The sequence below is a fragment of the Chiloscyllium plagiosum genome, unplaced genomic scaffold, assembly GCF_037043375.1.
Source record: "Chiloscyllium plagiosum isolate Xiang-an unplaced genomic scaffold, Cpla_swu_hap1 HiC_scaffold_26, whole genome shotgun sequence".
Classification (NCBI taxonomy): domain Eukaryota; kingdom Metazoa; phylum Chordata; class Chondrichthyes; order Orectolobiformes; family Hemiscylliidae; genus Chiloscyllium; species Chiloscyllium plagiosum.
In genome coordinates, this window is record NW_028270164.1 from 21,020,046 (window position 1) to 21,092,134 (window position 72,089).

At 40.7% G+C, this 72,089-nt stretch overlaps 3 protein-coding genes across 4 annotated transcripts in view; all 3 read left to right on the forward strand.

Moving 5' to 3' along the window:
• The first annotated feature begins 11,325 nt into the window (after positions 1 to 11,325).
• Positions 11,326 to 29,329, forward strand: irf6 (interferon regulatory factor 6). Its single transcript, XM_043716625.2, has 10 exons — positions 11,326 to 11,467; positions 12,335 to 12,394; positions 14,227 to 14,403; positions 15,076 to 15,280; positions 16,495 to 16,571; positions 17,543 to 17,576; positions 19,352 to 19,486; positions 23,368 to 23,760; positions 25,490 to 25,608; positions 27,965 to 29,329. Exons 3-10 carry the CDS (start codon positions 14,230 to 14,232, stop codon positions 28,190 to 28,192), a joined length of 1,365 nt encoding a protein of 454 aa, XP_043572560.1. The 5' UTR covers positions 11,326 to 11,467; positions 12,335 to 12,394; positions 14,227 to 14,229; the 3' UTR covers positions 28,193 to 29,329.
• A 21,929-nt stretch (positions 29,330 to 51,258) lies between these two features.
• On the forward strand, positions 51,259 to 61,055 carry LOC122563157 (vitamin K-dependent protein Z-like). 2 transcript variants are annotated; one of them, XM_043716632.2, is made up of 4 exons: positions 51,259 to 51,462; positions 55,077 to 55,229; positions 57,599 to 57,629; positions 60,752 to 61,055. In XM_043716632.2, exons 2-4 carry the CDS (start codon positions 55,152 to 55,154, stop codon positions 60,913 to 60,915), a joined length of 273 nt encoding a protein of 90 aa, XP_043572567.1. In that variant the 5' UTR covers positions 51,259 to 51,462; positions 55,077 to 55,151; the 3' UTR covers positions 60,916 to 61,055. The 2 variants fall into 2 exon arrangements, with proteins under 2 accessions (XP_043572567.1, XP_043572566.1); XM_043716631.2 differs by having other exon boundaries at positions 51,266 to 51,462; positions 55,066 to 55,229.
• Positions 61,056 to 65,146: 4,091 nt separating this feature from the next.
• Positions 65,147 to 72,089, forward strand: part of LOC122563158 (vitamin K-dependent protein S-like) — a 7,795-nt gene continuing 852 nt past the window's right edge. The window contains exons 1-3 of the mRNA XM_043716633.2: positions 65,147 to 65,307; positions 67,349 to 67,485; positions 68,267 to 68,297. Of these exons, the coding sequence (XP_043572568.2) occupies positions 65,211 to 65,307; positions 67,349 to 67,485; positions 68,267 to 68,297 (265 nt within the window). The 5' untranslated portion in view covers positions 65,147 to 65,210. The remainder of the gene's footprint in view (positions 65,308 to 67,348; positions 67,486 to 68,266; positions 68,298 to 72,089) is intronic.

The following is a 72,089-nucleotide window of genomic DNA, read 5'->3' on the forward strand; positions in this document are numbered from 1 at the left end:
GGGCCAATCCGAGACCCCTCAGGAGGGGGAACCCTATCCAGAACATCCCGAGCGTAGAACATGTAAAATTTACAAAAATAAAGCCTCTTTAATACAACCACAACAATACAGTAAAAAACTATTTCTAAATAAAAAAAATATAAAATGTATCTAAGTGGAGACTTTCCCCCTTGTTCCAAGGGGGCATCACTTCCTCTCCAAAAGTCCCTCATATCCTCTCCCAACCAATGCCCCACCCTTGACCCAGGCACTCCTCAATAAAATGAGGAGAATTCAAATATAATACAAAGCTAGAGTTAACAGTGAGCACCCTACCCCCACCCATACCAACACCTGGGTATATTTGGTAATGGTAATACCATATATAAACATATAAGTATAAAATTACCACCTCAACAAATAATAATTAAATATAATAATACAAAATAACAAGGGGAAAACAACCCCGCTCCTAGAGAGAGGTAAAATTGAATAGGGTAACCACCTCCCCCCACCAACATTAACCAAAACCCCCAGCTTATACACACACATATACATACATCCCTCATATATACATAAAATAATAACAGAAAACAACCCCAAGGGGAGGGGAGAAAATCAAATCCCTCTCCCCACCCCCCATGTTAATATTAAACAGTAAGGTAAGAGAAAAGAGAAAAAAAAGGGGGGATATAAACCAAAGCGGGGGGGAAAGGCAGACCAACATCCATTATGTCTTACAGTTTATCTAATAGAGTCCAAGAATTCCTTAGCCTTTTCTGGTGATCCAAAGTTATATACGGATCCTTCATGGTTAAAGCGTAACATCGCTGGGTAGCGTAAGGAGTACTGAATATTTAAGTCCCTTAAACGCTTCTTCGCCTCGTCGAATGCGTTCCTCTTTCGAACCAGAGCCGGGGAAAAGTCCTGAAATAGCATGATCTTGGCTCCTTTGTAGATCATAGCTTGGGGGTCTTTTCCGAGAATACTAGAGGCTTCTAGGAGTATCTGCCTCTCCTTGTAGCTCTGCAGCCGGAACAGGACCGGGCGTGGGCGCTGGTTCGAGCCGGGCCCGCGTATTGCGACCCGGTAGGCCCATTCTACCCTTACCTGGCCTGATCCAGCTTGCAGATTTAAAAGCTGTGGCAGCCACTGCTCGAGGAATGCTGTAAGCTGGCCTTCCTCTTCCCGTTCGGGAAGGCCCAGCAAATGAATATTTTTTCGGCGACCTCGATTATCGAGGTCATCAATATGATTCTCTAAGGTCCGGACTCGCTGCTCGAGAGTCCGGACCTGATCCACAGCCGATTGAGCTGTGGTTTCGGAGGTCGCGGCCTTTAGCTCCGCCCTTCCGACTCGGCGTTCAATTTCTTGAATTTCTCGGTCGTGCTTCTGCAGCGCGGCCGAGAGCGAGTCCCAAAGATTTCTGGATTCTACAATAAAGGCATCGATCTTCGAGTCAAGCTTGGAAATCATTTCTGCAAGGCTTGTTACTGTTGGTAAGTCCCCCGGGGCGGCTGTGGACGCCTCTGCTGCAGCTGGAGAGGGTGGGGGAGGGGTTCCTGCTTGCTGAGAGCTGCGGGCTCCCTTCCCTTTAGTCATTTTAACTTAGGATTAAATTGTTTATATGTAATATTACACAACTAATTAAATTACACAACTATTATAAATGATTTGGGGAGCGTGGTAGGGGGTGGGTGACCCACTGTACCCAAGTCTTGGGAGGAGCACTATAGACTCAGTCTTGCTGGGTCGCCGCCATCTTGGATCCCAATGACTAGTTTTAATTATCATGTTTTGCTAATTTTGAATTTAAAATTCCTCCAGCTGTTGTGGTGGGATTTCAATCCTTGTTTCCAAAATATTAGCCTGAGCCTATAGATTATTAATCTGGTGATATTGCCACCACATTAGGTGACATTACCACCACATTAGGTGACATCACCATGAGATTACTATCTTTCCCTGGGTATACCCTGCTGGTTAGATCTGTGCTAAACATTTCAAATGCTTCTTTTGAATAAATGGGGAATATCAGCATACAGGGCAGAGATGATTTATGATTATTTCATAGGGTGTGGGCATGGCTGATTAAGCCAACCCTTTTTGCCCATCCCTGACTTGGTCCAAGTGTTGGTAGAAAGTGAGGACAGCAGATACTGGAGATCAGCGTCAAGACTGTGGTGCTGGGAAAGCACAGCCAGTCAGGCAGCATCCGAGGAGCAGGAGAATTGACGTTTCGGGCAAAAGTCCTTCATCAGGAATAGGGGGGCTGAGAGATTAAAAGAAAAACTTGGTCCAAGTGTTGCTGTATTTGGCAGGGACTGCTTCACATTTGAAAGAGTGGTGAATAATATGGAACATTGTGCAATCACCATTAACAAACACAGCCATCTTTATTCTAAATATGACACAAACCAGTGGAGTGTTTCCCCTAATTCCAATTAACTAGTTTTTGCTAGGGCTCTTTGATGCTGCATTCAATCACATGTTACTTTGATGTCAAGAACAGTCATTCTCTACCCCCACTCCCCCATATCTTGAGCTCAGCTCTTTTGACTGCTTTTGAACAAGTAGTTGTAATGATGTAAGAAGCTGAGCAACCCTGAAGGAACCCAAACTGAGCATCATTGTGTAGTTTACAGCTGTGTGAGTGTAACTTGAGAGCACCAATGAGAATATCTTCCATTACTTTGTGGATAATCAAGAGTGGACTGATGACAAAGTAAGTTTGAATTGATTTATACCATGTGAAGGGCATTTTATTTTCTAGCTATATTTTATTTAGTGTAATTTAAATTTGGATCGGATCTTTTCACAAAAGGAATTTGTACAAACCAAATAATGAGATTTGATAATTATCTACTCCAATATACACTGGGCAGCTTGGGGGACCAGTACAGGTCTTCTGCATTATTTAATCCCCTATCATCTTTCAAATTTGATTTAACTGCTTTGATAAATATCAAGTATGAACCTGTGGAAAAAAAATCATAAATCACGCCAAAACTTCTTTAATGTTCATATTAGTAACTATTCAAATTGGAAACAGGAGTCAAAAACTTACAATGGCTGAATGCCCAACTTAATAAGGTTTAAAAAATATTGGATTTGCAGCTGTCCTGTTCCAGGAAATATCAATGGACATGTTGAAATTCTAATAACTGATCCATATATATTGTTAAAAATTGATATAATTTTGACTACAAAACATAGGCACTTAAATGCATATACCAGTAAAGTGTTTCACAATGGTATAGTTTAACTGCTGTTTACTCTAAGGTTTGAATTTACTACTGTTTAAATAATATTTATAAATGCTACAATTTTTAATGACATATATTTTTCACCTGTTTTATCTTCGTAAATGAGCCATAATAAATAAACAGACTGCAGCCAGATTAACAGTCCATGTCTAAACATTTTTAGCAATAAAGAAATATCATGCTGTGGTGGTGGAATATATTCTTGACAATATTTACAGAAGGGAACTGTGTTGTTCTCTATATTTTGTCACACTTCAGAATGAAGTTGCTGAGGATTAGATATAACAGCCTCTCACTTGTTGGGGAGTAGTTTTGGGATGGGTCACTTCTTTGGTATAATGACAGTGCTCATGCTACAGAATGTTTCAAAGCAACTTCATGGGACGCAGAACCAGTAGAAGAGGGGTATCTTTTGAAAAAAAAAGGAATAACAGTGGTATTAAGAGAGAATTTTGAGATTGCATTTGGAATAATAAAGAGAAGGATGGTGCATCTGAAAACAAGGTGCACACTGACATAACGGAATTGGGGATTGTATGGGGAAGGATATATGTAAAGGAAGAACCTAAATAGATGGGGACCATTGAGCAATCTGAAGGCAAGAGTGAAGATTCTCTACTCAGTTGGGCCCTTGGGAATCAGTAATGATTGACAAAAACAAGATGACAGGAGTTGGAGCTTATTCCTGGTGACAGCATGGGCAAGGTGTTTCTGCATAATTTGTGGAGAGTACCAGTGGAGAGGTTAATGTAGAAATAAAATTGTGGGCGAAACTGAGGTCTGCAGGTGCTGGGGATCAGAGTCAAAAATTGTGGTGCTGGAAAAACACAGACAGTCAGACAGCATCTGAGGAGCAGGAGAGTCGACATTCCGAGCACAAGCTCTTCATCAGGATTCAAATAAAATTGTGGGTAGATAAATGCAGAGACAAAGGGAATGTGAGGAAAATGAGGCAAAACTATGTGATGTTTCAGAAGCAGAAGAAAGTGCAGGTTGTAACAGCTTAGATATGAGGAAGGAAGCTGAATTTAGTAACCATGTGGACTTAGCCCATGGTGAGAGATCTACAAAGCTGATGCAGTTATGGCCAGGACATAATAAGCTTTGGTTGAAATTAACTTTGTAGCACCATAGCCGGACAGGAATTTTGGACAATGCAGCAATGGTCCTGGATTCATGGGGCACAAGGAGAGATAGGATTACCATTGCCAAGCATGTAAAAATCAACTCCATACATCCAAACTGATTAAATGATGAAGTGAAGAAGGTAAAGACTGGAGTTGAACAGATATGGCAGTGGAGACAGGGGGAAACATGCATTGTCTACATGACAATTATGATTTAATGGAACCAGAAGAGAGCAATATCTTGGAAAAGAGCCTTTGAGGAGACTAGGAAGATAGAGTACTTCTTGCAGGAGGATCAGATATCAAGGGGGACCCGAGGGGAGATGGTAATTAAAATTACCCAGGAGGGTAATCAACTGCCAATAATACTTCCATATTAATAGTCGCTGAATCATGTGCATTCACTCCACAGAATAGATCGGGGGGAGTGGGGTATTGATGGTGGAGGGTAGACAAGTAAGGGAAATATTTCAAATGCTTTAAAAGGAGCTTTGAAATTGGGATTATCATTAATTTGATCGATGTTTTATCAAAATGCCTAGAAGACATATTCCAGTAAGGCAGCAGACAGAAGTTAAGACCAAGTACGGAGATGCAGCTTTAAGGCTTAAAGCACCACGTGATGGCAAATACAGTCACCTTGAGTTTTGCAAACTTGGGAAACAGCACTTAAGGCGTACTTTCCAAAAGCTTCAAAGTCTGGAAACGGTTTTCCATGAAGCGTGATAGCTCTGTTTATATAGAAAATGTGTGCAGAGCCCAAAGTGGCTGTTTTGCTGCTATAGTTATTATGGCAGAAAGTAATAGGAAAGAGGGGACCTTAGTCTAGGACACGTAACGACATAGGAGTCATCATTATCGTGATAATCTCTGCTAAAGAGATTTAGCCTGTTATTAGAGCTCGTCAGTGTCAGAATAAAGAAAGGATTTGGCAAGTGACAAGTGTCAATTGAAAATAGAACGGACACAGCGACGTGTTGGTGATTGGGAGAAAGTTCAGGCAATCTAGTCAGCTCAGTGTACATTTAACGGGAGTGGAGCAGCTGAATCCCAGGACAACTCCATCATTATTATTAAGCAATGTTAAATCGGGAAGATTGGTTCATGTGAATGTTAAATCGGGAAGATTGAGATAGCAGCTACCTGACGAGGGAGCAGTACTTCGAAAGCTAATGCTTCCAAATAAACATGTTAGATTATAACCTGGTGTTGTGCGATTTTTAACTTTGTCCACCCCCGGCGCCTCCACTTTTACCCGTGGACAGCTCAATAGCTGTCGATGCTGATATTGTTTTGAGAGTGCTGCTGGAATTATCCAAACCAAAACCCAGCCAGACTCAAACAAGACCATCTCTGGCTATTGCTCTGATGACGAGTCACTGGATTCAAAACGTTAACTCTGTTTTCTTCCCACAGATGCTGAGTTTCGCCAGTAGTTTCTGTTTATGTTTCCGACCGTTGTTTTCCTGGTAATCCGAGCTCGTTTGCCCCTGGTGGCTTTAAGGATACCAATTATCTAATTAACTTACTGTAATTTGAAACAAGATAAGAAAAACATTAAACATTTTTTTTTGTGTGTGCCAGCGTTTTGATTTGAAGTCTTTGCACACTGGTCACAAAAATAACAGTAAACTCCATCTTTATAACTTGGAGTGCGTATTTTCCATCATAATATCGACTGCATTTCTGCCTGGGATATTTTCTAGACGTGAAGGGCGCTACATAAAGTCTTTATTTTGGTGTTATGAATCAATGGAGGTTGTGTAGATGAAATTCCCCAGTTTCCTCTCCTCCCCTCTGGTTGATTCTTCACACGTTGGAACTTTTCACAGAAAAGCAGCAGCCGTAGAAATCACGTGATCCAATGTCGCTGGATTGAATGTCCTGTGGTTGGTCATGTGGTAAGACTGTCATTAAATTTCCAAGCAAGTTGCCAATCCTAACTTTGTTCCAACGAAGTGGGGCTATAACCCAAGTTGGGGGAAATTCTGGTAATGCAGTGGTATGTTCTTACCTTTGAGCCTGGGTTTAAGTCCCACCTGCTCCAGAGGGGGTGTAATAACATTTATGAACAAGTTGATTAAAAAAAAGTCTTGGCCCAGCTGGAAACTCATTTTCTGGTAAATCAGAATTTTCTGGATTCAGGTCTTGTACCAGCTTCATGAATAACTACTTTGGATATGGATCCTGTGGTGCAATGGTAGTGTCTCTACCTCTGAGCAATTCAGTTCAAGTCTCTTTTGCCATGGAGGTGTGATTACAGTATGCCTAAACAGGTTGATTTAAAATAATTTAGAACGTGTCCTTGCTCAGGGGTATGAGTAATGTGTTTACAATGCCCTCCTTTATGGTGATAGGTTATGGTGAAGGCTATCTCGGACACTTAAGCATCAATGAAATTTGACTTTTTTGGATTAACAAGGATCAGTTCTGTTAACTGTCATAGGTTTGGTCACTGAAGCTCTTTAAATGAGACATAGTTGGAAGGACAGAGTTTATAATGTTATGCTGTGACTAATACATCAATCGGCCAACTGAATCAACCATCTGCCCAAGGGGTATGAGCTGCTGTGGCAATGTATGCATCCTGGGTGTATGGATAATCATGGTAGATACTGCAATTTCTTTCCACCATATGTTTTGGATGAATACAAATTAGGAACTGGGCAGCAGAGTTTTAGATGACCTCAAGTTTACAATGATTAGAAGGTGGGAAGTTGGCCTGATGTATTTTGGAATAGGAAGGTCCAAAGATAGGAAGGTGAGAAGTGGGTGTACAGAAGATGACGGAGAGATGGGTAATGTTGTTGAAGCAGAAACAGGTTAGTGATAGTGAAGATATGTGGTCAGAAAGTAATCTGAGGGTGATATAAGACATTTTCAAAATATTGCTTTGTACATTGACCCTCCGAAGAGTAACCCACCCAGTCCCATTTCCCTCTCACTAATGCACCTAACACTATGGGCAATTTAACATAGCCAATTCACCTGAACTTCACATCTTTGGACTGTGGGAGGAAACCGGAGCGAACCCGGGCAGAATGTGCAAACTCCACACAGACAGTCACCCGAGGCTGAAATTGAACCTGGGACCCTGGTGCTGTGAGGCAGCAGTGCTAACCACTGAGCCACCGTGCCATCCCAGTCAGCTAGTTTTGGTGGGAAGTTAACTATATCTTTTAAATTTTGTAATTCTATTGGCTACTTTTTCAAATCTTAATGTGAGCTACTCATTGACAGGCTACCAGTTGCTCACAGTCATCATTTTGGCAATGCTTGACTTAAAGATGAGGTGATTTAACAAATAGTAGATAGGCTGGGGTTGTTTTCCTTATAGCAGAGAAGATTGAGGGGGCCCTAAAATATAAAGTTACAAGGGGCATAGATAAGGTAGATACTGAGAAGCATGCTTCCTTCACAGATAACCAGGGGCACAGGAACAGAATGCTGCGAAGAGATTTGAGGCATTATTTTCAGTCAGAAAAGGTGGTAGTGGCAGGAACCATCACAATTAAGATGAACATTTGAAACCCTGTAGTATACACGGCTACAGGCCAAGTGATGTAAATTGAGATTTGTGTAGATAAATGGTTGATGCCTGGTGTGGACATTATGGATCAAAGATTCTTTTTCCATGCTGTGAAAATACTATGACTGCAGCTAACATGCCTCCTATTGCTAAGGCTCACTGACTTTTAGGGCTGAATTTTTGAAGACCAGGACCCAGGTATTCATATGTCAAGATCCTAACCCTACCTCACAGGGATCTTGATCCGTAATGCAATTGTTCACAAATAGACCAATTAATGGCCAGGGTATGTTCACAGTCTGAAGGAAATTGACTTAATTACCTCTGATTCTGTATCTTTGGCCATTTATGGGTTTGAGTCATGTGACATCTGTTCTCAGCATCTTAGGTTGTATACTGGACACGTAATTCAGACTCCCAGGCAAATTCTTTGACGACATGGGATCATTTACTATCGAGGTAGCTGGTAGAGTTAAATTCAATAACAAATCTAGATTGTGAGAAGATTTGTAGCTTGGGTGCTTGTTATTGTGGTCCTATAATAGTAGTGTTGCCCTAGTCGAACTCATGTTGCTTGTCATCTGCGTGTGTGGCTAGTAAGGATAGCTGGTCGTGTCGTTTCGTGGCTAGTTAGTGTTCATGGATACGGATCATTAGCTGTCTTCCTGATTGCCCTATGTAGTATTTTGTGCAGTCCTTGCATGGGATTTTGTACACTGTGTTGGTTTTGCTCATGCTGGGTATTGGGTCCTTTGTCCTAGTGAGTTGTTGTCTGAGAGTGGCTGTTGGTTTATGTGCTGTTATGAGTCCTAGTGGTCGTAGTAGTCTGGCTGTCAGTTCAGACATGTTCTTGATGTATGGTAACGCGGCTAGTCCTTTGGGTTGTGGCATGTTCTCATTCCGTTGTCTTTCCCTTAGGCATCTGTTGATGAAATTGTGGGGGTATCCGTTTTTGGTGAATACATTGTATAGGTGTTCTTCTTCCTCTTTTTGCAGTTCTGGTGTACTGCAGTGTATTGTGGCCCTTTTGAACCAAGTCCTGAACACTGTTGAAAATGTGTTGCTGGAAAAGCGCAGCAAGTCAGGCAGCATCCAAGGAACAGGAGAATCGACGTTTCGGGCATAAGCCCTTCTTCAGGAAGAAGGGCTTATGCCCGAAACGTCAATTCTCCTGTTCCTTGGATGCTGCCTGCCCTGCTATGCTTTTCCAGCAACACATTTTCAGTTCTGATCTCCAGCATCTGCAGCCCTCACTTTCTCCCTGAACACTGTTGAACAGTGTCTTGATGCAACTTCTTTTGTGTGTGTTGGGGTGGTTGCTTTCGCAGTTCAGGACTCGGTCTGTGTGTGTGGCTTTCCTGTATACCTTTGTGGTGAATTCTCCATTCGGTGTTCTCTGGACCATCACGTCTAGGAATGGGAGTTGGTTGTCCTTTTCTTCCTCTCTAGTGAATCTGATTCCTCTGGGTGTGACGTTGATGATCCGGTGTGTGTTTTCTATTTCTGTGTTTTTAATGATTACAAAAGGTGTCATCTACATATCTGACCCAGAGTTTGGGTTGAATTTGCGGTAAGACTGTTTGTTCTAATCTTTGCATTACTGCTTCTGCTATGAGTCCAGAGATGGGTGAGTCCATGGGTGTGCCGTTGATTTGTTCATATATTTGGTTGTTGAATGTGAAGTGTGTTGTGAGGCACAGGTCCAGTAGTTTGAGTATGCAGTCTTTGTTGATAGGTTCCCCATCTTGTTGTCTGTTCTGTATGTCCAGCAGGTTGGCTATTGTTTCTCTGGCTAGGGTTTTGTCAATAGAGTTGAACAGCGCTGTTACATCAAATGAGACCATAGTTTCTTCCTTGTCTATATGTATATTTCTGATGATGTCCAAGAATTCCTGTGTTGACTGTATAGAGTGTCTGGATCTGCTGATCAGGTGTTTCCGTTTCTGTTGTAGTTCTTTAGCAAGTTTGTGTGATGGTGTCCATGAACACCAAATAGCCACAAAACGACACGACCAGCTATCCTTAGTGGCTACACACGTGGATGACAAGCAACATGAGTTCGACTGGCACAACACTACTATTACAGGACAAACCAAACAGAGATCAGCCAGGGAATTCCTAGAGGCATGGCACTCATCCACAGATTCTATCAACAAACACATCGATCTGGACCCAATATACCCACCACTGCAACTGATAGATGGAACTGACAACCGGAAGCAGCAGACACAAACCACTATAAATGCCGGAGGAAACATCACAGAAGTGTTTCACAGGAGGCTCCCAAGCACTGAGGATGTCACCTAGACAGGGGACGAAACATCTGCAACACAAATTCCCAGCTCGGCAAACAGAACCACAAGACCACACTCTTGAGTCAGGAAGTTGCAGGTTCAAATTGTACTTAGTCATACAGCATGGAAGCAAATCCTTTAGTCCAACCAGTCTATGCTGACCATAATTCCAAACTAAGCTCGTCCCATTTGCCTGCGCTTGGCTTGTATCCCTCCAAACATTTCTTATTCCTGTACTTATCCAAATGTCTTTTAAACATGGTAATTGCATCCACATCCATCACTTCCTCTGGCAGTTCATTCTACCGATCACTGTGTATATAAAAAAAGTTGCACCTTGTGATTGTTTTAAAAAAAATCTTTCTCCTCTTACCTTTAAAAATATGCCCCCTAGTCTTGAAATACCCTCCCCTAGGGAAAAGACACCTGCCATTCACCTTTATCTACATCCCTCATGATTTTATAAACCTCCTTATGGTCACCCCTCAACCTTCTACACTCCAGTGGAAAAACCTATCCAACCTCTCCTAATACTGTACTTTAGGGCTGAGGTCGTTGGCTTTCCTCGCAAGTGGATGTAAAATATTGTATTTTGAAGAACTGGAGGCAAGGTTTCCCTCCTCAACATCACTAAAACAGATTATCTCATTGTTACTTGCTGTACTTTCACTGGGGAAATTGGATGCTATAATTTCTACTTTGCAACAGTTCAAATGTATTTAACTGCTTGTAAAAAAATACTTCGAGGCGTTGGATGTTCCATACACTCATTAACTGCGGTGTGAACACAAATTCTCCGCTAGTCCTCGAACTGGGTGAGCAACGTTGGAATGGTTTGTAAATTCTGGGCTCCCAATAAAAGCCATTGCGGATCTCGAAACATAAAGTGTTTGTCTGTCCAGATACTGCCAGACCTGCCGAGTTTCTGTTTTTGTATCAGATTTCCGCAAGCACTTTAAAACTTCTAAGGAAAAATTGCAGGGAGTTAAATTACAACATCTCCGCAATCCTGCAAAATTCCGGCCTGACATCCCTGAAACTTTGATCGAGTTACGCCAAGTGTGATTCACTGTTCACGCAACCGAGCTGTGTCTCGGCGAAACTGGGCAAATCGAATCGCGGGGTAAAACCAACGGAGGAAGACAGACTCATGTGATTCCGCTGAGTCACCGTGCACACCTGATATTGAACCGAAACTGAAGAGGATCGACATTGGAAAAAAACTTTAACCAGGAGGGAGCTGGCTGACCAGCGTGCGCTACAGTCTCCTAAGTAAGTTTGTCTTATTTTGGGGTTTTTTTTTCGTTCTTTTCCCGATGCCTTGACTTTATTCCCTAATCGGAGTTAGGTGTCTGGCTGCCTGTGTCTAGTCGGTGCAGGGAGTTAACTGCACTGTTCCCCGCATCGTTCCTCGCTTTAAATCCTCCGCTAATTGAATTGACCTTTTTGTTTTGCCATTTGCCCTATGTTTATGACGCTTACATGTAAAGAATCGCTAATAATTTAATTCGGCAATAGATGGGAGCGATTTTTTCGGAAAGAATTAGCACCTTTTTTGGGGGGGGGGGTGTTTGATAATGTACCTTTTGTCTTTTCCTTCACAAAATAGCAAACTTTTAATTGAACGAAATGTAAGTGATTTGCTCCGAAGTTGTACATAAAGATACGTGGGAGTATTTAGTCTAACTTTTTATTTTCAAAAATCACTCAAGAGTACAAAAAAATTCTACTCCCTTCCCCATAGTATTGGACTTGGACGTTATTTCCAGGTGATTGCAGTTTAGTTAAACTCTTCTCATTTTTTCTGGAAGAAATTGCTTTTCGGCTTTCTTACAAGCTGCCGAGTGCTCACTGGTTGTTTATGTCTGACTGCAGAGTTAATGGGTTGGTTTTGTTTTCTGTGTCACAGTGAGTGAGGTGCTGGAACCTGCCTATCCAGGGCGCGGTGTTAGCGTTTGACGTCGTTTCGACAACAGAAACTTTTCAGAGGAAGTTAGTGGGGAGGGGAAGATTGTTGGTTAAAATCGACACCAGTTTCGACAGACCAGTTGCTTTGATTTGAGCGAATGAGGGAAGTGGTAAAGGATATAGGCTGACACTCACGAAATTCTAATTCAGTGCCTGGATCCATTATTGCAGGAGACCTTTCTCTGTAAAGGAGAGCATTTCCGGGATCACAAGCTGGATATCGACGAGAAGGTAAGGGAGGGGGGGAAGGACGTGAACTGCTGACCTCCAGTTTGTTTTCACTTCACTATGTTACCTTCCCCTGTACCTCAGAATGAGAGCACAATCCCAACTGTGGCCATGGGCTCAGGGAAAGATTTCCCAATCTGGGTTCGAACCTCAGGTGGGTGGAAGGTGTGTCCCTCTGGGGTTTGGGTTACTTCCGCCTAATGCACTGAGGATTCAATTTCCTCGATATGTAATTCTTAATCTTTTTATTCTCGTTTTCTGCATGGATTAATTGTGCCTACAGGGTTTATGGAGAAAGGTCTCGTTATTTCACCGTAATTCACTCGAATTGGCGTTGACCTTAATGTGAATCCAGAGTCAAGGCCTCACTCATCAGAGGTGGTGTGAGAGACCCTTCTCACTGATGTGTTTTTGGCCTACGTTTCATGTGAAGTATAAATGATGGTGATCCCAATTTCTGAAATGTTCATAGAATCCCTGATTAAAATTAACTGATAAATATTCTTTCCCTTAAACGCTTGAATTTTTAACAATTGTCGTCGTTATGAGACATGACTATTATTGTACCAGTGTAGAGTTAGATAATAAGATGTCCTGTGGAACTTATTGCAGCTATTAAACCTCCTCCTGGAATGCAACCTCTAGCCACGTTTACAATGAAGGCTTTACTTTGATGCAGAGTAGTTTAGGGCTGCCTGACTGTCACCGTCTTTCATGTGGTGTGAATGTGTATTGGAAGACACAGAGTAAAACAAGTCTTTTGCATTTCGGAAAATTTTCTGCTGTGTTTGTTTGAGCCTGTCTCTGTTTAAGTGCATTTACACAACAATTACTTAGAATCTCATTGAACATACTGCACAAAAACAGGCCATTCCACCTTCCCCCACCGCAGCTAGTCATTGCTGTTGTTAATACTCCACATGGATCTTATCCCCTGCCTCATCTCATCAGTGCATTTTCTGCTTCTTGAATACATTTATCTGCTTTCTTTATTGAGAAGATCTGATCCATTTGCTCCGTTTCTTGAGTATCCCATTTTAATCACTTTCGAGTAACTGTTTTTCCTTAGTTGCTAACTGTATTTATTAGTAATTGGCTTGTCTATGTGGTCCTCATTTTAGATTCTTCTACAAATGGAAACAACACCTCAACATTTTTGAAAACAAAAAATGTCTTTTTCTCTGCATTTTTCTCTATCAATCGTATTCTGAATTTTAAAGACTTTTTTGTCTGCTTTTAAGACTTCCCGATTGATCTAAACAGTGTAAACATATCATCAGAAGACTAATTCTTAATACACAATTACTTTATTTTTGACAAAATCTGACCTATGCAGCACGTACAATAACATATGCAATATGTATTCAAGTGTAAGTGAATTACATTGAGAAAATGTTATTTCATGTATTCAATTGTAAATTGATTATTTTAGAACAAATAGTGTAAAATACACATAATAGGGTAACAAGTTGTACAATCGCAATGTTTTATTTAAAAACATTTTTTGGGGTTCTTGTTGCGCAATAGTAGTATGTCTACCTCTGGGCCAGAAAGTCTGGGTTCAAGTTCCACCTGTCCTGATGGTTTTTCACAAAGGGCCTGAGCTGTCTGATTTTTAAAAAATATGTTATAAATCTATTTTTCACGTGTCTGATTAACCCACTAAAGTTGATCAGCACTGCACTGAATAGCTAAGTATCAATCAAATTTTATCACCTCCGTTGAGGTTAAAGCAGATTTGTATTTTCAAATCGGTGTTGTTGAAATTACTCTATAGATCACAGTTTGTAAAATGCTTATTTTGCATCCCCAGTAACAGAGAAATTTTGTTTCAGATCATGGCAATTCATCCACGCAGGGTACGATTGAAACCGTGGTTGGTGGCCCAAGTGGATAGTGGTCTTTTCCCAGGTTTAGTTTGGCTCCATCGGGAAAATAAACGTTTTCAAATTCCTTGGAAACATGCAACTCGTCACAGTCCACCTCAAGAGGAAGAAAACACTATTTTTAAGGTGAATCCAAGGTTACAATTCCTTTTATTTTTACTGGCATTATGATTGCAATGTGAGGAAGTCTTCTGAACAGATTTGCCATAGCTGAGTAACTTCAAGTGAACTGCCTGATTCACTTGTAGCCACTTTATGTTGCGCCAAGTTCTGAATTCTGAATGGAATTTTTGACTGGTAATTTTCGACTGGTAATTTTCTCTCTAAAGTTTAAAATACCTTGGGTACTAATAAAATAGAAAGTTGAAGATTTTTTATTAACAGAGAATAAGGTTAGACTCGGGTTGTCTATGGGAAGTCTTATCTAATTGATCAATACATAAATCAAGAATGGTTTAGTGAATACTGACCAGTAATGTGATCATTCTTTTTTTTAACTTGAAGTCATTAGGAAATCAGTGTCCTTATGGGGCAGTTATACATACACCCTTGTTTTTGCCAATGCTGTACCTATTTCTAATTTTGCAGAGACACTGCTCTGGACTGGCAGAGTGCTTCCTAGTTTTGGGCAAAGAGTCCCTTTATAAAACCCTGATTGGCATTTTAAGGATGAGAGGAGTTGAAATGTGTCTTTGTGGGGTCTGGAGTAGTAGATGTTGAAGGAGCAAGGACTGATTTGGCTTAAGTCTACAAGGTAGAATCATTTAAAGTATTAATTCCAATGTGCTTCATCTACAGGCATGGGCAGTGGAAACTGGGAAGTATCAAGAAGGGATTGATGAACCAGATCCAGCCAAGTGGAAAGCACAGCTTCGTTGTGCACTTAACAAAAGTCGGGAATTTAACCTAATTTATGATGGAACCAAGGAGGTTCCGATGAATCCTCTTAAAATCTACGAAGTGTGTGATATCCCACAGAGCAGTGGTACACACAGCAATCCAGGTAGAACATTTTGTTTGGTTGTAGTAGATTGCACTGTCTTTTTCACCTGCTAAACCAGTTGTCATTTTGCAAGATTACTCAAGTCGTTTTTGTTAGCTAGCTTTCAGTGTTAAAAAAGAAATGCAATAACTTTAATATTGAGACCTGTAGCAAGTAGTTGATTATACCTCTAGGTTTCAAGGGGTCAAATTACATTCTAATGAAATAGTTGTCATAGATACAGAGACTAAATATTCAACAGACCCATCATCTTGTATTTATAGAGTGCCTTATTAAATGTCTCAAGGTTTCACAGAAGCATTATTAGAGAAAATTTGACACGGAGTCACATGCAAATTTAAGCTGACCGAAACTGAAGTTCAAGAGGTTGAAAGGAACAATTTTTATAGGAGGAGGGAGAGAGACAGCAAGTTTCAGGGATAGAATTCCTGAGCTTCGAGCTGATTCAGTGAAGGCATGCCCACTAATGGAGTGTTGAAAGATTCTTTGTGAGCTGTATTTATGGAGGCTGGCCAGAACAATATTGGATTGACATGAGGTTATTCAGCTCATCAAGCTTGTTCCACCATTCAAACTGATCATGGCTAATTGTCTACCTCTAATCTCGCATAGTCAAGCCTAGACTAAACAAATGCATGGATGAGTGATTCAACAGCAATTGTCTTAAGGCAGGTGGCAAAAAAACCATGTTGCAGAGGTAAATGTAGGTAGATCTTGTGATTGAGAGGATCAATGGTCAGAAGCTCACCTTTGACCAATAGATAGTTAAGGCTTCAAACAGTGTTGTTCAGCCACAGTCAGTGGCCAGGAAGGGGTCTGGCTGTGGTAGGACCAAAGATACATACTGGATGTCAGACCAGTACCACTCTGAACCCGAAGCCCTGGTATGTTGAGAGAGGTAGTACTGAGTGTGCTTGTGAAAAGTAACTGAAGAACCAAAATAAGTTTTGGGATAATGTAAACACCAGAGTTTTTTTTGTTTTTATTTTAATTAGCCTTCAAATGAAATCTATCTAACAATAGAGTTCAACATATCAATGCATGAGGTTGTTGCTAGAACCAAAGTTCACTGCTCTAATTTGCTTTCACTTTAATCAGTGTAGGAAAGAGGTGATTTTATATTTTTGATCTCTCAAGACTGTTGATTTATGTAATTAAGTTGAAACACCCAACGTGTCAGATTTCCAATATAATAACTAGTGTGTATTTCACAGGATCGGTACCATGGGAGGAAAATCTAGATTTGGACGACGAGGATGATGAGTTGAGCACTTCTCAGCCTCAGGTTAAAGTAAGTGGAAAATGTTTGAAACAGGAATTTTAAATGAGTTAAGACTCCTATCAAAAATTTTAGTCTGGCAGTCTTGACACCCTGATGATTTTGTGGCTGAGGCCACCAGGGTGTAGATCGAAGTCATACGATATGTGCCCAGCTCAATTCTTGGTACAAATCAAGTTAATCACCCTCAGTCAGTGCAGATTTAAGGGCATTACAATTGATATTAGTGGTTGTAGGCTGGAGAGTGTGGTAGGGAGTTGCTGGTGTGGACTCTTATTCCCAATTACTGAATAAGAATCCCATCTAGTAAGTATGTGAAAGAAAATGGCTGTGTAAAATTTGGGGCTTGACAATAATGTTCTAGTAACATTTATTATCAAAGTATCTTGTCCTATGTGAAAATGACCATTGTCTACAAAGGACAGATGGGATATGTTTTTAATCCCTCCAGCCAGAGGGTGATAAATAATATAAGACAAAAGTTTCAGGTAACAAAATCTGAACTGGAAATTGTAGTCTTCAAATAGATATTGTACACTAGCTGCTTTCTATTGCTCTGCTGGTTGTGCTGAATGTGAAAGGATGCTGTACCTGTTCTTGCTGTGCCAGGGAAATTTGATAGAATCCAATGTAGTCTTATTCTGTGGTGATCAGCACGTATGATAAAATAATGAATGTAGTCAAGCTGCATTCAAGTTATAGAATGATTGAGCAAAAGCCCATTCACCCTAAGTTTCTACTCCTTTTTGATAGAACTAATGTACTAATCCCAATCCCTATCCCTTTTCACATTGATCTATCCTTTTTGAAAAGGTAGTGAAAGCATTTTTAAGCCAGTGCGCTTCATTTTGAGTGAGCAAGGTCAATGTTGATTCTAAATTTTCAGCAGTAGAAGGCCCCCTGTTTTAGGAAATGTTGATCTGTTGGTCGCTGATTGCATATTAAATAAGAAACTACTGATTAATTTTTTTTTTTAAATATAGATGCAAGAAAGCTTTCCATTTTCCAGTTCGAATGGTAAGTGAGCAAGATGGTAGTCAGTGTGAATTTAATTTGTAATCAAAGCTTTTATTTTTAACTATTTTAAGATTTTGGCAAAAATAGTTAAATCCTTTGGCTGGGTAAATGCCTTTCAATAAGAATGAGATTCCTGGAAATAGGAAGGCTATGCTTGTTCAAAAGATTCTCTTTTGGAAGTTGTTTTTCATTTTTGACATTGTTATTGAATCATAACACAGAAATAATCCTGTTTCTACAATTTTCTCTTTTCCTGATCACCCAATAATATACATTCTGTACTATCTAATGCTTTTGGGAAATAACTTGTGTTATACAGTGCTTTACATAACCTCAGTAAGTCTTGCAGTACTGTTCTGAGAAGTTAGTGGTAAAACTGTGAGCTGCTGCTGGGAAACTGGACTTTTTCCTCCTGCCCATCCTCAGTCCCAAGGGGAATGTGAGAACTGCAGATGCTGGAGATCAGAGTCGAGAGTGTAGTGCTGCTGGAAAAGCATAGCAGGCCAGGCAGCATCCAAGGAACAGGAGAATCGACATTTTGAGCATAAGCCATTCATCATTTCTCTAAGTGCACACAGTTGTCCAGATTTGGTCTCCCCAAGACCCTCTATAATTATAGAAAGACATCCTTAATCTCATTCCTGAATCCTGTTGCCATGAAGGTTGACGTGCCATTGCCTTCTCTACCTCCTAATGCACCTGTATGCTAACCTTCAGTGACTGGTGTACAATGCACCTAGATCTCATTGGATACTCCCCGTATCGATTTATAGCCAGTTAGAAAATCTGTCTTTTTGTTTTTGCTTTTGCTCCCAAAGTGGAAAACCTCACATTTATCCATGTTACACTGCCTCTGCCATGCATTTACCCACTCAGCTTGTTCAAATCATGCTGAAGCATCTCAGTATACTCCTCATGGGTCAAATTTCAATCATTCTTGCATCGTCTCCAGACTTGAAAATATTAACTTTTAGTTACCTTATCTAAACCAAAAGTATATGTTGTGCAATGCCAGAGTCCTAGCACTGATCCTTGCAGTACCCGACAAGCCACATTCTGTCATTTGGGGAGGATGGGACAAAGGCCTATTTATTCTCACCCTACTTTCTTGTCTGCAAACCAGTTTTCTATCCATCTCGATATACTACCCCTAATCCCATCTGCTTTTAATTTTGCATGCTAATCTGTTTTGTGGGATGTTGTCAAAAGCTTTCTGAATCTTTGTAAAAATAAAATGGCGACTTCTTTTTTTTCCAGATCTAGCTGAAACTGGGAATTTAAGTTGATAATCTAATTAAGAATCCAATGTTCTGCACTGTATTACTCTAGCTTAATTTTAAAGAAATAATTGCTTTATAAAGTACAGTTTAGTGAACTTGGCAATTTTAATCCAAATTTACTTGCTGCGTTAGTGTGATGGTTATAATCAGGATCTGGATATGATTGCATTATAATCAGAAGTCTGATCGTGCCCTCAACCTTGATTCTCCTGGGCTGGCAAGCCAAGCAGATGGAATATAGTTGTTGAAAAAGACAGCTACCTGTGCTTCCCCAGGGCAAATAGGTTGAGCAGAACCCCCTTTCTGATATCATCATTTGGTGGAGTTGAGGGGGGGTGGAGATTATACAATACTGTAATCTAAATTACACAATTAAAGAAAACTGTGGGTGATCTGATAAATCAGGACACATACCATTTCATATTTTGAAGTTGATTATTTTATTAGTCAGTTGTGATGATGATGACTCTCAATTGTGTAACTTGAATCTTGCAGCCTCTCCGATAGCCGCAGCAAATGTGACTAGCTGCTCTCCAAATGAGTGGATAAAGACTGAGCCAGAACAGGTTGATCCACACTTGCCGGCTGAGATAATCAGCACTCCAGAAACCTGGATCAGCTCCCTGCCCAGTAAGCAAAAAACAATTTGTGCTCCAAAGCCAAATCAAGATCTACCTTGTTGCCCTTTGGAAACATTTTTTTCTCTTTTTTCCCCTGCCTTCCACTAACCTTTTAATACTGACCTTCCTTGCAGTTGATATTTGTTTTTGGTCATTATTCCTTAAATTTGGCTGTTTAAATATTTTACTCTATATACACTTAATGACATTTCAAATGTCTCAACTAACTGGGTGTGCAACTAATAACTTAAAATGGCAATATTGAAATAAGTAACACTTTTGTTGTCTATGAATTTCCATTCAGCAATACGATAGAGAGCCTATTAACTTGGTTAAGTTGATGATATTACAGTTGAATGAATGTTATCCTGGATATTTTTAAGGTAGATACGTCTCTGGGTCCTGATAGGGTCTATCCCAGAATATTAAAGGAGGCAAGAGAACAAATTGCTGGAGCATTGCCAGACATGATTGTATCCCATTTGGCCACAGATATCGTCCCAGAGGAGTAGAGAATAGGAAAATGTTCTCCCATTGTTGAAGGGTAACCGGGATAATCCAGGAAATCACAGATCTGTGTGCCTTTATGTCAGAGGTAGGGAAATTATTGGAAAAGATTCTCTGGCAAAGTCTGAGTGTGTTTCGAAGCAAATAGACTAATGACGGAGTTTTGAGAAGATTTTGTAGCTTAGGTTGAGGTTCTGGATGCAGGTTTGCTCACTGAGCTGGAAGTTTCATTTTCAGACGTTTTGTCACCATACTAGATAACCTCTTCAGTGAGCCTCCGGATGAAGCATTGCTGATGACTTCTGCTTTCTATTTATATGTTTGGTTTGGTGATGTCATTTCCTGTTCATTTTCTCGGGGATGGTAAATGGGGTCCAAGTAAATGTGTTTGTTGATAGAGTTCCAGTTGGAATGCCATGCTTCTAGGAATTTTTGTACATCTCTGTTTGGCATGAGCTAGGATAGATATGTTGTCCCAGTCGAAGTGGTGTCCTTCCTTATCTGTATGTAAGGATACTAGTGAGAGAGGGTCGTGTCATTTTGTGGCTAGTTGATGTTCACGTATCCTGGTGGCTAGTTTTCTGTTTGTCCGATGTAGTGCTCGTTACAGTTCTTGCACAGTATTTTGTAAATGACATTAGTTTGCCTTGTTTTCTCTATGGTGTTTTTTAAGTTCGTTAGTTGCTGTTTTAATGTGCTGGTGGGTTTGTGGGCTACTATGATGCTATGAGTAGTCTGGCAGTCATTTCTGAGATGTCTTTGATGTAGGGGAGAGTGGCTAGGGTTTCTGGACGTGTTTTGCCTGCTTGTTTGGGTTTGTTCCTGAGAAGTCGGCAGACTGTGTTCATTGGGTCCCACAAGAAAAGACGTCATCAACCCAAAGAAACCCAAACAGTGGGTGGCACGGTGGCACAGCAGTTAGCACTGCTGCCTCACAGCGCCAGAGACTCGGGTTCAATTCCCGCCTCAGGCGACTGACTGTGTGGAGTTTGCACATTCTCTCCGTGTTTGCGTGGGTTTTCCCCGGGTGCTCCGGTTTCCTCCCACAGTCCAAAAATGTGCAGGTTAGGTGAATTGGCTATGCTAAATTGCCCATGCTGTTAGGTGAGGGGGTAAATGTAGGTGTAAATGGATCTGGGTGGGTTGCGCTTCGGCGGGTTGGTGTGGACTTGTTGGGACGAAGGGCTTGTTTCCACACTAAGTGGAAATTATGAAGATGATTGAGAGAAAAATGGTTGAAGTTGTCTACATGGCCTTCAGTAAAGCCTTTGACAAGGTCCCTTATGGCAGACTGCTCACATGGTATCGGAGTGAGCTGGCAAAGTAAACACAGAACGGGCTTAGTGTTTTAAAAAATTCTCAAGGTCAGGTTCGTAGGAGAGTAGTCTGACACAGAACAAATGACCAAGAGGCGAGTCTGCTAGAATATGAGCATTTTATTCCCCGCAGCGTCGCCACAACCAGGTCTCATACTTACAACGGGTCTGGCTTATACTCACTCTACATGTTACCGGAACTGGGAGCCGTCAGTTCTCGTAGAGCGGTTGCCAACAACCCACGCTCGGCGGTTAAACGTAACCCCGGAGCAGACTCACCGAACTGGAGACTTTTCCAGCTGATATACTCTTTTCCAGATATAAACATTCATGTGAACAGCAGAGCAAGCTAAAAAACACATTCCATTCTGGTTACATACAGATAAGAAGATTCACACGGGGAGGTGTGTAATAAGATTCACACGGGACTAAGCAACACCTCCATTCCGGTTAGATTCACACATGTATTGGGACATAATTTTTAACCGTTTCACCACACTTAGTCATGGGGGACAAAGGATAGTGCTGGAAGGATGCTTTTCGGAATGGAGGGTTGTAACTAGTGATATTCCACTGGAGTCTGTGCTGGGACCTCTATTTGTGGTCTTCGTAAATAGTTTGGAGGAAAAGTTAGTTGGCCTAAGTTGGCAGACAATGCAAAGATTAGTGGAGTTGCAGATAGTGAAAAGAATTGTCAGATGATACAACAGGATCTAGATCAGTTGGAGGCATGGCCAGAAAAATGGCAGATGGAGTTTAATCTGGACAAATGTGAGGTGATGCATTTTGGAAGGTCAAGTACAGGTGGAACTATATACAGTGAATGTCAGAACCTATTGATATGCAGAGGGATCTGGGTGTTCATGTCCATAGCTCACTGGTGGAGCACAGATAAGGTAGCAAAAAGGACCTATGGCATGCTTGCCTTCGTTGGAAAGGGCATTGAGTAAAAGGATAGACAAGTTATGCTGCAGGTTTAGAGAGCTTTAGTTAGACCACACTTGGAATATTGCATATAGTTCTGGTCACCATAGTTCCAGAAGGATGTGGATGCTTTGGAGAGGGTACAGAAAAGGTTTAACAGGATTAGATTAGATTACTTAGTATGGAAACGGGCCCTTCGGCCCAACAAGTCCACACCGACCCGCCGAAGCGTATACCACCCAGATCCATACTCCTACATTTACCCCTTCACCTAACACTACTGGCAATTTAGCATGGCCAATTCACCTAACCTGCACGTTTTTTTTTTGGATTGTGGGAGGAAACCGGAGCACCCGGAGGAAACCCACGCAGATACGGGGAGAATGTGCAAACTCCACACAGAGAGTCGCCTGAGGCGGGAATTGAATCCGGGTCTCTGGCGCTGTGAGGCAGCAATGCTACCCACTGTGCTGCCCCCATACCAGGATGTTGCCTGGTATGGGGGATTTTAGCTGGGAAGAAAGGTTAGATAGACTGACTTTGTTTTCATAAGAATGCAGAAGGTTAAGGGGTGACCTGATAGAGGTTTATAAGATTGTGAACGCATGGATAGAGTGGAAAGTATGAAACTTCTTTCCGAGGTGGAGGGGTCAGTTATGAGGGGAACGCAAGTTCAAGATGCAGGGTTGGGGGGAGAGGAGTTTGAGATGTGCAAGGCAAAGCTTTTCACACAAAGGATATCGAGTGCTTGAAATGCGCTGCCAGAGGTGGTATTGGAAGCAGACGCATTAGCAGCATTCAGGAAGCCCCTGGGTGAATACATGAATCGGAAGAGAATAGAGGGATATGAATCCTTTAAGTGAAGACAGTTTTAATATGAAAGGGAAAAATGTGTTGGTATAGGTTTGGAGAACTTAAGGATCTGGTTTTGTGGTGTATTGTTCTTTGTTCTATCAAAGCATGCTCTACTTGTATATTGCTTTGTGATATTTAAAATAGTTTACTTTCATGTTGTTTAATTATGAATATTTGACTTAATTGTGGATGGGAATCTGATCATCCTTTTAGTTTATTTAAGACAACTCTCTCTCGATATTTTTTATGAATTGATTTGATTCATTTTCTCCCCTGTCATTCTGTATAGTGACAGACTTGGAGATCCAGTTCCAGTACAGAGGGAAAGAATTGGGACCTGCCTTAAATGTCAGCAATCCACAGGGATGCCGTCTCTTTTATGGTGATCTGGGTCCAATGCCAAACCAAGAGGAGTTATTTGGTCCAGTTTCCCTTGAACAAGTGAAGTTTCCTGGAACAGACCATATCTCAAATGAAAAGCAACGTCTTTTCACAAATCGCCTGTTAGATGCGATGGACCGAGGACTCATCCTAGAAGTGAGTGGTCATGCCATCTATGCCATCCGGCTGTGCCAGTGTAAGGTGTATTGGTCAGGACCCTGTGCAAATGGAAATAATACCCCACATGTCATAGAACGGCAGAAGAAAGTCAAGCTGTTTTGTTTAGAAACATTCTTGAGTGGTGAGTCCTCGACTACTTTTTAAATGTAAACTAATGAATCGATATGAACAAACAAAAACAGAAGATTTTGGCAAAGCTCAGCAGGTCTGACAGCATCTGTGAAGAGAAATCAAAGTTAATCTTTTGGGTCCATTGACTCTTCCTCAGAACCCTGTTTTGAACTTTTATTTCTCTTCACAGATGCTGCCAGACCTGTTGTGTTTTTCCAGCAACTTCTCCTTTTGTTTGATTTACAGCAGTTGTAGTTCTTTCAGTTTTTATTTTGATTGGAACGAATTTGCTTTTATTTCTGGAATTTTTTGTTATAACTTTTTCGTTCCACTCTTTCCCCACCCCTTCTAAACTTGTTCATCCCCAGTCTCTCTTTTCAGATGTGAAATGGTTCAATATATAGTTGTTTCTGGACGAGAACTTTTCTTGCTTCTCCAGCAGTCAAAAGAAGCTGTGAGATTGGCAAGTGTTGGTATCCAAAGGGATCTGGGTGTCCTTGGTTATGAATAACTGCAAGCTAAACAATTAGGCAAACTTGGGGAGCAGGAGTAAAAATGTCTTGCTGCAATTGGTTGGAGCCTTGGTGGGACCACACCCGGAGTATCCTCTCTAAGAATCTTGTGTATTAATTGGACCATTAGGAAAGATTTGTATGGTTTTGGTCTCCTTGTCTAAACAAGGATGTTCTTCTCGTAGGGAAGAGTGCAACAAAGGTTCACCTAGATGGATTCTTGGAATGGAGATACCCATAAAATTATAAGACATAGCAGCAGAAGGCGGCCATTTGGCCCATTGAATCTGCTTTGCCTTTCAAAGAGATGATGGTTGATCTAGTAATCCTCAGCTCCACTTTCCTGTCTTATCCCCATGAACCTTACTGATTTTAAAATCTCTCTGCCTTGAATATACTTAACGACAGCCCTCTATGGTAAAGAATTCCACTGATAAGAAATTTCTGTCTTAAAAGAGCAACTTCTTACATTGAAATCAAGGGAAAACAATCCCTTTGCCAACTACCTTGTCAGGCTCCTAAGAATTTTGTGTATTAATTGGTCTGAGGAAAGATTGTATACAAGTTGAGTTCCCTTGTTTAGACAAGGATGTACTTCTCATCCAGGGTGTATAGACCATACTCTGTACTTGCCATAGCTTGTAGCTGTGTTCTTTGGAGTTTTGATGATCGAGAAGTGATCATTTTGAAATGAACAAAATTACAGGGCTCGACCAGGCAGGACTGAGGTTTTCCTCTGGCTGAGATGGAGGGGGGGTATTCTCCAGAAACTGGGCACAGCTTCAGCTTAAGGGACTGACCATTTCGGACCATGATGAGGATGAATTCATCATCTGAAGGTGTGAATTGTCTGAATAATCTGTCGCAGAGGACTATGAAACTTGAGTCGTTGAGAAAGTTCAGGAGAGATTTTGAGATACTGAAGACATCAAGCATACTTGGATAATACAGGAAAATAGTGTTGTGGTAGAAGATCAGCCATGATCTAGTTGAATGGGAGAACAGGTTTGAAGTGCTGATTGGCCTACTTCTCCTGTCTTCTGTGTGCCTATTAAGGCAGAAACGAAGGTGAGAATGAGGATCAAATATTGGGGCCAACACTGAACTTGTCTCTGTTTTTGTAACTTCATTATTAAGCAATAATAAAATTGCAGGTTATAAGTTCTGAACTGAAGCATTTTGTTTCTACACAAAGTCTGCTCACCATTTTTAAATTTTGGATTGTAGATCTGATTGACCTTCAAAGAGGACAAAGTAATAAAGTACCACCTTTTGAGATTTACCTGTGCTTTGGGGAAGAGTGGCCAGATGGCAAGCCTAAGGAAAGGAAACTAATCATGGTGCAGGTAACACCTTTCCTGGGTTTTGTGTCTATATAAACTATTACTCATGTTAGTAAATTACATACTCACTTACAGTATAGAATTTTGCAATGAGAGATTGTATATCATACCATTCTGGTAACAAAGTTATCTAGTTAATCCATTGTCCATTTATAGGTGCATAAGATGCTATTGAGCATGTAGCCAAATTCTACCTAGACATGACTGTGAACATTTTATTAATAATCTCACTACTCTTTTATTAATTCCAAATTTGAGAATTAAGGAACATTTTTGCATCTTTACAGTCCAAAATCGACAATTCTTCAAAACTCAAGTTTATAAAATCATGAGAGATATAGATAGGTTTAATGGCAGGTGTTGCTTTCTTGGGATGGGGGATTTCAAGAATAGGGGGCACATTTTGAAGATGAGAGGAGAGAGATTTAAAATAGACTTGAGGGAAAAATCTTTTTACATGGAAGATGGTTCATGTATGGAATGAACTTCCTGAGGAAGTGATGGATGTGGGTACAATTACAAGGTTTAAAACACATTTGGATAAGTACTTGAATGGAAAAGGTTTGGAGGGATATGGACCAGGAGCAGGCAGGCGGGACTAGGTAGTTTGGGATTATGTTCAGCATGGACCGATTAGGACCGACGGGTCTGTTTCTGTGCTACATGACTCTATGAACTTAGTCATTATCTTCCTATTTGCCTGATGCTTTTTAATATCTTAAATGTTAAATTGTGCCTTTAGAATTAAAAGTTAAAGTCATAAATAGGTTTGAGTTCAGGATGTTTCATTACATTTTAATATCTATGTAGTCAATTTTAGAAGTCCATAAACTTTGAAACAATCTTTTAACCCAGGGGTATTTATTTCCTTATTGAAGTACATTTTTAAAAAAATTGCTAACAGCCTGATTGTACAATAACCTAACATTGGGAATTGCACAGTGTATTATTGATGTGGGAAAATACCTCATTTACCCATTTTAATTGGTTCCATCTATTCTGTTACCATTAAACTTTCCAAAACTAACTTGATTTTAGTAGGGTGCCGATAGCTTACTCAGTTGACAGTAATTATTGATTTTTCTTTTGTTCTAGAATAACATAAGATCAGATTGATTGCCTATTCCTAATTATCTTGAGATTGTTTTTAGGTCATTTTGATGTGTAGCAATCCTAGGTAATGTTCATTGATCGTGTGTTCTGGGATATTGACCAAACAACATGCACATGCCAACTTTGGCTAGTGGGTGACATTGTCTCTACAACATTGCTTCTCTTAGTTGCAGGAGTTGGAAGAATTCCCAGCTCAATCTGCCCATCTTTCAAGAGGACTTCATTCTGTCAGACAGGTTGTCTGATGTGGACTGTAGTTGGGCTGCTGCCCTGGGGGAAAGTTTGGAGGCAGTCATGGGCTGTTGTTTGCTGAGGTGGGCTATTTGTCCCTTAGTGCTATGGCGTCTCATCCAAATTCTAAATTTTAGAAAAGGCAAAGCATTTAGCGTTCATCACCTTCCAACTATTCACCAACATCCCCTTTCCATCACCTTCCCCTTTCCCTGCTACCTCTTGTCCCTCCCATCTACCATCCATAATCACATGCCAAGCTAGAATGTCCATGTCCGTGCAACCACTATACACAGTATAGAATCAATCAACTGTGTGTTTCTTTTTAAAAAAAAAAAATTGCAAACTTTCAACATCCTTCCCAGAAAAAAAACACATTTTTGCTGCAGACCAAAAAAAAATCAATCACCAGATTCTCTCTAAGACTCAATGGAGGTTTCTACGGCTTGTAGTTTATACTTTCTATCTTGTATAAATAAACCTTGTGCAATTGGCAGTAGAGCTCAGAATTAGAATACTATCTCACTGGACCTAGCTGTTTCAATGGTCTGTTGGATGTCAGAGCTTGCATTTGTGCCTCATTATGTGTTAAGGAATCTTTGAAAAAGCTGGATGTCTTCCCTGAAAATTGTGGCAGACTAGGACATGCTTATTCCGACTGTAGCATTAGCAAGGTCAGAAGAGCATGCTGCAGGCTTGCAAACTGAACCAATCCACACATCTACACTAAACCATTAGAAATTGGTAATACTAGAGACAGAGCATGGAATCCCAGAATTTAGGTCCTAGCTATGATTTTCACACCACCTTGAAGTCCACCTGATTGCACGAATATCTGAGATAACCTCCTCCGTAGTAGAAATTTTAGGGAGAGAAGTATGGACTTGTTGTTGTAATAGTAAACCAAGGAAGTACAGGAATTTAACACTTGATGCAGCTATAGTCATCTTTAGCAAGTAATAAATGTTTTCTACTATCCCCTTCTAACTTATTATTTTTGCCTTGATTTTTTCAGGTTGTGCCAGTTGTTGCACGGATGATTTATGAGATGTTCACTGGTGAATTCACACGTTCTTTTGACAGTGGAAGTATCAGGCTGCAGATCTCGACCCCAGACATTAAAGATAATATTGTGACTCACCTGAAGCAACTCTACCATCTGTTGCAAACAAACCAAGGACATGAGCCATGGCAAATTCAGCCTCCAAACCTGCACATGGCACAACCTCTGCCAACCCAGTAACATACACTTTCATCCTCTCCAGCAGAATTGTTAATTTTGATGGAAATGCCACAGTGAATGTAAAATATTAATTGCAATTTAATATATATTATATATACATATGTCTAATAAGCCTGCCCTATTTAGTGCTGGTACGATTCAAGAACAGAAGTGTAATTGTAACTGATTAAATTGTTTATTTTAAAGAAATTGACCTCCATAAATTCCCTGTTATGGTTTTGTTCCCCATATGCCTAATCTTAAAGCTGACAGTCGCAAGATGAAAAATGTGGAATTTCCCAAGCTCTGAGATGTTTGTAGAAATTTAATCACAATGCTGAATCGATTTCCCATTCTTATGAACAGACATTGAGGTTGTAAAAGTTGCTACAATGTCCTAAAGTGCCTCTTGAGGTGTAATTACTGTTGTAATTTTAAAGTCTTGGTACATCCATTGTTGAACAGTGACCATTAAGGTACTGAAATGACCATCAAAGGTGTTTTTTAGTGATAGATTCCGAACGTAAGCTTATTTCACTTTAGAGAGATGCCCAATGTTTCCAAACATAGTCCTGTGTTTCAGTCATATATTTTTGTGAGCTAACAGTAGAACTCGCTAGCCCTTGCTAACCATTTGCTGGCATCAAAAGTTTTTTAAACAATAATGATATCACATAGACATTGAAAATATGGAAACTATTTAATCTGGCTGATCTGGTACCACAGAAATTTAGAAGATTTAAAATCTGTTCAACTCACCTGATTCATGTTTGTTTGGGTTCTGTATTATAACAACTTTCTTCATAGAATCCATACCAGAATTTAAAAATGGATTCTATGTAAATGACTAATTCTTTGAAGTAAATACTCCTGATTTAACTTATGTTGACTTTTATACAAAAACAAATCAATGCATTACTTTGCAAATGACACTAAACTGGAGTTTAGAATGGGTGGTGGTAGATAGTTAAAGTTGGCATGAAGCATAACTTATTATTTCAGCTGCAGATAATTTTATTGTTGATCAAGTTTTTATGCAAGTCAATCCAAATAATATTGAGATTTTAATTTGCATAAGGTCTATGGTGCCATTTAATTGTTGTATATTTGCAGAACTGCGTCCTGAGCTGCATTAAACTGCAATTCAATTTTCTATGATACATGTTCTACTGTGACTCGTTAAATATAATTTAAGTTATTTGGAAGCATTGATTTAATTTGGTCTTATTTGCATTTTGTTTCATCAGAAGTGGGAGGGGAGGGGGAGGAGTTCAACACTTGTTAAAACGTTTCTTAATCAAAACGACTTTACAGAAAAATGATGTTTCGGTTAGACCACAGGAATAATGGCTTTGAAATGTTCATTAAGTTAACGAAGGAGTAGCAACAATTGTATAGGCACTTCCAATTTGTTTTCTAAAATCCTGACTTATATGCTATTAAGATTTCCTTGTTTGTTTTATGTCAGTTGCATATTGTGATTTTTTTTTTCTCTCCCAGCGATCAAAGCACTGTTCTGTCCATTCCCTAATTCTTCTGTGAAGGTGATAGTGAATAACCCTTTTTTTTTTAAATGGCCGCAGCCATCTACTGTCGGTACGTCCGCAACCCTGTATGGATGGGAGTTTCAGAATTTTGACCCAATCACAAATGAGAAATGTCAATTGTAGTTCCAAGTCAGGACAGTATGACTTAAACCTGCAAATGGAGGTTTGCCCACCTTCCTGGTTTCACTTTTCCAAGTTGTTTCAAATATTTCTGACCTGGGTGTTGCATATTATTCAAACTAAATATGCAAGTCATAAACTATTATTTATATTTTTCTTTTTAATTTGATGTTTATGAATAATGTTGAGTAGCGGTCAATTTTTCTTCAGTGCATAAATGGAGCAATGACTGCTTGCGATCATTTCAAGATATGGGACTGAAGTGTTTCATTTTGTGATATGTTGCTTTGTCTAGAAGTAGTCAGTAGATGTTAAAACATGTGATTCTTTTAGCATAATTTGTATTTATTCAAGTACATTTCAGTCATGTTCCTTGTCAGAATGAATAGTCTAATTTGAAAACAAAACGTGGGAGTAGTATCCTGTTGAGGCCTGAACAATGGGCAGAATTGAGTGATAAGTCTGGTGAAGATTATTTGCTGTTGGAAGCAACTGATTGCATATTTGAACTAAGTGTTGAGATGAGATTCTTGCGGGGCAGTGATGAGTTGCCTGTGATGGGGGTTACTATCGTGAATGACTTCCATGTAGCTTTCTCTCCTGGCACCCTGTGTGAGCGAAGAATTTTTGTCATGGAAATCAGAATTGAGTACCTGATGACTTCAGCTCTCTGCTTTTGGTAGGATTGCCATATTGGACACCATGTACCAAGAGTGGCAATGGTCACATGCACCATCTCTGATTTACTTACAGCACTTCCCTGAGCTTTACTGCTGTATTACAGTGATATTTGCCTTTGCACATCAAAGTGCAGCATTTAGGACGTTTTGTGCTCAGGGACACACACTCAACTCATGGACCTGGACCTGACTGCAATTCTAGATTGTTCACTTGCTTTTGTAATGCACTATTCATAGCGTTCCTACCTTATCTTTGCACAGGCACAAAGCCATACAGCTTTTCATGTTTGAATGTGTTGCTGGAAAAGCTCAGCAGGTCAGGCAGCATCCAGGGAACAGGAGAATCGGGCATAAGCCTGACCTGTTGCGCTTTTCCAGCAACACATTTTCAGCTCTGATCTCCAGCATCTGCAGACCTCATTTTCTCCTCAAAGCTTTTCATGTTTGCCATGTCTCCTAGTCAAGGGAACAAACATGTAGCACAGAGCCTTGCACATCAATGTCATACCTACACCATGTGCCGGCAGCTTATGTGCAAGCACCCTGTATTTGTTTCAAATGTCTGAAAGTCTAACAGGAGCAGTCCTTAGTCCAGTTAAGGGAGCCTATGGTCAACCAAAAGCATCAGTTGATCTCAGGCAAGAGACTGACCACTTGGCTACTTGGTGTAATCAAGGTCTGGAGTCCTATGTCCATGTAGTCTGGGGATTGGACTGTGGATAGTCATGCAAATTAAGCTTCACGATACACCTGGACCAGTAGCAAGTAGATAGAGGGATACGGCTCCTGTAAGTGAAGAAGTTTATTTTTAGTATGGAAGGGCAAAATGTGTTGGTGCAAGCATGGAGGGCCGCGGGTCCGGTTCCTGTGCTATATTATTCCTTCTGTTCTTTTTTTAAACCTTGCCTAAAGCCTTTCTTTTCCTCATCCAGTCCAGAGTTGTCTGAGGCATCCACCCTTCTCTGAACTTTATTGCTCCTGCATTTACCTCTGAAGGATACATGTTGGACCTATACTCCCCAGTTCCTTTTGAATGACCTCTACTACTCTGCTGTAGTCTTACCTGCAAGGAGCTGTTCCTGCCAATTAATAAAATAAATCTTCTCCTGATCCAAAGTTGTCTTTTGCAGGCCATCTTTTCTCTTGTCCAGAACCAATTTGAACCATACTGTGCTGTAGTCGGTTTCATCTAAATGCTCCCCCCCACCACCCACTATGTCAAACCACTTGTCTGTTTCTTTCCCCAGACCCAGCACTGTCTCATCCTTGCTGGGCCTTCTACAAGGCCATACTGACCAGATATCCTAAATTAATCTAATATCATTTACCACCCCCCCACAACCCTTTCTATTCATATACCCATTCAGATGGGTTTTAAATGTAAGTGCACCAGCTTCCACCACTTCCTCTAGCAGGAAGTGGTGCATGCACAGGTCACTTTTTAATCTTTTCACTCTTAGCTTAAACCTTACACCCCTTAGTTTTGGACAGAGGTAGCATGGTTGCTCAGTGGTTAGTACTGCTGCCTCAGTGCCAGGAACCTGGGTTTGATTCCTGCCTTGGATTATTGGCTGTGTGAGATTTTGTATTCTAGGTCCATTCACTAACCCACTCGCAAGTGCTTTGTTTATTCAATCATAATTTCTTTACTAATCCACTCATGTGGGAACACTGTATTCCCATTTTATTCATTCATAACTCCCTACTGTAACACTGATTCATTCATAAAACTATGGTTCTATAGTATATTTTATTATCATAAGATAGATCAAATATAAAATTATCCTTTCTAACCAAAACAACCCTTCCAAAACTATTACTGCATTTTTGCATCTTATTCAGGCCTTGCTACATCTCACTACATATAGTGTACAGCACAACACCATCCCATTCATCACGTCTCCACGAAGCATTATATTTTTTTACAGATATTTGTATTGAAAGAAAAGATTTTATAAAATTGCAAAAACTACAACAATAAACCAACAAAAAACATTATATATAAAAAAACTAAAGAACAAAACACAACTATACTTGTGCAAGATAAGCAAATCAATAGAAGTAAATAAACAGCGCGACAAAATATTACCTCCTGAAGTCCGAGAGCATTGAGTAATATGAGTTTATTCGAAATTCTTCCTTCGTAGACATCAAGTTCGCTAAAGTGGAGCGCAATAGCTGCACAAAAACCTTAGTTAAGATGGCAGATAATTCTACCTCTAGATAGTCCAAAAAGGGCTGCTATATCCTATAAAAAAATTTCCATTTACTGGTGTACCATATTTGTAACCAAGTCCAAAGAAATATATGTTATGATCAGCCTATGCCAACCTAACAGACCCGGAGACTTTCAGAGACTCAACAAATTAGAATATGTTTCCTTGCACAAAAAGTAAGAACATTTAAAAAGTTTTTTGCCCATTGAGTGTCTGGAGAACTTATATTGAGTAAGTCCAGGAAAAGAGAGATAGGGTCCCTCTTAAATTCAATCCCTAAGACCCTTCCTATAACTTTTGCTACAGCACTCCGATATGTATGGAGCCTGCAGCAAAACCACAGACAATGAGTGAGTACTTATACTTTATTTTGCACTTAGGACATAATGAAGATACTCCCATCTTAAACTTAGAGAGACAATCTCAAATGGGCCCTATGCAGAATCTTTAGCTGCATAGCATGGGTCCTATTACAGATTGAAATCTTCCTCGCATTTTCACAAATATTCTCCCATGGCTTCATAGAGATCTCTCCCAGACCCCACAACGACGTTCAACATCTTCTGAAAGAGCACTCCCTAACATGTGATAAAGAGTGCTAACAGAGAGAGTACTTTTAGCATGAAGCACCCTCTTCTCTTTAACAGATCTGTAGGAAGCGGTCAAAAGCGTGGTCCCTTTTTGAATAAAATCCCTGACCTGAAATAAACAAAAAAGGTCTCTGCTAACTAAACCATATTTATGGGTTATTTGGTCAAAAGACATCATGATTTCACTTTTCAATAAATCACCCAAATAGGAGATTCCCCTAGCTGCCCAAAGCTTAAATCCAGGATACATTATCCCTGGCTGAAAGCCAGGCTTGCTAGCTATGGGCATAAGAAGGGACATTTTGGATGTATTATCCTCACTCTGCCGCACTGCCCTCTATGCCTTAACAGTATTAATAATCATCAGATTACAGCAATATTCTGTAACTTTCAATATTTATCTAAGAACAACAGGCTAATGAAGGGAAATTTTGCCTGGGAGGCCTCAGTATCTAGCCATACTGACGCCAGGTCCTCACAAGCTCAGTCACTAATGGAGGATAGTAGGGAACTTAATTGATATCTTTTAATATCCAGGGGTCCACTTCCCCCAATCCACAAGGCAACTGGAATTTAGCCAGCTTGCTAAGAGGTTGTTTATGGCGCCAAATAAAGGAGCCAAACCATCCATTAATTCTCCAGAATGTTTGCCTTGGAAAAACTAAGGGTAGCATTCATATAGGATAAAGTAAACAGGGAAGGGCATTCATTCTAATAAGAGCTAATTGGCCCAGCCAGGATATTGGAAGCGCCTCCCATCACTGGAGATCTTGCTTAATTCTGTTGAGCAAATGGACAAAGTTGGCCTTGAACAAAGATGCCTAAATACAGAAAACCTTCCTGTGACCATTTAAAGGGGAACCATGATTCACCCTCCCCATCAAATATTCTCCTAAGCCCCCTTCCATAGACATGGCCTCCAATTTTGAGAAAATAATCTTATAACCCAAAAAGGAGACAAATGAGTCGATACATTGTGTCAAATAGGGTACCAAGGCCACTGGATTAGACAGAAAAACAAGAACATCATCCGTGTATAACGTGATCTTATGCAATTTTGATCCTACTTCCGGGGCAGCTATATTAGGATCCCTGCAGATAGCCTCGGCAGCAGCTCAATCACCAATGTAAAAAGTAAAGGTGAGAGGGGAGAGCCTTGCCGACTGCCCCTACAAATATTAAAATGACTAGATATCACACCATTAATGAGAACCGCCACTAGAGGATCACTATAGAGAGCCTTCACCCTCCTAATAAAAACCAATCCAAATTGTTCAAGGGTATTAAAAAGATATGGCCACTCGACCCGATCAAATGCCTTTTTTGCATCCAAGGAAATCACTAATCTCTGAACCAACTGCTGCTGACATGTTTGAATCATATTCAGTAACCTCTTGACATTATTAGAGGTTCTACAGCCTTCATAAAGCCAATCTGGTCATCTTTAACAATGAAAGGGAGCACAGTTTCCAATATTAACACCAGAACCTTAGACAAAATTTTAAAATCAGAATTTAAAAGTGAGATGGGCCTATAGGAGGCACATTCCTCTGGGGTCTTCCCTTTCTGAAGAATGAGAAAAATCTTAGCCTTTCTTAAGGATGACAGGAGGTGATTGTGGCTGTACGAGTAATTATGCATGTCTAACATCGGCCCCAACAACATATTTATAAATTCTTTGTAAACTCGGTAGGAAGACCATCAGAGCCAGCCACCTTCCCACTCTGCATCTGCTTCACAGCCTTCTGTGCCTCTTGTTCTATTAAAGGGGCATTAAGAAAAGACACCTGTTTGGAAGTAACACCTGGAAGATCCAGGTTTTTAAAAAAGAACTCCATCTTAGCTCATCCATCCTCACAACATCCAGACTGGTATGGTTCAAAATAAAATTTCCGAAATGCAGCACTGATCTTTTTAGAATCTCAAGTGAACATTCCAGTCCCATCCCTAATTGAGGGGATGGGTTGGGGGACATTCTTACTCCTGGCAGGATATGCTAGATACCTGCTGGGCTTGTCACCTTGTTCAAACAGTCTTTGTTTCACAAAAGAAAGTTCCTTCCTTGCTGTCTGAGTGAGCATGGAGTTGAGGGTGGACCGAAGAGCTGTAACCCGCTGCAGCTTAGTCACCAACGGATAATCAAAGTTCACCTTCTCGGCTGTCTTTAGTTGCCTCTGAAGCAGGCCTTGCTCCCCCTTCTGTCCTTTCTAACTGGCAGAGTAAGGAGTAATTATCCCCCTGACGCAAGCCTTAGCAATCTCCCATAGAATAGACGGGTTACTGGCCATATCCAAATTGGTGTCTAAAAATACCTTAAATTCATTGAAGAAATATTCGATGAACTTACTGTCCTTTAGTATAAAGGGATCTATTCGCCCGTGCCGAGAGCCTACAATACTGCCCTGAATCTAAATATAATGCAGTGTGTTCAGAAATAGTGATATTTCCAATTCTACAGGACGTTACTGAATCTAAGGATAATGCAGGGTTTAGGAAAAAATCAATCCTAGTATGACATTTGTCCGGATTAGAAAAGAACGTAAAGTCCCCACTTGTAGGGTGGAGATGCCTCCTGACATTCACCAATCACAGTTTAGCATATTAAGTCCGCTAGTTGCTTAGATTGTAACAAAAGTGTTGAGTGGCCTCTAGGCATTTTATCCTCCGCGGGATCCATGAAGCAATTAAAATTTCCCCCTATCTGCTGCAATGGGAGAGCCATCAATTTGGAGAATGCTTCTATCAAATATTTAAGGGGGTCTGCTGGGGGGCAATAAACATTCAAAAGACAACATTCTTGTCCATGTATTAAGGCTTTAAGAATGACAAACCACCCATATTCATCTTGAATCTGATCTAGTAACTTAAATGAAAGATTCTTCCTAATAAGTAGGGTCACTCCCCTGCTCTTAGTATTAAAGAAGGAGAAGTACACCCGATCAAACCCATTCTGCTTCAGTTTCAGATGTTCCTTATCATTAAGATGAGTTTCCTGCAAAAGAACGATGTCCACCATTTCCTTTCTAAGGCTGTTTCCTCTTAACCTGTTTCCTCGTAACTGACGAATGGCTCCCTCTGATATTCCAGGTACACCATTTGAAGACACATTTAGCCATGACTCTCTATAACATCATTTTGAGCTTAAACAAAAAAAAAACTCATGAAACCTAAAAAGTACATAAACTAAAACTACTACAACTAACATGCTAATAACTACATATACAAACCAACAAACTAAGCCAAATACAAGGCACATAATAAGGGGCTCTCCCCCCTGCCTACAGGGGGCGCTTACACCTCTCAAAAACACCTTCATAACTCCGTCCAGCCTGAGCCACATCCCAGGCCCAGGCCAAAGAGGAAAGAGAAACAAATAAGATGAACAAGGAAATTAGAAGTAGACACTCTACTCATCTCCAAATATATATAAATACCCATTAGCACCGGAAAAAAATCAGCAACATTTTCTTTAAGAAATGGAGAGAGAGAAAAGGAAATGAGTCATTATTGTCCACATTCTTTAAGTTATCTGATCATGTCTCGCAGTTTCGCAAACTCCGTAGCCAGGGCCTGTGTGGGTGAGTGACCCCAATGGACCAGTGGAGGAAGCTGCAATTGTGGCCGCACAAGTGTCCAACGTCTTGGTGTGTGTCCCGTGTGGTGGGACTTGCTAGAATCTTTACTTTTTGTCATATTTCTTTAATATAACACACTTCCTGTTTGTCCTGTGTAGTGTTTTGTGCAGTCCTTGCATGGGATTTTATACACTACAAAATGTACAAAGTGTACAAAATCCCATGCAAGGACTGCACAAAACACTACATAGGACAAACAGGAAGACAGCTAACGATCTGCATCCATGTACACCAACTAGCCATGAAACAACACGACCAGCTATCCTTAGTAGCCACACACGCAGATGACAAGCAACATGAATTCGACTGGGACAACACTACTATTATAGGACAAGCCAAACAGAGAACAGCCAGGGAATTCCTAGAGGCATGGCACTTATCCACAGATTCAAACAATAAGCACATCGACCTGGACCCAATATACCGACCACTGCAACTGACAGCTGGAACTGACAACCGGAAGCGGCAGATTCAAACCACTACAAATGCCGGAGGAAAGATCACAGAAGCGCATCACAGGAGGCTCCTAAGTACTGAGGATGTCACCTAGACAGGGGACGAAACGTCTGCAACATAAATTCCCAGCTCAGCGAACAGAACCACAACAGTCCGTATGAATATTGGCCAAACTCCCTTCTGCCAGGATGCAAGCCCAAGTGAAGGCAAATAATTCAGCCTTCTGTGCTGACAATGGAGTCTCGAGGCCTGCACGTTCAATCACTTCAGAATCTGTAGCAATTGCTTATCCGGAGCATCGCTGACCTGTGGGTGAAATAAAGGAGCTGCCATCCACATAAAAAGTGAAGTCCGCATGTTCATGTGGCAGGTTTGTGGTATTCCGCTCCCAATGAAATTCATCAGTACTGGCTGATGGTGTATTGCGATCGTGGGGCAGCTGAACATACTCAGCGACTTGGGGTCATTCTGGCCATCCCAGTAATAAATAAGGGCTCTCCTCATCTGTGCTCTGGTGTGCTCAGACCAATCCATGTTATATGTGTGTGCCATGTCCACAAAACTCAAGGTGTCCCCTTTGAATCTGTCGCTTAAATCATCATAAATGTAGACTGGTCCCTTTCCATCACCCTCATCCATTTGTTCCTGCCACTTAGTAACTTCTTCTGGTGACAAGATCATGCAACAGAGGGCAAACAGATCCTGGGGTGTTGCATTGTCCATTTGAATTGTAAGCCGGACGTATTGGGCAAATTGGGCAGGTTTATCTTTCACGATCCGCAGCCTGATTCATTATTACGATCATCTCTTGGGGTTTCCAGGGACATTGACCACAATAATTGGTGGCTCATCTCCCTCATCTGCCTTGGGCTTCAGTGGCTGTCTTACGAGGAGCATAGTTTTTGGGGGAGGGGTGACATGGAGATGGTGAACTCCAGTGCAAAGATAACAGGGTGTCGCTGGTTTCCGAGAGCGCTTCCTAACCCGATCAGCTCTATAGGTTTTCTTGGGACTTGGGTACAACAATGGGGTCGGAGTCATAGGTGGCTCAACAGGAAGCACTGGTGCACTAGGGTAAAATACCCATTCCTCCTCCACCTCAGTATCATTCCCTCCCTCCTCAAACAGGGTTGGTATGCCAGACTTGAGCTGGGGACCCCGAGAAATGCTTAGGTTCTCTTTACAGCTATGTTACTTTAGCCCCCATTGTTTATCTTATTCAGCTTTAGCTTCGTTACGCTGTTTGTCCTGTTCCCTTTTTTTAAAACATGTCATTAATACATCCAATTTCAACATCAAAGAGAAATATTGCCTCCATACTGTCCAGAAATAGTAGTGTAAAGAATCCCATCAATTAGATTTGTAATTCTATGCAAGCTAATCGATGAAAAATGAAGGTGGCTACTGCAAAGAAGATTAATCAACCTCTTGTTTCAGTGCCAGTGCTTTGCATGAGGAACACAAAGTCTCACTTTGCCTTAACAGTTCCTCACTTGCTATGCTACCTACATGTTTCCTCATACTGCCGTAACTTCTGTCACCAATTGAACATTAATCAATGCAACCATGCTTTAAAGTAACCTCTAGGCAATGACATAGATCACTGACAATGTGGAAAGGTAGGCCATGCCAATTAATTAATTAATTAACTGTGATAATGCTGTTCAGGATAGTACAACTTGTTTTACAATATTGAGTAATAGCATAATTAATGAGAGATGGAAACTGAACAAGTGACTAGACATCACACTGTGAAGTAATAAGAACGAACAATCAGATTTCAAAGTCACAGACATGATTCAAATCTGCTTATTGCTGTATATATGAAATTGTAGCAGGATTGTTCAATTACATGGATAACCCACTCAGCTGACCAAATCACAAGTTTTTTCCTATTGAGTAGGAGTTTTGTTAAGAGTCTTCATTATAAATACAACATAATTTAATCAAAATCCAGTGATATAATGTGGAATGTGCACAGTTTCCAACTCTTGCTCCATTATAGTTCCTGGTTTAGTCTTTCAATTTAAATCCCCAATTCAGTTTTTTTTCAAGCAGTTCTAATTTTTCATTGTTCATTTATAATGTCCTAGTCTGTGAAATGACTGCGGCAGCATTAATAAAAGTCTTGTCAAGATGCCTCCTATGCACAAATAATGACTAACCCATAGACACAGATATTTACAACAGTATCTTAACCTTTGTTACATGATTTTCTTTTGCAAGATAATGTTGAACTAACACTTCAGTTTTCAGTGAGGAAGGGAAATTGACACAGAATAAAGCAACGAATGGTACTCCATACTGACAAAGGAGCTGCAGCAGTCTTAAAATTAAATGGAGGTAAAACGAATCCGAAACAAAGCTTCAATTCAACCAGTATCATTTTCTGAAAACAATATTGTTGGGTTGGTATATCTAGATCCACCTTTATACTCTGTTTTACAATTTTTTAAATTAAACTATATAAAGTTCAGTATAATTCCTCCACTTAATGAACAAATGTTAAAGTCTGAGGTGGTTTTCCTCAATGTTAGGTTCAGATTTTCTTTGTTAAGAAATGAGCAGATAAGCTTCAAAGATCACCAGCACTTTCCGTCCAGACACTAGGACCCTGTTGAGTATTGATACGAGTAACATGTAGCCCACTGTTGAGAATTATAACAGCCTCCCACTGAGTGGCCGGGAGGGATCAACGCAGCGACCTTGTCCACCCGCGGATCAGATTACTCAGCACTGACAGTATCCTTGGGGGGAATTGAAGAGATTAGGGCGATGGGGTGGTGGAATGGCCTCCTGAAAGAGCCCTCGGGATGCTGTCTGCAGTCTATTTAATTTTAGGGGACTGGTGGCTCCCACCACCTTCCCAAAAGCATCCAGGCATTGGAACATATGAATCCTACCCCAGAAAAGGTCTCTGCACCGACCCTCTATATTTCCTTTCCCTCCACCTTACTCTTGCAACGGAGCACTTCCGTGTCCTCCGTGAGACGGCAGACCGATGCTTGGCCACCCTTCTCAGTGAGACAGGACTTAGTTGTCCCTGGGCGCAGCCTTTCTTTGGCATTTTAAAATTCAGCCCAGTTTTCTGTAAGTAAACAAACAAGAAACAAAGAATAAACAACAACACAAAACCCACACACACAGGACTAAACACTGGCACCCTGGTCAATTGTTTTAATGTGATTGCAATCAAAGTGCTAAGTCATAGTTTTGGAATCAATTCACCATTCAAATGAAAGCTTTTACCACACATACCATCACAATCTCTCAAAAATTCAAACTGGATATCATTTAATATGTATCTAGCAATTTACCAAAATGACCAATCTCTCAGGGGGGCCTATAACCCCGATAACCCTTTATCTGATCAGGTATTTTCTCTCAGATTGGCTCCCTTCCCAACTACGTAGAGGGACTGTTCCATTTTACCTTATGACTCCATGCTCTGCTATAAACAATTTCCACCAGCTATATCCATACTGCAGGGTGAGAAATTTACCGAGCCTGCCTGCTTTCTGTATTATATATTAATTTCAACCAGCCATATCTGAAAGAGGCAGCTCCCTACATTGAATCCATCAGGTAGTGATGTACACTTCCCTGACCGTGGTCCCCAGTCCTGATGTTTTTCCTACAGGAACAATACAGAGTAGCCAATGTCAACCCGCAGCAATTCAGAGCAATCTAACAAAACTTTTCTACCTTACAAGCTGGGTCCGGGTGGTTCGCTCGACCTCTTCAAGGGACCAGTTCCACTGGGCGAGGGACAGATTGTCTGGCTGAGCGCAAGGAGCAGTCTGGGGTAAAATAACCCGGGGCCCTCTAACCACTCTGTTCTGTTCAATTCAGACTTTCATGTCACTTACTCAGCCCAGTGAGACATTCCCTATGTTGAGGTCCAAGTCATGGCACCAAATGGTGCTGTTTACTTTGTTCCCCAAATCTGGATGACACAAGTTTCAGTACAACAGTAGATACTTTATTATCAGACAGCCAGTGAGAGATTCTCAATGTCCCCAAAAGTAGTCGTGTATCGACTTGTGGGGACACTTCTCCATGAATCTCTGCTCTACTCACAAAAACAGTACTTTTTATAGGAATAATACAAAAGGTCTATACATTACGCTGTTGATTGTCATTACATTGTTTAAGATGAGCAATTATAATTTTATGAAGCCCGGTGAATGTCGATGTCCTATGATAACTTGTGAAAGGATTACAGGGACTGATTATCGTATTCTTCATGATCATTTGTTGATGGGAAGAGATTAAAACATAGGAGTTTTGCCTGTTCTCAATGGGGGAATTCACATACCCATGCTAATACAGAGGAGAAGCAAGATAATGGGAGCAGGAGGCAGTGTAACAGAGTTGTGGCCAAGACTATCAGTCTTGTCTGAGGTGGACAAATACCTTTGCCTGAGGTTGCAGAGGAATCCACATGTGTGGCTCTAATGGATTCCTTCTCTAAGATTCATTTAGCCTCCTCCCTACTGAGATGTTCTATCTATTCTGTAAGAGGTCAAGCCATGCAATTGATACTGCAGTGAGTCTCTTTGGTAGTGGAATCTTTAACACTTGAGTCCCCGGTATGCCTTGAAAGAGAAGTAGAACATGGAACTGATCCCTTTGTGCCTTTCTAATTTCCTCAGGGGCTTTAGGGGAACAACAAGGTTTCAATAATTTTATCGCACTTAGAATCTCCCATTGTATTTGTGTGGCATGCTTTATGTTGCATATATCTGAATAAGGTCTAAGATGCTAAGGGCTAAAAGCATCCTGTGACCATCTTAGTTCAGAGGCTTCCATGAGCCACTATAGTAAACCCTAATTTGTGTCTGATGCGCCTGCTGACTGTTCTCAGTACTGAGGGGTTTTGTTTCTGATATTCTCAACAAACACATTCATTGGAATCATGCCCAAAGGCTGCAGTCACAGCTGGTGTTCTCAATGTTGTGGACACTCTAAAGTGCTCTCAGCATAATTGGGCCCTCTAGTCACAAATACCCTGGGGTTGTATGCCCAAACTTTCAAGGTAAACATGCTCCACTATAAGGCATTCCAGCTGTAGGCCCTAGATGCAGTGAGAGAGCAAGGAAAAAGAAAGCATGTGGACATTCGGGTGGCATAGTGACATGTCAGAGTAAACAGAATATCACACTTATCAATAAATTGACACTTCAAATCATCTGTCTGATCAACTGCCATGTTGGTTGCTTTCGTGGGGCTACAGGAAGTACAGATGGAATCAATGGATGAAAGGCTGGTTTGTGTGATGGATGTGGCTCTATTCATGACTCTCTCTAGTTTCTTGTGGTTTTGAGAAGATCAAGCTGTGATGCATTCAGATAGGATGCTTTCTATGGTGCTTCTATGAATATTGATAAGAGTCCTTGTGGATATGTCAAATTTTCTTAGTCTCCTGAGGAAGTAAAGAAGATGTTGTTTCAAGATAAGTTTCTTGATCATTGAGTCAACTCTCAGGAGCTTGACGCTCACTAACATCTCCACTTCAGCACCATTTATGCAGAAGAGGGCATGCCCTCCACTGCACTTCATTTTGCTGATGTTGATGGGAGAGATTGAGTGCTTAGTGTCATGGTGTAAAGACAACAATCTCTTTCCTGTGTTATGTCTCATCGTTGTTTGAGATCCGATTGACAATGATGGTATCATCAGCAAATTTAATAATGGAGTTGGGGTGGAATTTGGCCACAAAGTCGTGAGTGTATAAGGAGTATAGTAAGGAGCCAAGTACGTAGTCTTGTGGGACACTGGTGTTGAGGATTATGGTGGGGGAGGTGTTGTCTATTTTTACTGATTGCAGTTCTGTGGGTCAGGAAGTCAAGATCTAGTAACAGAGGGGAGCAGCGATCTAGGTCTCAGAAGTTAGAGATGAGTTTGATTGGAAGTATGATATTGAAGGCAGAACTGTAATCAGTAAATAGGAGCCTGATGTAGGTATCCTTGTTATCCCAGTAGTTCCAGAGAGATGATGTCTACTGTGGATCCATTGCACCAGTAGGTGAATTGCAAAGCATCAAAACAATTTGGTAGGCTGGAGTTGATGTAAGCCATGACTAACTTCTGAAGCACATGGTAATTATGAAGGTCAGCGCCACCAGGTGGTAATCATTGAGGCATGCTGCATGATTTTTCTTTGGCACCAGTTAAACTCTCTTCCACTCTCTTCCATTGGGTGGAAGATATAAACGTTTGAATACACATACAAATAGATTCACAAAACTTTCTTCCTCACTGTTATCAGACTTTTGAATGGACCTCTCAAATGTTAATTCTGATCTCTCTCTCTTCACCTTCTCTGCAGCTATAACACTGTATTCTGCACACTGTTCTGCTACTCTGATGCACTTTGTATGATACGATCTGCTGGTATAGCATGCAACACAACACTTTTCACTGTATCTCAGTACATGACAGCAATCAATCAAACATCTTAGCTGCAACTACACAAATGAAATTACAGAAGTCATGCTTCCTTCGTACCATTCAATGTTAGAATCCTATCTGTAGCTAAACACCTCTTACCATGTATGGAATCTCTATCTATATTATCTTGAAGGATTTCCCTGGAAAATTAAACCCAGTTCCAAATGCACTTTTGGAGTAATTATTTACTTTCACCTAACGTAGACATATACTTAGAATTCCTTTAAGCGACTGGTGTTATTGCAGCTGTGACACTTTTCTCAAATGGGAACATCATGTTTAAGCATTTAGTTGGATGTACCATTGCAAAGTATTCTCAACTGAAAGTACAAACACTATATTCTAGACACAAGATTATTTTTCTTGTACAAAATTTGGACCTAAGTCAATGGTTTGTGCTGCCACAAGACTGTGGTATCCGAATTCTACTCTGTGCATTAAGGAGATAGATACTCTCTCTCTTCATGGTAGTATGTGGATTTTAATAGTTTCCCCATATCTATGAGTGGCATAGACCATAAGAAATAGGAATGGGAGTAGGCCATTTGGCCCCTCATACTTGCTCCACCATTCAATAGGATCATGGCTGATCTGTCAATCCTTATGTCCACTTTCTTGCCCTTTCCCCATAATCATTGATTCCTCTCCTGATCAAAAATCTATTGATCTTAGCCTTAAATATGCACAAGGATGCTGCACCCTGCCCTCCTCACCTCCAAAACTCTCTGTGGCAAAGAGTTCCAATGAATCACAACCTTTGAAAGAAGAAATTATTCTTCATCTCAGTCTTAAATTGGCACCTCTTTATTCCAAGATTGTGTCCTCTGGCCCTATACTCTCCCAGGAGGGGCAACATCCCCTCAGCATTTACTCTGTCAAGCCGATTAAGAATCCCATATGTTTCGATGAGATCACCTCTCCTTTTCTAATGTCCAATGAGAAGAGTTTAATCTTTGCTCATAAGACAATCCCTTCACATCAGGCATCATCCTAGTCTTTTCAGAAATGTCTCCAATGAAATGAAGTGTTTCCTTAAATAAGGGTTAGTCTTTACTGCAAAAGGAAGGAGCTGGTCAGATTTGATTGGAAGGGGAGCCTAGCAGGGAGGAGCAATAGCAGGGGTTTCTGGGGGTAATTCAGGAAACACAGCAGAAATTCATCCACTGAAGAATAAATATTCTAAGGGGAGGGTAAGGTAACCATGGTGACAAGGGAAGTCAGGGACAGCATAAAAGCAAAAGAAAAAAATATAATGTGGTAAAGATTAGTGGGAAGCCAAAGGATTGGAAAGCCTTTAAAAGCAAGCAGAGGATAACTAACAAAGCAATAAGTGGGGAGAAGATGAAATATGAGAGTACGCAAGCTAGTAATAATAGAGAAAATTACAAAAACTTTTCTTGTTATCTAAGAAGTAAGAAAGAGGAAAGAATCGACTTTGGACACAAAGGCTGGAGAAATAGTAATGGGAAACAAAGAAATGGCAGAGGAATTGAATGGAGGATTTAGCATTTGCTTTTGAATTGGAAGACACTAGTAGTATACCAGAATCTGAAGAGAGTTAGAGGGCAGAGATGAAGCATAGTGGCCATCATTAAGGAGAAAGTGCTGGAGAAAAAGAAAGATCTGAAGGTGGATAAATCATTGGGACCAGATGGAGTACACCCCAGAGTTCTGAAGGAGATGGCTGGGGAGATTTTAGAGGCATTGATGGTGATCATTCAGGAATCACTGGAGGACTGGAAAATAGCTAATCTAATAGTCATGTTTAAGAAGGGAAGCAGACAGAAGACAGGAAATTATATGATGGTTGGCCTGACCTCAGTTGTTGGTAAGACTTTGGAGATCATTATTAAGGATATTGAAGTTCTCGAAAATAAATGGTAAAATAGGGCAAAATCAGCACGGCTTTGTCAAGGGGAGGTCATGTCTGTCAAATCTGTTAGAACTCTTTGAAACGATAATAAGCAAGGTGGACAATGGAGAGCCATTGGATGTTATCTATTTGGATTTCCAGAAGGCCTTTGACAAAGTTCCACAAAGGAGACTACTAAATAAGATAAGAGTCCATAGTGTTAGAGGCAAGATACCTACATTGATAAGGCATTAGCTGACTGGCAGAGGGCAGAAAGTAGGGATAAAGGGGTCTTTTTGGGATGGCAGCTGGTGACTAGTGGATCAGGTAGTATGTTTGCTTGCTGAGCTGGTGGGTTTGTTCTTAGATGTTTTGTCACTATGCTAGGTAACATCAGTGAGCCCTCTGGTGAAGCGTTGATGTTCTGTCCTGCTTGCCATTTATGTGTCTTGGTGTTTTGTGGTAGATGATGTCATTTCGCGTTCTGTTTCTGAGAGGTTGGCAAATGGGGTCCAAATCTATATGTTTGCCCATGGAGTTCTGGTTTGAGTACTAGGCCTCCAGGAATTCCCATGAATGTCTTTGTTTAGCCTGTTCCAGGATGGATGTATTGTCCCAGTTGAACTGGTATCCTTCTTCGTCTGTGTGTATGGATACCAGTGATAGTTAGTCAAGTCTTTTGGTGGCTAGTTTCGAGCCCATTTAGTCAATAGAATGTTTGTTGCAGTCCTTGCAGGGTATTTTGTATATGACATTCGTCCTGCTGGCTGTGGGTACGAGGTCATTTAAATTCATCAGGAATTGTTTCAGTGTGGTGGTGGGTTTGTGGGCTACCATGATGCCTAGGGGCCGGAGTAGTGTGGTTGGCATCTCTGAAATACCTTTGATGTATGGTAGGGTGGCTAGAGTCTCTGGTTGTGTTGTGTCTTTCTGTTTAGGTCAGTTGTGTAGGCATCAGCGGACTGCACTTATCGGGTAGCCATTATTCTTGAATATGTTGTGTTGGTGTGTTTCCTTGACTTCTCGTAGTTCCTGGGTGCTGCAGTATGTTGTGGCTTATTTGGGACTACAACTATTCACGTTATAAATTAACAATCTGGTTGAAGGAATTGAGGGCACTGTTGCAGATGACACAAAGATAGATGGACGGACAGCTAGCATTGAGGAAATGGGGAGGCTGCAGAAGGACTTGGACATGCTAGGTGAATGGTAAAGAAGTGCCAGATGGAACACAATGGGGAAAGTGTGAGGTTATACACTTTGGTAGAAAGAAAAGAAGCGTAAGCTATTTTCCAAATGGGGAAAGGCTTTGGAAATCTGTAGCACAAAGGGACCTGGGTGTCCTAGTTCAGGATTCTCTTCAGGTTAATATGCAAGTTCAACTGACAGCTATGAAGACAAATACAATGTTAGCATTCATTTGAAGAGGGCTGGAATACAAGATGTGCTGCCGAAGCTGTATAAGGCTCTGATCAGATTGTATTTGGAATATTGTGAGCACGTTTGGGCTCTGTATCTAAAGAAGGATGTGCTGGTGTTGGAGGGGTCAAGAGGAGGTTCACAAGAATGATCTGGAGGATGAAGGGCTTGTCATATGAGGAACAGGTGGGGACTCTGGAAACTAGAGATGTTTCCACTAGTAGGTGAGTCTAGGACACGAGGACACAGCGTCAGAGTGAAGGGACAACTGTTTACAAGGAGGAATTCCTTCAGACAGAGGGTAGTTAATCTGTGGAACTCATTGCTGCAGAAGGGCATGGAGGCCAGTCATTGAGTGCATTTAAGACAGAGGTAGACAGGTTCTTGATTAGTCAGGGAATCAAGAGTTATGGGGAATAGGCATGAGAATGGGGTTGACAAATGTGTCAGCCATGTTTGAATGGTGGAGCAGGCTCAGTGAGCCGAATAGTCTAATTCTGCTCCTTTATCTTAAGGTCAAAACTGCTCATGGTTCTCCAGATGTAGTCTCGCCAATACCTTTTACAGTTGCAGTAAGACTCCAACACACTTGAAATAAGGGTTAACATTTCATTCCTGAAGAAGGGCTTATGCCCAAAATGTCGATTCTCCTGTTCCCTGGATGCTGCCTGACCTGCTGCGCTTTTCTAGCAACACATTTTCAGCTCTGATCTCCAGTATCTGCAGACCTCACTTTCTCCTTAACATTTCATTGCCTTCCTGAGTATCTGCTGCAATGTGTGCTAGCTTTCTGTGTTTTGTACGCCAGCGCCCCCAAGTCCCTCCCTGTTGCAGCTTTCTGAAGGTTTCCTCCATTTAACTAATGTTCTGTTATTTCGTTCTCTTTTCCAAAATGAACAACTTTGCATTTTCCCACAGTATAGTCCATTTGCCAAGTTTCTGCCCATTTACTTAACCTATCAATATCTCTCTGTAATCTGTTTGTATCTGTCTCACAACTTGCCTTTCCACCTATTTTTGTGCAGTCTACACATTTGACTGTGATACATTCACTTCCTTTCTCCAAGTCATTAATATGTATTGTAAACAGCTGTGGTCCCAGCACTCATACCTGTTTAAATCCACTGGTCACAGGTCACCAACTTGAAAACGTTATCCCCACTTGCTGTTCCCTGGTCATTAGCCAGTCCTCTATTCATTCCAATATACTAGCTCCAACGCCATGGGCTCTTATCTTATGACTTAACCTTTTATAATTATTGTCTGAATCATTTACACATGTAAATAATACTGTTGTCTATAAGAATATCTCTCACTAGTACAGACATTTCCAAACTGTCCTCACAATCTCTTCCACATAGCTGCTCATGTCACTGTTATATCTTGGTGTAAATTGTCATCACCTTATCTTATCCAGTCTGAAGTTAACATGAAATTAGTTGCCCCCTCTACATTGGGGAAATGAAGTGTAGACAGGGTGACCACTTTTCAGAGCACTTACATTCCATCCTGAGCTTCCAGCTGCCTGCCACATCAACAGACCACCTTGTCTCAGCGAAGTGCTCCAATGAAGCTCCACGCAAGCACCTCATTTTCCATTTGGGAACTCTATAGCCTTCTGGACTCAATATCCAGTTCAACAATTTCAGGGCTTGAGGCATCATCTCCCATCTCCTAACCCCAAACCCCACACAACAGGTCTTGGGATCACATAGTCAGCTATTACACATACCCCATTGTTTGCTGTTAATAGTCCCCTTTAGCAGCTATTCATTTTCCTAGGCTGACCGTTATCTACGTTTTTGTCTGTACAACTGTTTTTCTCTTTCTTTGGGCTCTATCTCTACCTATTGTTTACTCCTTATCCCCTTCCCTCATCCTATCTTCTGCATAAAAACCAACAACTTTCGAGGTACTATTAGCTCTAAAGAAGGGGCACTCAACTTAAAATGTTAATTCTAGTTTCTTTCCACACATTCTGCCAGACCTGCTGAATTTTTTCCAGCAATTTTGGTTTTGTTTATGAAATTAGTATTGGTCTTGTAGATGCAAAAGATTTATTGTCCAGATTTATTTCCTGAACAGATTTAATTTATCGACAGTGTTTCCTATGAAAGTCAATTTGGATTTTAACTACTTAAAATATTTGAGTTCTTGACATTATTCACAGGAGGAAATGCTAATTTGATTGGGTTAGGATGATATATAAAGGCAAACATAATGTAGCACTCTGCTGCAAAGATAGAATCATATTCTCTTCAGATCACAAAGTCCAATTTCTGTAAACAGACAAGAGTCAAGGTCAATTAAAGTCTGGGTGTTCATAGGTACATTGGAATGTTAATAATTGTTTGTTTTGTGGACTGGTAACTGATTGCATATCCATGGCTTTTCCCCATTGCCAACAAATTAAACTTTTGTCTTTTAAAAAAAAACTGGTTTTCATCTGCAACAAAATATTTTGTTGAAATTTTAAACCTAAGAGTGCACTGAGACCACAAACAACTTGCAGGTACTGAAACAGCCAACAAAGCACACAGTATGATGAGCAACATGTGTACTCTCATTCTGTAATGCAAACACACCGCCCACTGTATTGGTAAATATTCCTGCAGGTATGCCAGAAACAAGCATTAAGCCTCTTGCATGTATAAACAGGAGACATTACGCTTGCTTAAATGTCCCTTTACAATTTTTTTTCTGACTAACTGCAGTTGTAGTACCAGATGTTTGACAGAAAATTAATGGTACTGCTTCCCAATTTCATGACTAGTGTTCGCTTGCTCACTTTGAGTCCGCTCTTCCCCACCTTGTACAGAGTCTGTGCAGATCCATCTTGATGTTTCTGGGATGAGATGTCTCTGGGGGCCACAATTTGCTCTTGCAGCTCATCTGAAGTAAACAAATGGAGCAAGTTGATCAATCTCCTATGTCCTATTCTGTTCTATCTTGCAATTAAAATTAAAACTATAACTGTTTACATAGTCCGACATTTTTAACACCTTTAAACATAGATATTATATTGCAGATGCTAAAAATTTGAAATCAAAGCACAAAGTGCTGGAGAAACTCAGCATGTCTGGCAGCATCTGTGGAGAGAGAAACAGAGATAACATTTCAAGTCCAATATGATTCTTCCTCAGAATATCCTTTAGTTTTAAGAAATAGTCATATTGACTCCCTTCCCCCATTCTGATTCCTCCATTTTGCCAACAATTATAGAGACAGCAACTAAACAGTCTTATTTATAACAATAAGTTTCTACCAATCTTCTGCTGAGTTAATGGCTGGAAAGAGACACATTTCCAGTGAAAAGAAAGTTCTGCTCTGGGTGTTCATAGGTACATTTGGAATATCAATAATTGTTTGTTTTGTGGACTGGTGATATTAGAAATGATACGTACACCATATCTTGGATTTTCTTGGAAGAGGTTAATTCCAGATCTTGATTGTGCGTGAGTAAAGAGTGGGGCCGCAGTGACAATTTTTCAGGATGTGGCCTCCTAATCCATTATCACTAGTGCTATCTTAAAATTGCAATCCCAATCCGTGGGCTCTTCTGGCTCCTTATGAGTGAGATCTGTGCTAAGGTTGAAAGGAGAACAAGAGGGTACCTCCTTTTGCAGATGCCCCACAGGGAAGGCAGAAATGTTTTTCTGTGCTAGGCCCAAGCAAGCAGGTCCCAGCAAGTCCCTCTAGTCGTGGCAGCCCATGGAATGGGTGCCTTATCCTTGGGCCATATACAGCCCATTTCCAGTGGACTCTCCTGGAAGTCTTGAGTATGCTACCTCTTTGCAGATGGTGGCTTCTCCATGCACAGGGCTGTTGGGGTGATGGGGTTGAGGAGGCCACCATTTTGCCACTGGCAAGGTGGCAGCACAGCTAGTCACAGCTGAACCCTGGATTATTTTAATTAGGTGCTTGCCTTCAGTTACTAGAAAGCCACGTACTTTTAATTCTACTTTCGTTACAATAACACAGGAGCAGGATTGCATTGGGCAGTCATACTGACGTGGCTCCTTGTCTTTCACCTGCCCACCCTCCCTCCCAGGCTGGCATCCAGTCACTCTGTCATCTCTTGCAGTAATCTTTCAAAATAATTGGTAATTTATTAAGTAAACACTTCAACAACATGATTAAAAAAAGCCTGACTACACGGACAGTGAAATATCAGATCGAGTGAAGTGCAATTATCTTCTATAATACTGCACCTTGTCTTTCCAGTGATGATGAATTTCAGCAGGCATTTTGGAAATAATATGACAGTCATTTTGAGCTATGGGATAATATCATTGCTTCTCTTTGGCTGTCAGGCAAGTGACTGTAAGTATAAAATTGTTTCATGTTTTTAGACATAATTCCAAAATGCCTTTATTACTCTAAAATGTACTAATGAGTCAATCCATGGCTGAGAATAGCTGGTGATCTCATTAATTAAGGCTGATATATTAATGGTAGGGCATTGGGTGGTGTTGTAGAACAGAGGTACCTAGTAGGTAGGTATATAATTCTTTGATTTTTGCATCACATGTAGACAGGGTGATTAAAAAGATGTTTGGTATGCTTGCCTTCATTGCTCAGTCCTTTGAGTATAGGCATTGGGAAGTCAATGTTGAGGACATTGATGAGGCCTCTTCTGGAATACTGTGTCCAGTTCTTGTTGCCGAGTTATAGGAAGGGTATTATTAAGATGGAGAGGGTTCATTAGAGATTTACCAGGATGTTGCCAGGTATGGAAAGCTTGAAATATAAACAAAGTTTGGATAGGCTCTGACATTTTTTTCACTGGAGCATAGGAGGTTAAGAAGCAACTTTATAGAAGTTTATAAAATAATTAGGGGTGTAGACAAAGTCAAAGATAGTTGTCTTTTGCTGAGGAGTGGTGATTTCAAGGCGGGGCACATTTTTAAGGTGACACGAGAAAGATTTAAAGAAGACATGGGGGCAAATCTTTTGTACAGATGGTGATTCGTATATGGAATGAACTTTCTGCGGAAGTGGTGGATTGCAGTACAATTACAAAATTTAAACATCATTTGGATAAGTACATGAATAGGAAAGGTTTGGAGGGATATGGGCCAGGAACAGGCAGGTGGGATGAATTCGTTTGGGATTATGTTCAGCATGGACTGGTTGGACCAAAGGGTTGGTGTTTGTTCCATAAGACTGTATGACTCTATGAAACAGTTGTGACCAAGGAATGAGGTAACTTTGTTTTTAAAATTACATTTTTGTGTCGAGGCTGAGGGGTGAACTTACAGAAATTTATAAAATCATGACGGGCATGGATAGGGTAGATAGACAAGGTCTTTTCCCTGGGGTGGGTGAGTCCAGAACTAGGGGGCATAGGTTTATGATAAGAGGGGAAAGATTTAAAAGGGTCTTAAAGGGTGACCTTTTCACGCAGAGTGTGCTGTGTGTATGGAATGAGCTGGCAGAGGAAGTGGTGGAGGCTGGTACAATTACAACATTTAAAAGGAATCTGGATGGGTAAATGAATACGAAGGATTTAGAGAGATCCTGGCCAAGTGCTGGCAAATAGGACTAGATTAAGTTAGGATATCTGGTCGGCATGGATGAGTTAGACTGAAGGATCTGTTTCCATACTGTATATTTCTATGACTCTATATTAATGTTTTCCAAAGCATGTAACAATTCCTGACTTTATCTGGTGCTAGATTATTCATATTAATTTCCAATTAGGTAATTAAGCATCGGAAATAGCATTTTGGAATGTTTGTTAGAAATTCTAACCCTTCGATCCAGGCAAAAACCAGCAGTTAAAATGTTCTAGGTTACAAACCTGACAGAAAGCTGCCCAAATTTAGACTCAGAAATCTGAATGGGTGACTAGGCAGTCCAATTAAAGAAGCAGTCAATTTCATTCAGTCAATATCAATCCCCATTGATCCTTGGAGATTGAAGACCAATTAAGTCATCTGCTTTTCAATGTGGGGTTTTCACTGACCTGAGTGGAAAATATTGTTATGGCTTTTCTAACAGATGAAGTCAAGGGAGAAGATGATCATGGATCAGATGAGACCACCTTTATTTTCCTTATCAGTCTGGAAGGAGGGCAAGTTTTCATCTGGACTCAAGGAACGTTGAGGCCTCTCCTTCCCCAAGCTCCCTCCTCCTTTCCTCTTATGAGATCCTCCCAGAAATCACCTTTCCAAACCTAGTTAAATGTCAACAGCCAACCATAGACTACTTGCTGTTGTTCTGCAGGAATGGGTATGAGGTGGACTTGGCAGCGTATAATTAAGTTAAAATTGCAAGGGCCTCTTTCTAGTTTCAACACTTTTCTAACTTGGCCGACCACACACTGACTAGAGACTCATCCAGAGTTAGAACCTGAGCCTGAATATGTATGTTGTAGGTATCAAGCTAACATCAATGTGATTACAACCCATCCAGAAAACCAGCACTTTGTTTATTAAACAGAGAAATGCAACAAAATGAAAAGGCCATATTGCACGGTTAAAAAAAATATTACCAGGTAGCACAAAATGAGATAACAGAACATGCATCTTAAGTTTTGTAATAAGGCTTATGGTATTAAAAAAAGACTATATTGTAGTTTTGTGTTTACTCACACAAACGTATCAATCTCCCATATACCAGTAAATGAATTTACATTCTTTTTATTGGAACATCTGTTATAGGATTAGTCAGCAGAGAGATTTATTATAGAGGTTCACCAACTATTGTTAGAGCAAATCACTGCTGTGCTCCTTCACACAATATGCTGCAAGTTATACTGACAATGGCTACTGTTCACATGGCGATTTTTGAAAAGGTTTGTAGCTCAGGTTGAGGTTCAGGTTGTAAGTTTTCTTGCTGAGCTTGAAGGTTTGTTTTCAGATGTTTCTTCATTATGCTATTAACATAATCGGTGAGCATCTGGTGAAGCGCTGGTGTATTGTCCCAATTTTTATTTATGTATCTTGGTCTCTTAAGCTGGGTGATATCATTTCCAGTTCTTTTCCTCCATTTACCAACCCTGAGAAAAAGAACAGAAAATTGTATCACCCATATTAAGAGACCAGGATATATAAATAGAAAGTGGGTTATATCAACAGCGCTTTACTGTAGGCTCACTGATATGTTACCTAGCATGGTGATGAAACATCTGAAAACAAGCCTTCCAACTCAGTGAGAAAACTTACAACCTGAACTAGTCACATGTTCTGTATGCTGACTACTTGCTTATTAGCATATTTCCTCTTAAAGTGATATTATAACAGATTATGTTGGGTGTGAGCTGAAAATGTGTTGCTGGAAAAGCACAGCAGGTCAGGCAGCATCCAAGGAGCAGGAGAATCGATGTTTCGGGCATGAGCCCTTCTTCAGGAGCCCTACCTGAAGAAGGGCTCATGCCCGAAACGTCGATCTCCTGCTCCTTGGATGCTGCCTGACCTGCTGCGCTTTTCCAGCAACACATTTTCAGCTCTGATCTCCAGCCTCTGCAGTCCTCACTTTCTCCTATGTTGGGTTTGAGTCTATTTGGCAGGATTGTGTCTTTTTTAAATTTGGAAATTATATCCATGGCTAAGGAGACATGAATATATCAATTATTACTAGCTTAGTTATTTTGTTGATTTCATTTTCTGAGCCATAGTACTTTAGCAACAAAAGAATTTTGAAGGAATTTCATAAAAATCATCCCTCAATATTGTGACAGATTCATAAGACAGCATTATCCTGGTGCATTTTAAGCCACAGCATCAGCAAATCCAGTGAACCTCCAGTTTAGAGTCTTATCTTCATAGAAAATAACTTGTATTTATAAAGAACCTTTCATAATTTCTGGATATTGCAAAATGCTCACATTCAACAGAATTACAATGGTACAATATAACAATACGATGTGATAGCCACACAGGCATCTGATTTATTGTTACATTGCTATTCAATATTATTGAGTATTTTTACAGAAATCAGCAGCTGCACAATTCCTGTCTCAATTTTATCGTGCCATCGATCAGCAAACAGAAGTGTTTAGGAAGTGGATGCTGAACAAAGAGTGTTGTGAAAAAATCTGTTCCAGGGAAGAGGCTCGAGAGATTTTTGAAGATGATGAGAAAACCGTAAGGATTCCACTTTAGCATTCATCTTAACCTCTTGTCCTATGGTCATTCTCATTTTCTCATTTTCATTCCTTCACTGATCATATAACTGGCATGATCTCCCGTTCTCAGAATAATGGCAGGCTGCAATACAAAATTTACTGGTTACATTGGTCATTGCAGCTTTGGTAGTTTCTCCTTCTTTGTTTCATTTGGGAAAGTCATTGAACTACTTATGTCATTGAACTGCCATATGGGAATTGGTAAAGGTAATGTTGAATACCAAGGGGACTTCTTCTTACTGTGCTCTGGTCATTGGCTTATCTTCCTTCTCTCAGTACTATGTAGCAACTCTGACCTTTACTTACTTGAGCCAATAGACTCTCCAGATATGAAACCTTGGTCACATTGTGCTCTTTTGCAGCACTCTTAGATTTATTTCTTTAATCTCAGTTATTTATGTTATTGCTCACAATTATTAAAATCCCCTCAGAATCTAACCTACTGAAGTCATTTTCCTGAGACAAATGCCCAATAATAGTGTTGGGATACATCACCACATATGATAATGTTACAGGAAAATGTGTTCAATGGGCAAAGCCTGATGCACTATTAATCCTGATATGACATGGTTCTAACAAGAAAATATAGGCCTAAATATGTTTACCTTCTGAAAAGAGATATAATAAGTATGAGAATGAACTGAAAGTTTTTGCAAGGATAGTGTTGACATATTTTTGTGAAAGACCAGATCAGTTTCATTCTGTACTGATGTAAAGGGTTTTTCTTTTCTAAAATATGAGAGATCAACTTGGCTGCAAGCTTTACTCCAATTCTACTGGCTTTGCTTGAACTGAACCAGATAAAACACAAGGTTTGGTGCTAGGTCCACTACTTTTTGTCATAAATATAAATGATTTGAATGTCCAACATAGGAAATATAGTTAGTAAGTTCGCAGATGACATCAAAATTGGAGCTGTAAGTGGACTGTGAAGAAGATTACCTCAGTGTACAATGGGATCTTGATCAGATGGTCCAATGGGCTGAGGAGTGGCAGATGGAGTTTAATGTAGATAGATGTGAGGTGCTGCATTTTGGAAAGGCAAATCAGGGCAGGACTTACATACTTAATAGCAAGGTCCTAGGGAGTAACTAAACAGAGTGACCTTGGAGTGCAGGTTCATAGATTCTTAAAAGTGGAGTTGCAGGTCGATAAGATGGTGAAGGTGGTTTTTGGCATGCTTCCCTTTATTGAGCAACGCATTAAGTAAATGATTTGGGAGGCCATTTTGTGGCAGCACAGGATATTGTTTAAGACACTTTTGGAATACCCTGTGTAATTCTGGCCTCCCTCCTATTGGAAGGATATTGTGAAACTTGAAAGGGTCCAAAAAAGATTTACAAGGATGTTGCCCGGTTTGGAGGGTTTGAGCTATAGGGAGAGGCTGAATAGGCTGTTCTCCCTGGAGCGATGGAGGCTGATGGGTGACCTCTTTGAGGTTTATAAAATCATGAGGGTTATGGATAGGATGAGTAGACAAGGTCTTTTCCCTGGGGTGGGGGAATCCAGAACTAGAGGGCATAGTATTAGGGTGACAGGGGAAAGACATAAAAGAGACCTAAGGGGCAACTTTTTCATGCGGGGAGGTAGTGCGTGTATGGAATGAGCTGCCAGAGAAAGTGGTGGAGGCTGATACAATTACAACATGTAAAAGGAGTCTGGTTGGTATATGAATAGGAAGGGTTTAGAGGGATATCATATTCAGATGGAAGAGTTATAAGTAGGAGGATGTGTAAGCAAAGAAACATCTTGACTGCAAAAATGTTGTCGTCTCTATTTTTCATCCAAATATAAGTTTTCCTGTCCATACGGCTAAGCAAGGAGTTCCTACCTCTGTAATTGTTTAACTGATTATTGTTGGATTGTAGGGATATAGGGATTGATGCTGTCATTGCAGTGCTATAAAGTGAGGAGTGATGCTCACTGTGTGTTTTTCTCACTATATCATCAATGATCTGCCCTTGATGTTCCACTGGTTTAATTCTAATGGACAGAAGGTGGTTGCAGTCTCTCTCTAAATTCTACCATGAATTTGTTATCACCAGATTGAAGAATCACTCTCTTTGGAATCCCACTTGCTAAACACTTGTGTCTTTCTATTGCCTCACCCTCCTTTTTAAATCATCTCTCCTTCTTAATGTATTTCCCCTTCTTTGACTTGACATCAGTTTTGAGTATCCTATGTTATATTCCATGAGCTGTTTATTGACTTATAGATAGTTATATAAATGTACATTTTAAAATGTTTGTTGATACAACTGATTTGTTTTATTTGTGCTTTACATTTCTAATTCCTCTGGATTTAAAATCTCTCTCTTTCCTTTGTAGGAAATATTCTGGGACTATTACATTCATGGAAGTATGTATGATAGTCTTTGACTTGTTAACTTAATTGAAAAAATTATGGATGTGGATATGGAAAAGAAATTGTGTATCCCCTCCTATCCAATGGATCTTTCCAGTCAACCCCGATATTGTTAATCAACCTGATTAGACATATTCTGATACAAGTCTAGGGCAGGTCTGGACTGGAACCTAACTTTGTAGCTCCAAGGTAGGAATTCTATGCTTAGCTATATGAATAGGAAGACTTGTATTTGGAGGAACAGCAGAGACAGCAACATAGAGTCATAGATGTACAGCATGGAAACAGACCCTTTGGTCCAACTTGTAATGCCGACCAGATATCCCAACCCAATCTAGTCCCACCTCTGCCAGCACCTGGCCCATATCCCTCCAAACCCTTCCTATTCATATACCCATCCAAATGCCTCTGAAACGTTGCAATTGTACCAGCCTCCACCACATCCTGCAGACTGTAGGGCTCCTTCAAGTGTGGCTACTTCCAACAGGCAGCCTGATTGTTGGAAGCATGTCGCGGGAAGCCTGCTTTAGTGCTAAAGTTTTGTAACAGCGTACTTTAACTGAAAAAGATCATGAGTTGCATCTTAGTGCGTATTGGGTAAAGTACCACTTTGCATTCTAGGGAACAGATTGGGAGTGGACAGGAAGGCAATGGGTTGGCTGCCCAGCATATTTTACATGCCACTCCCCATATGGAAGTGCACCGAAAACACACCCAGCAGGGACCTGTATAGTCCACCTCAATGTTAACAAGTCTATTAACATAGATAATTAAATTAAGAATTTAATTTGTAAGAAAAGAAATTAAAGACTTAGTTTTAGGTTTCAAATAAGACCTAAAAGTCTTCAAAGTTGGGGAGAAGATTTCTAGCTCGGGTGCTCGTTGCTGTGGTTCTGTTCGCCGAGCTGGAAGTTTTTGTTGCAAACGTTTCGTCCCCTGTCTAGGTGACATCCTCAGTGCTTGGGAGCCTTCTGTGAAGCGCTTCTGTGGTGTTTCCTCCAGCATTTATAGTGGCCTGTCCCTGCCGCTTCCGGTTGTCAGTTTCAGCTGTCCGCTGTAGTGGCCGGTATATTGGGTCCAGGTCAATGTGTTTGTTGATGGAGTTTGTGGATGAGTGCCATGCTTCTAGGAATTCCCTGGCTGTTCTTTGTTTCGCTTGCCCTACTAGGGATAGCTGGTCGTGTCGTTTCGTGGCTAGTTAATGTTCGTGGATGCGGATCGTTAGCTGTCTTCCTGTTTGTCCTATATAGTGTTTTGTGCAGTCCTTGCATGGGATTTTGTACAGTACATTAGTTTTGCTCATGTAGCCACACACGTAGATGACAAGCAACATGAATTTGACTGGGACAACACTACCATTATAGGGCAAGCGAAACAAAGAACAGCCAGGGAATTCCTAGAAGCATGGCACTCATCCATAAACTCCATCAACAAACACATCGACCTGGACCCAATATACCGGCCACTACAGCGGACAGCTGAAACTGACAACCGGAAGCGGCAGGGACTGGCCACTATAAATGCCGGAGGAAACACCACAGAAGCGCTTCACAGGAGGCTCCCAAGCACTGAGGATGTCACCTAGACAGGGGACGAAACGTTTGCAACAAAACGTTCCAGCTCAGCGAACAGAACCACAGCAACCTAAAAGTCTATATTTCAGCCTGCAAGTGAGTTGGTGCAGGGACAGGTAATGTTATGAGGTCATGGATTGAGAACAATGCATGTCCTCACTGTTTTGTAGATGATAGGGCTCCTTTAAGTGTGACCCCACTTCAAACAGGCAGCCTAACTGTTGGAGGCATATTGTAGGAAGCCTGCTTCAGTGCTGAAGGTTTGTAATAGCACACTTTAAGGGTAAGAGATTATGGGGTACATTTTGGTCCCATGGTAGTCAATGGAGTGGGTGTGGATCCAGTGATGTAGAGAATTGGAAAGCCACATTATGATTGGAATATGCGATTATGGACTGACTGGGTTAACTTCAATTAAGGGGAAAACTCTTCTCATGGACTCGCCTGTCTTCTTTTTGGCTGCTAGAAAAAAATCATCTGCCTGTAGTCAAAAATTGAATGAATCAGAATCCATTCATTTGCAATTGTTAATACTCAACCCAAATAGTGTGCCAATCTTAACAAATAATAAATCATGTTTCTGAGTAAGAAGGCCTCACATTCAATGATGAACATTTCTAATTAGACTATTTATTTAATTGTTGTTCATGCTCTAGGCCCTTTTTGTTTGTTACTAACTCAGCGGGAATATAGAGCACTAAATCATTATTCTGCACTTCAAACATTGAGAGTACCTCAACCTGTTGGAGTTTCTTTGAACATTGTAGACCTGGAAGGTATTATCTTAGTTATTCCTGAACACTGCTGTAGGCAGGAATGAAGTACATCAGTCATTTATAATTCTGCTGTAAATGAAATATATGCAGTAGATTTTTTTAGTGCAGATCCATGGAACAGCAATCTGAAAGTGCTCAGAGCTTCATCATGGAATTAAACTGCCATGAATGAATTCTCTTTCCCAGAATATATGGCTGAAAATGACTACCTGGTTTAACTGTTTAAAATAAGTCCATAAATCAGAAATATTTTTGAGATGTCTGCTATTAGACAATATATGCACACATTCAGACTTAAAACATTGAAACAGTGCTGAGAACATGATGCACTGAATTTGAGTACGTGGTATGGTACAGTAGCATGGGCAATTTACTCTTTCTTCCCAGTGCCAGTTGACACTGGTCTGTAAATCATCATCATTATGAAACAATGTGATATTGGAGTATGAACTTTTATTGTATTAGCTTTGGATACTATAGTTTAGGAAGGTAGTCTTTTGACACATTTGTTCTTCAAAGCGTTTGGATTAACAAGAAACATAGGGACAGTGTCTAATACTTTAACAGTAATGAGATACAATTCCTATGCTGTATTGTTGTCATTTTGGGTAGGGATTAGAAAATTTTATTTTCAATATCTGCATTGGTTTATTTATACATCTGCTTATGTTACATCACCATGAAATCTTCACACAACTGTAAATAAATGCTAAAGACAATTTTAATGACAATTCTGAGTAACAGGATGTTCTGATTATATTTTCAGAGAATCCAAAACTAGTAACCATTCTGAATAATGCAACAGAAATTCTGGAAGACCAAATGGAAATTAATGAACTTAGAAAGGAGCTCACTGGAAAGAAGCAAGAAATCCGTGACTTAGAAGATCAACTTTTAGCAAAGTTAGAAAGTTGTGTTGATGGTGAATAATAGGAAGGGCATTTTCTTTTCCCTGTTATATTATTTTAAGGCTGAATCAATTTATTAAGGCAATGTTAAATTTGTAAAAAGCTTTATAATCAATAAAATTGAGGTATGAATGATAAATATAATAAAAGGAATGGATTTGGGCTTGTTTCATTTGTCTTTTTGGAAGCTATATCCTCAAATGTTGGTGCAGTTTGAATATAATACTTCATTGATGAACTGTTAGAAGATTCTATATTGTTGGATTTACAAAAAAATTCAATCACTAAATTAGGTTTTGCTCACATTTTTATTTCAAGAGTTCCAGTTTAAATGTAATATAAATAATTATTTATTTGTGTTTTATCTTGAAAGATACTGCTGAACTCTGAATATATTACATTTCTGAATCAGTTTGAATAGAAATGGATTTGTCCAAAGATTTCATGAACAAAATATTTGTTCAGAACATACTTCAAGTATGAATGTATCAATTAACAAGTGTCAATTCTCAAAAGCTCTGTAATTATCAAATAAGCAATATTATACAGTACAGATTACAATTACATTGATTCAAATCAGTTGCCATGCTTATTCCTCTATTAGTGTGTCAGCCTTGCCTCAGTGGATAGTACCATCACCTCTGCGTCAGGCAGGACTTTGTTGAAGAACTAATACAGAGTTTCAAGGATATAATCTAGGCTGACACTTGTAGGATAATGGGTAAGTCTCATTATTGCTAATGAACAGTATATGTCCTTAATGATGCTGACATTGAGACACACTTGGTACGAGGCCAGAGCCTGCAATGCTGTACAAAATCTCTCACCTTCCCACTTGTGTATTTGGTGTAACCAGTAAATAAAATATTGATATTCAACAGTATGAGGACACATGTGTCACTCTCTTCTCCCTCAATCTTCATCAATCCAATTATTTGGCCCAAGAAGATGGAATTCCAGGGTAAAAAGCCAGAATTACATTATGACACAGAGACTAATAGATTGTGCAAAAGCTGTATGCTCTCTACATCCAGTCACACTCACTATCCAGCAGGTGTTCCTGTACAGCTTACAAACTCAACATTAAGATAGTCTGAGTTGTCAACCAGACACCCATATCATCTCTTTATCCAACTTTGGTCAGATCTCACAACAACACTGCAGTGCTGTACTGAGGGAATGATATGCTCAGAATTCAGAACAAGCCACATGAACCCCTTTCCCAAATCGATTCTTCCATTTTATCTTAAATTATAGACATGTAACTACAACATCTTACCATGTACAAATTTCTGCCAATCTTCTGCTGGATTAAAGGCAAAAAAGAGACACATCTTCAGTGGAAAGAACATTCTGTTTCACAAACTCCGAGGTGATATTAGAAATGATATACACACTATGTCCATTCAAAGCATACTGTCTGGGTGCATAACAGACTGGTACAGCAACTGCTCTGCCCAACACTGCAAGAAACAAAAGAAGGTTGTGTGCACAGCCCAGACCATCACTGAAGCCAACTTCCCATCCATGGACTCTATCTACATGACTCATTGCCACAGAAAGGCTGCCAACATCATCAAAGACCTATCCCATCCCGCTAATGCTCTCCTACAAACCCTTCTGTCAGACAGAAGATCCAGAAGCTCAAAAACATGCACCAATAGGTTAAAGAACAGCTTTTCCCCTGTCATTATGAGACTTCAAATAATGCTGATCTTGTTAATGTTGATTTTGTCTTGCACATGTCCTGTGCAATGTAAACTCTATCCAAGATTTGTTTTCACCCTATGATCTGTGTGTCCTTGCTTGCTATGATCTGCCTGTACTGCTCATAAACAAAACTTTTCACTGTACTTAGGTACACATGACAATAAGTCAAATTAATCATTCAATCAATCCTGGATCTTCTTGGAAGAGGTTAATTCCAGATGTTGGTTATACATGAGTAGAAAATGGGACTGCAGTGGCAATTTACCAGGATTGATTATTTTCCTGCTATCTTCAAATTGCCAATCTGTAGTAATTGGGACTGGGTTGACCTTGTTAAGTGCAAATCTGCAATAATGAGTAGAATGGGTTCTTTTTTGATTATATATTTTATTGAGATCTGTCTCTTGATTAAATTTAAACAGTATAAAACATAGGTACTAAGTTAGCCTGGAACAGAGTTTTTTAGAGCAAGAAGATGGGGCTATTTTCTGAGTTTGTATATTGTTAAGGAACAAAAATGGCCTTCAGTAGAATGATGTGTTCTTCCTGTTGAATGTGGGAGGTCAGGGAGAGTTTCTATTTTAGTGATGATAATGCCTGCAGTAAATGTGTCTGGTTGCAAATCCTATCATATCACATAGATCAGTAGGAACAGCAGTTGGAGGCAATAAGAAATTTACAGGAGCTAGGGGATGTGATTAATTGCATTTATAGGAAGGGAGAAAATACGCAGATACAGTCAGGTAGATGGGCTGCCTTCAGGAAAGGTAGGAGCAGGAGGCAAGTAGTGCAGGAGTCTCCTGTGGCTACCCCATCTCAAACAAGTATGCTGTTTTGGAAAATATGAGGGATGATGGACTCTCAGGGGAATGTAGCACGAACAGCCAAGTTTCAAATACCGAGAATGGCTCCAATATAATGAAGGCTATACGTCAAGTTCCAAGCAATCGATTGTGATAGTGGACTCTCTAGTCAGAGGCAAAGGTAGTCATTTCTGCAGCCGGCCGTGAGATATCAGAATGGTGTGTTGCCTCCCTGGTGACAGGATCAAGGATATCTCGGGTAGGGTGCAGAATGTTCTCAAATGGGAAAGGGACCAGCAGGAAGTTGTTGTACACATTGGAGCTAACGACATAGAAAGGAAAAGGATGAGATTCTGAAGGGAGAATGTAGACAGTTTGGCAGGAATTTAAAAAGGAAGGTCCTCAAGATTAATAATATCTGGATTATTCCGGTGCTACGAGCGAGTGAGGATAGGAATAGGAGGATAGAGCAGATGAATGCATGGCTGAGAAACTGGTGTGGGGAGAAGGATTCACATTTTTGGATCATTGCAATCTCTTCTGGGGTAGAAGTGACCTGCGCAAGAAGGATGGATTGCACTTGAATTGGAAGAGGACTAATATACCGGCAGGGAGATTTGCTGGAGCTGCTCAGGAGGATTTAAACTAGTAAGGTGGGGGTGGGGGGGTGAAATTTAAAATGGACCTAAGGGGCAACGGTTTCACACAAAGGGCGGTGCATGTGTGGAATGAACTACCAGAAGAGGTGGTGGAGGCTGGTACAATTACAACATTTAAAAGGCATCTGGATGGGTATATGAATAGAAAATGTTTAGAGGGATATGGGCCAAGTGCTGGCAAGTAGGATTAGATTAGGTTAGGATATCTGGTTGACATGGATGAGTTGGACTGAAGGGTCTATTTCCGGGCTGTGCATCTCTTTGTCAAACTACGAGGTATGTGATAGAGTTTGTTATCCTGGGCCAGTCAGGGAAGCCTTGGCTGATCAACATAACCAAAAGATTTGCAAATCCTCAGTTGAGGGCTGACTCTGAGCTGGTTGGCTACAGCCAGTGCACTATGCACTAGTAAAAAAGGGTGACTTGGTGACTTGCCTCTGTACAGTTATGTCACAATGCCAATGCGAGGGCTGTGCTGCCTCATTATGAGGTGAGGTCTGTGCTAAGGCTAAAAGGAGAACAAGAGGGTACCTCCTTTTGCAGCTGCCCCACAGGGAAGGCAGAAATGTTTTTCCATGCTGGGCCCAGTCAAGCAGGCCCAAGCAAGTCCCTCCAGTTGTGGCAACCCATGAAATTGGTGTTTTTCCCTTGGGCCATGAACCGCCCATTTCCAGTGGATTCTCCTGGAAGTCTTGGGTGTGCTACTTCTTTACAGTTAGTGGCTTCTCCGTGCACAGGGCTGTTGGGGGGATGTGGTTGGAGAGGGCACCATTTTGCCACTGGCAAGGTGGCAGGCAGCACAGCCAGTGAAAATTGAACCTTGTATTGTTTTAATTAGGTGCCTGCCTTCAGTTGTTAGACAGCCATGTACTTTTTATTCCACTATCATTACAATAACACAGGGGCAGAATTATGTTGGACGGTCATACTGATGTGGCTCCTTGAGCTTCATCTGCCCACCCTCCCTCCCAGTCTGGCACCCAATCGCTCCATTATCTCTTGCAGTAACCTTTCAAAATAATTGGTTATTTATTAAGTAAAACACTTAACAATGTGAAAAAAAAGCCTGGGGACACAAACGGTGAAACATTAGACCGAAAGAGATATAACTTTCTTGCATAACACTGCATGTTGTCTTTCCTGTGATGATGAATTTGAGCAGGCATTTTGGAAATAATATGACAGTCATTTTGAAATGTGGGATATTATTATTGATTCTCTTTGACTGTCAGGCAAGTGACTGTAAGTATCACCTTTTTTCATGAAAATTCTCTGACCAATCTGTTTCTCATGTTTTTACACACTATTCCAGAATGCCTTTATTACCCCAAATGTGCTAATGAGTCAATGCCTGGCTGAGAATTGCTCGTGATCTCATTAATTTGCTGCCACTTTGACACCTGAACTAACTACGCATTACTGGGGCAATTAACAAACCTTTGGTCTTCATTCTGAACTGTGAACTGTCTGTGCCTCCTTCTCTGTGCATCATCTCCTGAGACATAGTTGTGATCAAGGAATGGGATAATTTTTTTAAAAATTACGTTTTCGTACATTAATGCTTTACAAAGTATATAACTATTCCTAACTTTATGCTAGAATATTCATATTCATTTCTAGTTAGGTAATTAGGCAATTAGAAAATGCATTTTGGAATGTTCAGTAGATATTTTAAACCTATGATCCAGGCAAAAACCAGCAGTCAAAATGCTCTAGGTTACGAACGACCTAAAGCTGCCCGGATTTAGCCTCAGAAATCTGAATGGATGACCCGGCAGCCCACTTAGAGCAGCAGTGAATTTCATTCAATCAATATCAAACCCTATTCATCCATGGAGATTATAGGTGAATGTAGTCATCCACTTCTCAATGTGGGTTTTCCACAGACCTGAGAGGAAAATGTTGTTGTGGCTTTTCTGATAGATGAAGTCAACGGAGAAGAGGATCATTGATCAGATGAGATCATCTTTATTTTCCTTTATTTTCTATATTTCCTTTATGAGGCTGGAAGGTGAGCAAGCATTCCTCTGGACTCAAGGGAAGTTGAGGCCTGTCCTATCCCATGTTCCCTTCTTCTTCTGAAGAAGGCTCACTGGGCCTGAAATGTTATCCCTGATTTCTTTGCACAGATTCTGCCACACCTGTTGTGTTTTTACTGGAATTTCTGTTTTTGCTCACTACTCCTCCCAGAAATCACCCTTTCCAAAACTACATAATGTCAACTGCCAAACATAGGCTACCTGCTATTGTTCTGAGGGAACAGGTATGAGATGTATGTGGCAACATATAATTGAGTTAAAATTACATGGGCCTCTTTTCATTTACAGCAGATTTTTAATTTGGCTGACCACCCAGCGACTAGAAACCAACCCAAAGTTAGAAGTTGGGCCTGAATATGTATGTTGTAGGTATCAGGCTGACATCAACGTGACTACAACCCATACAGAAAGCCATCTAAATTAAAAGGCCATAATGCATGTCATTATGCATGAGATAAAAGATCACAGAACGTGCATCTGAAATTTTGTTACAAGGCTTGTGTTAAAAAAATACAGATTACGTTGTGGTTTGTGTTTACACGCACAAACATATCAATCTCCCCCATGCCCGTAAATGGATATAAGTTCTGTTTACTGGAAGATCTGTTACAGGATTAGTGAGCAGACAGATTTATTACAGAAGTTCACCAACTATTGTTAGAGCAAATCACCACTATGCTCATTCATACAATGTGCTGCAAGTTATATTGACATTGGCTGCTGGTCACATGTTCTATATCCTGACTACTTGTTCATTAGCATGTTCCCTTTTAAAGTGATATCATAACAGATTATGTTGGGTGTGAGTCTATTTGACAGGATTGTGTCTTTCTTAAATTTTGAAAATGTCTCCATGGCTAAGCAAACATGAATAACTAAATTACTACTGGTATACTTATTTTGTTAATTTTCCTTTATGAGCCAGAGTATTTTAGCATCAAAAGAATTTGAAAGGAACTTCAACAAAATCATTCCTCAATAGTTTGATAGATTCCAATGACAGTGTTATATCCTGGGAGATTTTAAACCAAGGTGTTAGCAAATCCAGTGAAACTCCAGCTTAGAATCTTGACTTTTGACATACTTCATACAAAAGAATTTGCATCTATAAGCATCCTTCAGAATTTCTGGATATTGCAAAATGGTCCAATCTAACAGGATTAAAATTGGATAATATACCAATACAATGTTTTATATACATCGGCACCAGATTTATTATTACATGACTATTCAATATTATTGAGTGTTTTTACAGAAATCAGCTGCTGCACGGTTTTTGCCTCGATTTGAGTTTTTGAAAGGGAATCTGGAAAGGGAGTGCTGTGAAGAAACCTGTTCCAAAGAAGAGGTCCGGGAGGTTTTTGAAAATGACCAACCAACTGTAAGGACTCCACTTTAACCTTCATTTTTGCCTCTTGTCCCATGTTCATTTTCTCATTTTCATTCTTTCTCTGATCACATATCTGTAAAGATATAAGGTATTCAGGATAAAGGCTGGCTGCAAGATGAAATTTGACTAATGCACCTAACCTACACATCCCTGAACACTATAAGCAATTTAGCATGGCCAATCCACCTAACCTGCACATCTTTGGATTGCGGGAGGAAACCAAAGCACTGGGAGGAAACCCATGCAAACACAGGGAGAATGTGCAAACTCCACACAGTTGCCCACACAATGTGATTGTTTAAGTAGTTATTGTTGGATTGTGCACTCAATGGAGGGGTGATTCTGTCATTCAGTTGCAAAGTGAGAAGCTACGCTCACTGTGTGTCTTTCTCACTATATCAACAATGCACTGCCCTTGACATTCCATTGGTTTAAATCTAATGGAAAGAAGATGGCTGCAGTGTCCCTATAAGTTCTACTGTGTTCCTGTTCGCACCAGACTGAAGAATCACTACTGTTGGAATATCCTCCTGTGACACAAACACTTGTGTCTTTCCATTGTCTCAACTTCCTTTTTCTATCATCTCTTCTTAAGACGTTTTCCGTCCTTTGACTTGACTTCAATGTTGTGTATCCCATGTGATATTCTTTGTGCGGTTAAATAATTATATAAATAGACATTGTTAACATGTTTTTTGGTGCAAATTATTTGTTTTATTTGTGATGTACATTTCTAATTCCTCTGGATTTAAAATCTCTCTTTTCTTTGCAGGAAATATTCTGGTACCTTTACATTCTCAAGAGTATGTATGATAGTCTTTGATTTGTTAATTTAACAGAAAAAACATGGATGTGGATATGCTAGAGAAACTGTGTGTCTCCCTCCCATTCAATGGATCTTGATATCCTATAGATATTTTTAATCAACCTCTTTAGATATGTTATGACACATTTTAGGACACTTTGGGACTTGAACCTAACCTTTTAGTCCACAGGTAGCGACTCCTTGCTTAGCTGTATGGACAGGAAAATTCTATTTTTAGGAACAATAGAGACAGCAACATAGATTCATAGATTATAGAGTCATAGAGATGTATAGCATGGATACAGACCCTTCGGTCCAACATGACCATGCCAACCAGATAACCTAACCTAATCTAGTCCCATTTGCCAGCACTTGGCTCATATCCCTCTAAACCCTTTTCAATTCATATATCCATCCAGATGTCTTTTAATTCTGTAATTGTACCAGCCTCCACCACTTCCTCTGGCAGCTCATTTCATGCACACACCACCCTCTGGGTGAAAATATTGCCTCTTAGGTCCCTTTTATATCTTTCCCCTCTCACCCTAAACCAATGCCCTCTAGTTCTGGGCTCCCCCACCCCAGGGAAAAGACCTTGTCTATTTATCCTATCCATGCTCCTCATGATTTTCTTTGCAGTCAAGAAATTTCCAGTGACTGTTCCCCCACAAGAAGAAAAGTCCAAAACTATTGACTTTTATAAAGCCTGCATTCTAACATTAACACACTGCAGGTGGCCTAAACAAAATGACAGTCAAGATTCCATCCCTCAGGGGGAGAAAGCCCATCCTCAAGAGTTGCAGGCCAATCTGATTGACCGCCAGCTCTGTCAGATCAAGTAGTGCCAGAACTACTTGTGGGCGGCATGGTGGCACAGTAGTTAGCACTGCTGCCTCACAGCGCCAGAGACCCGGGTTCAATTCCCGCCTCAGGCGACTGACTGTGTGGAGTTTGCACGTTCTCCCCGTGTCTGTGTGGGTTTCCTCCGGGTGCTCCGGTTTCCTCCCACCATTCAAAGATGTGCAGGGTCAGGTGAATTGGCCATACTAAATTGCCTGTAGTGTTAGGTAAGGGGTAAATGTAGGGGTAGGGGTGGGTTTCGCTTCGACGGGTCGGTGTGGACTTGTTGGGCCGAAGGGCCTGTTTCCACACTGTAATCTAATCTAATCTAATCTAAACTCAGTAATGGATGCTATTGGGACTGAAGACATAGAACATAGAACATAGAACAGTATAGCACAGTACATGCCCTTCAGCCCTCAATATTGTGCCAGCCTTTTATCCTACTCTAAGATCAAACTAACCTACATACCCTTCATTGCACTATCTTCCATGTGCCTATCCAAGAGTCACTTAAATGTCCCTAATGTATCTGACTCTACTGCTGCTGGCAATGCATTCCACGCACCACCACTCTCTATATAAAGAACCTAGCTCTGACATCTCCCTTAAACCTTCCTCCAATTACCTTAAAGTTATGCCCCATCATGATAGACATTTCCTCCATGGGAAAAAGTCTCTGGCTATCCACTCTATCTATGCCTCATGACATCTTGTATACCTCTATCAAGTCACCTCTTATCCTTCTCCACTTTGGTGAGAAAAGCTATGCCCTCCAGGCCAGGCAGCATCCTGCTTAATCTCCTCTGCACTTTCTCGAAGTCCTCCATATCTTTCCTATAATGAGGTGACCAGAACTGAACACAATATTCCAAGTGTGGTCTAACCAGCGCTCTATAGCGCTGCCGCATAACCTTGCGGCTCTTAAACTCAATCCCCCTGCTAATGAAAACCAACACACCATACACCCTATCAAGTTGGGTGGCAACTTTGAGGGATCTATGGACATGGACCCCAAGATCCTCTGTTCCTTCACATTGCTAGGAATCCAGCCTTTAACTCTGTCTTCTACATTAAAATTTGACCTTCCAAAGTGAATCACTTCACACTTTTCCAGATTAAACTCCATCCTCCACTATCAGTCCAGTTCTGCATACTGTCAATGTCCCATTGCAACTCCCAGCAGCCCTCCACACTATCCACAACTCCACCAACCTTTGTGCCTTCAGCAAACCTACTAACCTACCCTTCCACTTCCTCATCCAAATCATTTATGAAAATCACAAAGAGCAAGGGTCCTGGGGGAGACAATTTCAGGAAGATCATTGACATTGTTCAGAAGGACTTTTAGGATAAGATGAATAGTCCACCCTAGAAGGGTGTTGGGAGTGGGCATGTTTTGGATGTAAGTCAAGGAGGTAAAATCGTGGGTCTATGATCTTTCAGAGGGCTGTTCCAATTGCACCCAAGGATTCCAAATGATATATCCCTTTTCTTTCATTGTTAAAAAAGTCACAAAAATAGAAGTTTCTAGAAAATTTCAGCGGGTCTGGCAGCATCTGTGAAGAAAGATGAAAGGTAATTTTTCAGGTCCGATGACTCTTCCTCAGAACTGGTCTCGAAACATTAACCCTGATTTCTCTTCACAGATGCTGCCAGACCTCCTGAGCTTTGCCAGCAACTTCTGTTTTGTTCCTGGTTTCAGCATCCACGGTTCTCCTATGCCTATCAATTCCCCAGAGTATTATGGAAGTGAAAGCTGATTAAGGTCTTTATGCTGACAACCATTGGCCACTTAAGACCTGCATTAGGCTGAAGGTTGAAAGTGTAGTTGGTAAAACACCCACCCTGCATTTGAGGGAACAGGTTGGGAGTTGAGGGACAGGAAAGCAAATACTCAACATATTTTACATGCCCCTCCCTATATGCAAGTGCACCACCCTCTCCTTTTCCTTCAGGAGCTGAAGGACACTATGTGCTGCCCACTTCCTGATGGACCTGTAGGCAAAAGTGTTTTTCTTTGTAAATTTCTCAACAAAGGACAGGTGATACAGGACGGTCCAACTCTTGAAGCATTCTGCGGCAACAAGGCCAGTCACATCCTTTGCAACTCCGGGGTCAGGTAGAACCTCAGTATGTAGTGACACTTGGCGTTTTTGTACTGAGCGTCTATGCACAGCTTGATGCAGCCACACACAAAGGTGGCCATCAGGATGAGGGTGGTGTTGTGTACATTCAATCCCCCCTTATTCAGAGCTTTGTACATGTTGCCTCTGTAGACACAGTCCATCTTAGATTAGCAGATGATTGGGTCAGATTTGCAATACATACAACATTTGAGAAAATGCCTCATACCTGATGACCAGTTTTTTACCCAGAATAGAGAGGGTGTGGTGCTCCCAAAAGTACAATTTCTACCTCACCTTGGCAATGCGCTCCTCCCAAAACTTTGCACATACCAAGGCCACTCTGAACCATATTCCCAACCATACCTTTCAGGTAGTCTTTCCTGTTGGTGAAGGGGATAAAGAATCAATCAGCCCAGTTCCCAAAGAACATGACTTCGCTCTTGCCTCGATGTATCTTTGCTCCAGAAGCCAGTTCAAACTGGTCACAGATGTTTATGAGTCTGCGCACTGACAGCGGATCTGAGCAGAAAACAGTGACAAGAGAGGCTTTCACCTGAAGGTGTCCGCTGTCTGGAATAGTCGCCCCTCTCAGATTCATTGAGACTACACTAATCATTTTGGTGTACAACAGTTGGATCCAAATGCGGATTCCCTCCCCGAAGCTCATTTTGGACAGTGGATCCCACATGTAGGTGTGTGAAATCTTGTCAAAGGCCTCCTCCCAGTCCTGGCTGATGAGGCAGCAATCCAACACCGCCCCCTCACATCCCCTCCCCTCCGCCCCCGCCCTACATGTATGCGATCGTATCCCTGAGAAGCGC

Coding starts and splice junctions, on each gene's coding strand:
- irf6 (XM_043716625.2), top strand. CDS start 14,230: ATGGCAATTCATCCACGCAGGGTACGATTGAAACCGTGGTTGGTGGCC. Junction 16,572..17,542: donor CTTCTCAGCCTCAGGTTAAA/GTAAGTGGAAAA, acceptor TTTTAAATATAG/ATGCAAGAAAGCTTTCCATT. Junction 23,761..25,489: donor TTTAGAAACATTCTTGAGTG/GTGAGTCCTCGA, acceptor TTTGGATTGTAG/ATCTGATTGACCTTCAAAGA.
- LOC122563157 (XM_043716631.2), top strand. CDS start 51,366: ATGATGAATTTCAGCAGGCATTTTGGAAATAATATGACAGTCATTTTG. Junction 55,230..57,598: donor TTGAAGATGATGAGAAAACC/GTAAGGATTCCA, acceptor TTTCCTTTGTAG/GAAATATTCTGGGACTATTA. Junction 57,630..60,751: donor GGACTATTACATTCATGGAA/GTATGTATGATA, acceptor TTATATTTTCAG/AGAATCCAAAACTAGTAACC.